This window comes from Triticum aestivum, chromosome 1D, assembly GCF_018294505.1.
Source record: "Triticum aestivum cultivar Chinese Spring chromosome 1D, IWGSC CS RefSeq v2.1, whole genome shotgun sequence".
Taxonomy (NCBI): Eukaryota; Viridiplantae; Streptophyta; class Magnoliopsida; order Poales; family Poaceae; genus Triticum; species Triticum aestivum.
In genome coordinates, this window is record NC_057796.1 from 88,334,927 (window position 1) to 88,407,015 (window position 72,089).

A 72,089-nucleotide genomic window follows, 5' to 3' on the forward strand; every position below is an offset into this window, starting at 1 on the left:
AGGGCATCACACAAAAATATCGTCTTCACAGCCTAAAGTGGGCCTCACACCCGAGGTACATCTCACACAGGGGGACGAACCCCACGATGTGTAGAATCGAGTTGGGCTCAGATGGTGGAGTTGGATCCCATAGAACTCAAGCAAGCCACGCGGGAAGGGGTGGATTGGAAACCCTAACCCGCGCAGGAGGAAAGGAACGAAGCATACTCGCTCATCCCCATGCGGATGGGATAGCTGTCGGCGTGTGTCTTCTTGCCGATGGACAAAAGGCTTGGGCGGGTGGATGCCAAATCGGGATCCGACAGGTATCCTTGCGTGGAGAGCCGATTCAACTGAAGGCGTGTAATGGTGCAGCTTCCCCGATATCCTTTGAGGGGACCATGTGGGCGCTTGGAGGAGCCAGCTTTGGTCGCCATTGGTGGAACTCCTCGAACTTGAGTTTGCGGATGGGGAATGGTATTGAGCGACGGAAGGCAAGCGCGCGTTGGAGTGTCAAGTTGGGCCCGCCGCAGGTTAAATAAAGCCAATTGAGTAATGGTTTGATGTCCAGGACATAAAGATAGCACGATTCCCCAGACGATGCGGAGCACAAAGCGGCGTGAGGTGGTGCCTGGGCCAAAGAAGAGCTCGGTGACTCATGACGGCAATTCAGAAAAGGAGATGGGAACTTGCCTGCTAAGTCGAAGATTATTATCCAAGGAAGATTGTCAACCTCGGCTTCAAAGACAAGTTTAGGGGCTACTAACGGTGTCCTGGGCAAGGGGGTCCTAGCCCGGCCGGAATAATGTTGGGGAACGTAGCATGCAATTTCAAAAAAAATCCTACGATCACGCAAGATCTATGTAGGAGATGCATAGCAACGAGACGGGGAGAGTGTGTCCACGTACCCTCGTAGACCGAAAGCAGAAGCGTTAGGTTAACGCGGTTGATGTAGTCGAACGTCTTCACGATCCAACCGATCCAAGTACCGAACGTACGGCACCTCCGTGTTCAGCACACGTTCAGCTCGATGACGTCCCTCGAATTCTTGATCCAGCAGAGGGTTGAGGGAGAGTTCCGTCGGCACGACGGCGTGGTGACGGTGATGGTGATGTGATCCGCGCAGAGCTTCGCCTAAGCACTACGACACTATGACCGGAGGAGTGAACCGTGGAGGGGGCACCGCACATGGCTAAGAGAAATTTTGGTGTGCCTATGGGGTGCCCCCCGCCCCCGTATATAAAGGGGGGAGCAGGAGGCCGGCGGCCAGGAGGGGCGCGCCAAGGGAGGAGTCCTACTTGGACTCCTAGTCCAAGTAGGATTAGCCCCCCCCCCTTTCCTTTCTCCGCCGGAGGGAATAGGAAGGAGAGGAAGCGGGAAAGGGAAGGGGGTCGTGCCCCCTCCTCCTTGTCCTATTCGGACTCCCAAGGAGGGGGGCGCGCGCCACCCCCTGTGGGCTTCCCTCTCTCTCCCTTTAGGCCCATGTAGGCCCACACTTCCCCCCGGGGGTTCCGGTAACCCCTCGGTACGCCGGTAAAGTACCCGAATCACTCTGAACCATTCCGATGTCCAAATACAACCTTTCAATATATGAATATTTACCTGTCGACCATTTCGAGACTCCTCATCATGTTCGTGATCTCATCCGGGACTCCGAACAAACTTCGGTCACCAAAACACATAACTCATAATACAAATCGTCATCGAACGTTAAGCGTGCGGACCCTATGGGTTCGAGAACTATGTAGACATGACCGAGACACATCTCCGGCTAATAACCAATAGCTGAACCTGGATGCTCATATTGGTTCCTACATATTCTATGAAGATCTTTATCGGTCAAACCGCATAACAACATACGTCATTCCCTTTGTCATCGGTATGATACTTGCCCGAGATTCGATCGTCGGTATCCTCATACCTAGTTCAATCTCGTTACCGGCACGTCTCTTTACTCGTTCCGTAATGCATCATCCCGCAACTAACCCATTAGTCACATTGCTTGCAAGGCTTATAGTGATGTGCATTACCGAGAGGGCCTAGAGATACCTCTCTGATACACGGAGTGACAAATCCTAATCTGGATCTATGCCAACTCAACAAACACCTTTGGAGACACCTGTAGAGCATCTTTATATCACCCAGTTACGTTGTGACGTTTGATAGCACACAAGGTGTTCCTCCGGTATTCGGGAGTTGCATAATCTCATAGTCACAGAAATATGTATAAGTCATGAAGAAAGCAATAAAACTAAACGATCATAACGCCAAGCTAACGGATGGGTCTTGTCCATCACATGCACCATTCTCTAATGATGTGATCCCGTTCGTCAAATGACAACACATGTCGATGGATAGGAAACTTAACCATCTTTGATTAACGAGCCAGTCAAGTAGAGGCATACTAGGGACACTCTGTTTTGTCTATGTATTCACACATGTACTAAGTTTCCAATTAATACAATTCTAGCATGAATAATAAACATTTATCATGATATAAGGAAATATAAATAACAACTTTATTATTGCCTCTTGGGCATATTTCCTTCATTCTCCCACTTGCACTACAGTCAATAATCTTGATTACATAGTAATGATTCTAACACCCATGGAGTCTTGGTGCTGATCATGTTTTGCTCGTGGAAGAGGCTTAGTCAACGGGTCTGCAACATTCAGATCCGTATGTATTTTGCAAATCTCTGTGTCTCCCTCCTTGACTTGGTCGCGGATGGAATTGAAGCGTCTCTTGATGTGATTGGTTCTCTTGTGAAATCTGGATTCCTTCGCCAAGGCAATTGCTCCAGTATTGTCACAAAAGATTTTCATTGGAACTGATGCACTAGGTATTACACCTTGATCGGATATGAACTCCTTCATCAAGACTCCTTCATTTGCTGCTTCCGAAGCAGCTATGTACTCAGCTTCACACGTAGATCCCGCCACGACGCTCTGCTTGGAACTGCACCAACTGACAGCTCCACCATTCAAAATAAATGCGTATCCGGTTTGTGACTTAGAGCCATTCGGATCAGTGTCAAAGCTTGCATCGGCGTAACCATTTATGACAAGCTCTTTGTCGCCTCCATAAACGAGAAAAATATTCTTAGTCCTTTTCAGGTATTTCAGGATGTTCTTCATCGCTGTCCAGTGATCCACTCCTGGATTACTTTGGTACCTCCCTGCTAAACTTATAGCAAGGCACACATTAGGTCTAGTACACAACATTGCATACATGATAGAACCTATGGCTGAGGCATAGGGAATGACTCTCATTTTCTCTCTATCTTCTGCAGTGGTCGGGCATTGAGTCTGACTCAACTTCACACCTTGTAACACAGGCAAGAACCCTTTCTTTGACTGATCCATTTTGAACTTCTTCAAAACTTTATCAAGGTCTGTGTTTTGTGAAAGTCCAATTAAGCATCTTGATCTATCTCTATAGATCTTGATGCCCAATATATAAGCAGCTTCACCGAGGTCTTTCATTGAAAAATTCTGAATCAAGTAACCTTTTATGTTATCCAGAAATTATGTATTATTTCCAATCAAAAATATGTCATCCACATATAATATTAGAAATGCTACAGAGCTCCCACTCACTTTCTTGTAAATACAAGATTCTCCAAAAGTCTGTATAAAACCATATGCTTTGATCACACTATCAAAGCGTATATTCCAACTCCGAGAGGCTTGCACCAGTCCATAAATGGATCGCTGGAGCTTGCACACTTTGTTAGCACCTTTAGGATTGACAAAACCTTCTGGTTGTATCATATACAACTCTTCTTTAATATATCCATTAAGGAATGCAGTTTTGACATCCATTTGCCAAATTTCATAATCATAAAATGCGGAAATTGCTAACATGATTCGGACAGACTTAAGCATCGCTATGGGTGAGAAGGTCTCATCATAGTCAACTCCTTGAACTTGTCGAAAACCTTTCTCAACAAGTCGAGCTTTGTAGACAGTAACATTACCGTCAGCGTCAGTCTTCTTCTTGAAGATCCATTTATTCTCTATGGCTTGCCGATCATCGGGCAATTCAACCAAAGTCCACACTTTGTTCTCATACATGGATCCCATCTCAGATTTCATGGCCTCAAGCCATTTCGCGGAATCTTGGCTCATCATCGCTTCCTCATAGTTCGTAGGTTCGTAATTGTCAAGTAACATGACCTCCAGAACAGGATTACCATACCACTTGGGTGCGGATTGTACTCTGGTTGACCTACGAGGTTCGGTAGTAACTTGATCTGAAGTTTCATGATCATCATCGTTAACTTCCTCACCAATTGGTGTAGGAATCACTAGAACTGATTTCTGTGATGAACTACTTTCCAATTCGGGGGAAGGTACAATTACCTCATCAAGTTCTACTTTCCTCCCACTCACTTCTTTCGAGAGAAACTCCTTCTCTAGAAAGGATCCATTCTTAGCAACGAATATCTTGCCTTCGGATCTGTGATAGAAGGTGTACCCAACACTTTCCTTTGGGTATCCTATGAAGACACGTTTCTCCGATTTGGGTTCGAGCTTATCAGGTTGAAGCTTTTTCACATAAGCATCGCAGCCCCAAACTTTAAGAAACAGCGGCTTAGGTTTCTTGCTAAACTACAGTTCATATGGTGTCGTCTCAACGGATTTAGATGGTGCCCTATTTAATGTGAATGTAGCCGTCTCTATAGCATAACCCCAAAACGATAGCAGTAAATCGGTAAGAGACATCATAGATCGCACTATATCTAATAAAGTACGGTTACGATGTTCGACACACCATTACGCTGTGGTGTTCCAGGTGGCGTGAGTTGCGAAACTATTCCACATTGTTTCAAATGAAGACCAAACTCATAACTCAAATATTCACCTCCACGATCAGATCGTAGAAACTTTATTTTCTTGTTACGATGATTTTCCACTTCACTCTGAAATTCTTTGAACTTTTCAAATGTTTCAGACTTATGTTTCATTAAGTAGATATACCCATATCTGCTCAAATCATCTGTGAAGGTCAGAAAAAATGATACCCGCTGCGAGCCTCAACACTCATCAGACCTCATACATCAGTATGTATTATTTCCAATAAGCCAGTTGCTCGCTCCATTGTTCCGGAGAACGGAGTCTTAGTCATCTTGCCCAAGAGGCATGGTTCACAAGCATCAAGTGATTCATAATCAAGTGATTCCAAAAGCCCATCAGCATGGAGTTTCTTCATGCGCTTTACACCAATATGACCTAAACGGCAGTGCCACAAATAAGTTGCACTATCATTATTAACTTTGCATCTTTTGGCTTCAATATTATGAATATGTGTATCACTACAATCGAGATTCAACAAAAAATAGACCACTCATCAAGGGTGCATGACCATAAAAGATATTACTCATATAAATAGAACAACCATTATTCTCTAATTTAAATGAATAACCGCCTCGCATCAAACAAGATCCAGATATAATGTTCATGCTCAACGCTGGCACCAAATAACAATTACTCACGTCTAGAACTAATCTCGGCGGGAGATGTAGAGGTAGCGTGCCGACGGCGATCACATCAACCTTGGAACCATTTCCCACGCGCATCATCACCTCGTCCTTAGCCAATCTTAGTTTAATCCGTAGCCCTTGTTTCGAGTTGCAAATATGAGCAACAGAACCAGTATCAAATACCCAGGCGCTACTACGAGCATTACTAAGGTACACATCAATAACATGTATATCAAATATACCTTTCACTTTGCCATCCTTCTTATCCGCCAAATACTTGGGGCAATTCCGCTTCCAGTGACCAGTCTCTTTGCAGTAGAAGCACTCAGTCTCAGGCTTAGGTCCAGACTTGGGCTTCTTCCCTTGAGCAGCAACTTGCTTGATATTCTTCTTAAAGTTTCGCTTCTTCCCTTTGCCCTTTTTCTTGAAACTAATGGTCTTGTTAACCATCAACACTTGATGCTCCTTCTTGATTTCTACCTCCGCAGCCTTTAGCATTGCGAAGAGCTCGGGAATAGTCTTTTCCATCCCTTGCATATTATAGTTCATCATGAAGCCTTTATAGCTTGGTGGCAGTGATTGAAGAACTCTGTCAATGACACTATCATCAGGAAGATTAACTCCCAGCTGAGTCAAGTGGTTATGGTACCCAGACATTCTGAGTATGTGTTCACTGATAGAACTATTCTCCTCCATCTTGCAGCTATAGAACTTGTTGGAGACTTCATATCTCTCAACTCGAGCATTTGCTTGAAATATTAACTTCAACTCCTGGAACATCTCATATGCTCCATGACGTTCAAAACGTATTTGAAGTCCCAATTCTAAGCCGTAAAGCATGGCACACTGAACTATCAAGTAGTCATCAGCTTTGCTCTGCCAGACGTTCATAACGTCCGGAGTTGCTCCTGCAGCGGGTCTTGCACCTAGCGGTGCTTCCAGGACGTAATTCTTCTGTGCAGCAATGAGGATAATCCTCAAGTTACGAACCCAGTCCATGTAGTTGCTACCATCATCTTTCAACTTAGCTTTCTCTAGGAACGCATTAAAATTCAAGGGAACGGTAGCACGGGCCATTGATCTACAACAACATAGATATGATCAGGTACTAAGTTCATGATAAATTAAAGTTCAATTAATCATATTACTTAAGAACTCCCACTTAGATAGACATCCCTCTAGTCATCTAAATGATCACGTGATACATATCAACTAAACCATGTCCGATCATCATGTGAGATGGAGTAGTTTTCAGTGGTGAACATCACTATGTTGATCATATCTACTATATGATTCACGTTCGACCTTTCGGTCTCAGTGTTCCGAGGCCATATCTGCATATGCTAGGCTCGTCAAGTTTAACTCGAGTATTCTGCACGTGCAAAATTGGCTTGCACCCGTTTTATGTAAACGTAGAGCTTATCACACCCGATCATCACGTGGTGTCTCGGCACGACGAACTGTAGCAACGGTGCATACTCAGGGAGAACACTTGTACCTTGAAATTTAGTGAGGGTTCATCTTATAATGCTACCGCCGTACTAAGCAAAATAAGATGCATAAAGGATAAACATAACATGCAATCAAAATATGTGACATGATATGTCCATCATCATCTTGTGCCTTTGATCTCCATCTTCAAAGCACCGTCATGATCTCCATCGTCACCGTCTTGACAGCTTGATCTTCATCGTAGCATCGTTGTCGTCTCGCCAACTATTTCTTCTACGACTATCGATACTGATTAGTGATAAAGTAAAGCAATTACATGGCGATTGCATTTCATACAATAAAGCGACAACCATAAGGCTCCTGCCAGTTGCCGATAACTTCTACAAAACATGGTCACCTCATACAACAATTTATATCTCATCACGTCTTGACCATATCACATCACAACATGCCCTGCAAAAACAAGTTAGACGTCCTCTACTTTGTTGTTGCAAGTTTTACGTGGTTGCTACGGGCTTCTAGCAAGAACCATTCTTACCTACGCACCAAAACCACAACGATTTTTCGTCAAGTGTGTTGTTTTAACCTTCAACAAGGACCAACTGTAATCTAACACGATTCAACTGAAGTTGGAGAAACAGACACCCGCCAGCCACCTGTGTGCGAAGCACGTCGGTAGAACCAGTCTCATGAACACAGTCATGTAATGTCGGTCCGGGCCACTTCATCCAACAATACCGCCGAATCAAAGTAAGACTTAGGTGGTAAGCAGTATGACTATTATCGCCCACAACTCTTTGTGCTCTACTCGTGCATATCATCTACGCATAGACCTGGCTCGGATACCACTGTTGGGGAACGTAGCATGCAATTTCAAAAAAATTCTTATGATCACGCAAGATCTATCTAGGAGATGCATAGCAACGAGACGAAGAGAGTGTGTCCACGGACCCTCGTAGACCGAAAGCGGAAGCGTTAGGTTAACACGGTTGATGTAGTCGAACGTCTTCACGATCCAAGTACCGAACGTACGGCACCTCCGTGTTCAGCACACGTTCAGCTCGATGACGTCCCTCAAACTCTTGATCTAGCAGAGGGTCGAGGGAGAGTTTCGTCAGCACGACGGCGTGGCGACAGTGATGGTGATGTGATCCGCGCAGGGCTTCGCCAAAGCACTACGACACTATGACCGGAGAAGTAAACTGTGGAGGGGGCACCGCACACGGCTAAGAGAAATCTTGGTGTGCCTTTGGGGTGCCCCCTGCCCCCGTATATAAAGGGGGGAGGAGGTCGGTGGCTAGGAGGGGCGTGCCAAGGGGGGAGTCCTACTTGGACTCCTAGTCCAAGTAGGATTCACCCCCCCCCCCTTTCCTTTCTCCACTGGAGGGAATAGGAAGGAGAGGGAGAGGGAAAGGGAAGGGGGTCACGCCCCCTCCTCCTTGTCCTATTAAGACTCCCTAGGAGGGGGCGCGTTCCACCCCCTGCGGGCTTCCCTCTCTCTCCCTTTAGGCTCATGTAGGCCCAACACTTCCCCCGGGGGGTTCCGGTAACCCCTCGGTACTCTGGTAAAATACCCAAATCACTCGGAACCATTCCGATGTCCGAATACAACCTTTCAATATATGAATCTTTACCTCTCGGCCATTTCGAGACTCCTTGTCATGTCTGTGATCTCATCCGGGACGCCGAACAAACTTCAGTCACCAAAACACATAACTCATAATACAAATCATCATCGAACGTTAAGCGTGCGGACCCTACAGGTTCGAGAACTATGTAGACATGACCGAGACACATCTCCGGTCAATAACCAATAGCGGAACCTGGATGCTCATATTGGTTCCTACATATTCTGCGAAGATCTTTATCGGTCAAACCGCATAACAACGTACGTCATTCCCTTTGTCATCGGTATGTTACTTGCCCGAGATTCGGTCGTCGGTATCCTCATACCTAGTTCAATCTCGTTACCAGCAAGTCTCTTTACTCGTTCCGTAATGCATCATCCCGCAACTAACTCATTAGTCACATTGCTTGCAAGGCTTATAGTGATGTGCATTACCGAGAGGGCCCAGAGATACCTCTCCGATACACTGAGTGACAAATCCTAATCTTGATATATGCCAACTCAACAAACACCTTCGAAGACACCTGTAGAGCATCTTTATAATCACCCAGTTACGTTGTGACGTTTGATAGCACACAAGGTGTTCCTCCGGTATTCGGGAGTTGCATAATCTCATAGTCAGAGGAATATGTATAAGTCATGAAGAAAGCAATAGCAATAAAACTAAATGATCATAATGCCAAGCTAACGGATGGGTCTTGTCCATCACATCATTCTCTAATGATGTGATCCCGTTCATCAAATGACAACACATGTCTATGGTCAGGAAACTTAACCATCTTCGATTAGTGAGCTAGTCAAGTAGAGGCATACTAGGGACACTCTGTTTTGTCTATGTATTCACACATGTACTAAGTTTCCGGTTAATACAATTCTAACATGAATAATAAACATTTATCATGATATAAGGAAATATAAATAACAACTTTATTATTGCCTCTAGGGCATATTTCCTTCAAATAATGCATGGGCCGGACTACCAGCCCATTAAGGAAGCATGACTCTGGAGGCCCTCGAAGTGTGGCGGCCGAAGACTTCGTGTGTACTTCAAGTATATTTAGATTCGACATGTATGTTCTTAGATGGCAACCGACCATGTGTAACCCTGCATATCCCTGGTGCCTATATAAACCAGGAGGTTTAGCCCATAGAGGGATCCATCCATACACCCATTCATCATACCCCTAGGGTTTAGATCACAACTTACGATCTCGAGGTAGATCAACTATGTACTTCAATACCTTCATAATATAAACAAGAGCAGGATGTAGGGTTTTACCTCCATAGAGAGGGCACAAACCTGGGTAAATCCCCTATGTGTTCTTCTCCTGTTACCCATCGATCCGATCTGATAGCTCGGGGGGCGGGCCCTACCCGAGATCTGCCGGTTTTGACACTGACAGGGAGTATGTATGGGAGGGCATGATCCGTTGATGAAAAACTTGTTGGATATCAGGTTAATCTAGTCAGATTTGAGACATTGTTGTACTAGACTTAATTTGCATGCTATGTATGGATGATTTATGCTATTTTCTGTCCGAACTTTGATGAATATCCGCCCGTTTGCATGAATTTTGCCCGGTTAATTTGAATGCGGGTTGAAATGTACGCGGGCAGCGTTGGATGGCGGCCTCCCGTATCCGTGTCTACGGACTGGACCCCCTTGTCCGTGGACGGATAAAGGAAGGATATTTGCAGGTCACCGTTGAATATGTGGTATCCCTTGCAAAGGTCACTCCCACATCGCCTGATGATGACAAGTGACGCATAGCACGTGCGACACTTGTTGCAATTAGAGAGTTTTGATGGATTTCTTCCCACACGCAGAGAGAGTTGGGTGGGTTTATTCATGCTATTTTCATAGTTTTGATTTTTTTAATGATTTATTTCTCGAACCATGTCTCCAAATCATGAAACCATTTTCATCGTTGCGTTTCTTGCGACGAGATTTCAAAATTAGATCACATGTTGATAGATTTCTATAAACTTTCTTCGTTGTGCTCCAAAAATATACTAACATGTGCTTCACTTGTTGGGGGAATCATACTTGTGCTTTAGGAAAAAGCGTAATTGTGCTTCACGCGAACAACTATACTTCACGTAAAAGCACACGTGTGTTTCACTTTTGAGAAGAAAAATTGTGCTTTCATGTGGAAGCAGAATTGTGCTTCACTGTTTTGGAAGCATAGTTGTGCTTTAGCGAGAGAAGCACAACTATGCTTTCACATGAAAGCGCAACCGTGCTCCACGCTTCTGACAGACAAAAAAAATTAGAACACCCAAAAAACAAACGGCTATTTTGGTGGGGAAGCGTCTGGCGTGTGACACATGGCGCCGCTGAGGTGCTCCCGCGCTCCGAAAAGAGCCCCCCCTCCCCCCCTCGGGGGGAGGGCACCCTCAAACTAGCTACTCCTTTGTTATTTGTTGTTTGAGATGGCTTACCACGCTCGGTGAATTGACAATAGGTCTAGCATGATAATACGGAAAATTAACAATATTGGTTTAGTAATTGGAGAAAAACACCCTTCAAGGTAAAATGAGGTTTCTCTAAAGAAAAAATTTAAAATGAGGTCGCTGATGCTTTCTTGTAGAAAATAAAAAGGAAAACAACATTGCCGTCGTTTTTTATTATTTATTTTTGGTCCATCTAGAACTCATCTAGATGAGAACTAACTATTGCAAATCTAAAATTAACATCAATTTTTCTATTCCCTGTCTCCCTAGCATTTTCCTATGTTCTTGAGTTTTTGCGTCTGAGCTATATCTCACTTATCACTTTGCTCGCTTGAAGAAACTCTTCTAAGCTTCGTTTTTGGGCTGGCTGTCTAGAAGTTCGCTCGTTTCTTCTCCTCGCTTCCTCAAGAAGATCATTGTACTAGTTTTCGGTCCGGTTTTTATGGTACTTTTGTTTTCTATTTTGGTTTCTTTGTCTCTTCATGGTTTTATTCATTATTTCTCTTTCTCATTACTATTTTCACCGGTTTTCTTGGTTTCTTTTCTCAGTTTTCACTGTTTTATTTATGTCATTTTCTACAATTTATTTCAGTTTTCTTTGTTTCTTTTCATGGTTTTCACTAGCGTTTTTCTCTTTTTTTTGCATTATTTTTTATTTATTTTTCAGTTTTCTTCAATTGCTTGTTTGTTTCTTTCTCGGTTTTCGTTGTTTCCATTCATTTTCATTGATTTCCTTTATTTTTTTGGTTTTCTTTAGTTTCCTTTGTTTATTTGTCGGTTTTTCATCGGTTATTTTTTTGTGCAATGCATGCCTACTTTTTTTTATACACGGTATACTTTTTAGTGTACACACGGAACATTTTGTTGATACACATTGGAATTTTTATAAACAAATGATGTATATTGTTTCTTAAATACAAGTTTTGAATACATGATCGACATTTTTTAAATACACATGAACATTTTTATGGCAATAAAGTTTTTTACACATAATCTACATTTTTTGTATACATCATGATCATTTTGAAATACATGTTTGAAAATTTTCTAAGACAAAATAAATATTTCTATATTTCTCTATCTATATATATATATTATGTCTAATTTTAGTTAATGTTGAACAATTTCCGTATGCATCGGGAACATTTTGTATGCACGTTCAACATTTGGTTAATACATGAACAACATTTTCTCATACAAAATTTTATTATTATTTTTTACACATTTTTGCATACAAGATAAACATTTTGTTCTATTCATGTTTATCATTTTTCAAAGGCTTGATTAAAAAATTCAAATATTTGATTGAGATTTTTCAAATGTATCATTAATATATTTTTTTAATACATGATCAAAAAAACATACAAATTGTATATTTTTTGTATACATTTTACGTATACATGAGAAAAAATGTGTACACATTAAAAGATTTTTTAATGCTTTATTAACTTTTTTCAAATGTTTTATGTAAAGTGTTTTTTTGTAATTTACTTGTTTACAATATTTAAAGTATAAACAGAAGTTAAAAAGAAAATAAAAAAGTAAGAAAAACAGAAGGAAAAAAAGAAGGTTGTGGCTTGTGGCCTCACGCGCACCAGTGAGGAAGGTTGCATGTGAAGAATGAATATGCAACTAGGTGGGACGAGTGGAAGTCGATGGTGGATTTCCTACATGAGGGGCATGTTAGCATGTGAAGAATGAATATGCAACTAGGTGGGGCGAGTGGAAGTCAAGGGTGGATTTGCTAGATGAGAATTAGCAAATCCGAAAAATGAATACACCCAACCCTCCCCGATAAAGTTGCACATGTGTTTCTTTTATAGTTGTATGATAGGTGGGACACGTACAGTTGCATGCGGATTGTGACACGTGCAGTTGTGTATCACATCTACACATGTAACTGGTTGTAAAAAAGATTGCGAAAAATCCTACAGAAAAAGAACATCCCCCGTGGGTTTCGGATATTGTTTTCATGCGAGGAAAATACCATTTAAAAAGGGAAATTAAACATAAATAAATCTACATGAAGTATGCCTACACTTACTAGAAAGGAAAACAATAAGTGACATGAATCCCATTTAAAAAGTAGTCTACATGGGCCTGAAAAGGCTTGACTCTTCTCTTGAAAAAAATGAAAATTTATAGCCAACATAAAAACACAACATTGGGCCCATATAAAACCCAAACACACAGATGCCAAAACAAAAACAGACCACGCGCGATACAAAACGGTCTGACAAGGAAAACGAAATGCACAGACGCGGGACACAGCTGAAACCAAGTGTGTGATCAACAGTTTTGCACGAAAAATTGCATCACTTGATCGTGTGGCGGAGAACTTAGATGTGACACAGCTAATTTTCATCTAGACATGAATTAGCAAATCTGTTCCTTTTTTTCCCTTTTAGATTTCCATGAGTAGTTTGGTATAAGTTACCCGCAAAAAAAGGTATATAAATTGATTCAAAAATAGGGGTTTGAGGCTAAGGCTAAACTTGCATTCTGAATGCTCTTTACCAAATAACAGTAGCGATGTTTGTTCTGTTTTCTAACAAATGGATTTTATTTTTGGCGAAAACTAACAAATAGATACCCAACTGAAAATGAAGGAACTATTTGTAAAATCTGCAATAACCTAATGCTTCAAAGCATTTTTGGAAAACCACATTTAGAATGTTGCCAAGCAGTAGTGAACTTTTGCTCCCGTGACATGGTGAGCTCCACGGCGACGCTGTCTGGACCATCATTTGTGCGCATCCACATCATTCCAGGTGGCGACGGCGACACTGCCTTTGCAACTTGCAGCGACAAGAGAACAAGGTGCTCCCTGGTCCACGAGAGAACAAGATGCTTGGCTAATCAATGGACATAATATCCGCATTGATCCACAAATACATCGGGTGCTTGTGCTTCTTCTTTTCCACAGGCAGCTACACCACCCCCAAAAGAATTGATTATACTACGTACATGATGTCTTAATTTCGAACAAATATGGTTTTTGCATGATTGCGGGCAAATATGATGTTACCTTATTAATATGTATTGCCGTAGCTTTTTTATGAAAGGGTGTCGCTCTGGCACATTTTTGTGGAGACTTCAAATTTCAAGTTCTATAGTGCGTCTTCGCAATTTATATATATGTAAGTTTTCAACACGTGTAATGGAATAGCAAAAGACAGAGACCGACGTGTACTTGGAAGTCAGGAACACATATTGTTTTCAACTATTATGTATTGTGCGATAGCGAAATGAGATAAGAAAGGAAGAGCATGCATGTCTTTGACTTGTGCACAGTGTACACATGATACCACCGACTTTTACAGAAAGTAATCATATGATTGCATTGTAGGTTTCATTGTACATACCCACTAGACCTACTCAAAGGAGGGTGCGATTTCAGGCTTGTTAAGAGCATCTCCAACCAGACTTTGCTAATTTGGCCCCTTGTACATTTGCGGACGCGTTCAAACAACGTTTGGGTATGTCCACTTTAACCCTCGTTTGTCCGTGTACGCAGTTGTGTCCCTCAAATTATGTGATCACATGCATATGATTAGTGCGGATGAAGAGAGAAATAGAAAAGAAAGAATAAAAATAATATGATGTGGTCAAGTATGGGCCGTGTCCGACGTGGCGGACTGCCCAGACACCCTCATTTATATTCTCCCCATATATGGGCTAAGTTACAGGGTTCAAAGAAGGATTTGGAGGTCCTGTTAGGTGGCATTTTTTCTATTCTCTCCAGTCAGGGCCATGTCTGGACTATCTACCCGGACATGTGATGATTGTTTGAGGGGTCTGGTTAAGGATGCTCTAACAAGACAATTTTAAATTTGTACGAAAACAAGTCAATTTTAGAGAATGGAAATAACATGCACAAATTTAGGCAATTGATAAGGTATAATTGCTTAATTTACAACCTAATTAATAACTATATATTTCAACTAAATCCAATGAAAAACTTCTATTCAATACTTATTCTAGTGTCTATGGAGTATTTGAGAGTTTCTGGTTTACAAAATACTTGTATTTTAAAATTGCCTCTCTCTTTCTCCAATATATCTTCACCCTTCTCTTATATATGTCTATAACAGAAAATTACATTTAAGTAAATAAATAGTCTGGAACTTCTTGAGCTTCTTTGTCTAGGGGCTCTTGTTACGACTCTAGACAAAGAAGCTCAAGATGATGGTCTATTTTTTTAGAAATGGAGGAGGACTTCTAGCCTCTACATCTGGACGATGCATGCAGTCATTGTATTGATTATTCATATAAGACCTTACAAAGTCATACAACAGTAGAACTAAAGCCACCGTCTAGGCAACATCTGTCGCTACTCCTATCCAGTTGATGTAGGGATGCTGATAGTCTGGGCCTAATACCAAACAGACCTTGCAGCCAAACCTAACATCTAAGACCTGAGGTCCCAACCAGGACGCCTGCCGGGTATGGGGCACCCACCAGTCAGGCGCTCTCCTCAACCAGGATGCCTGCCGGGTATGAGGCCGCCGTAGCTACCTGCCATCAATCCATCTTTAGTGATGTACTGTTGCATCTACCTTGCCAGGTCTAGCTGCCGTCGACGCCACCACGACGCCAGACAATGTCACCATCCTGCGCTCATCCATCATCACACACCCACCGGTGAGACCCCGCTGCTCCATGCCGCAGAGACCCGCCGTCGTCCACGCGAGAGAAGGCACGCCACACCACCTCACGCCTCTTCCATCCGGCGCCGCTCCACAAATGATGCCCCCAATAGGGAACACGACACTGTAGCGCCGCCATCATCCGATCCGGAGATCTTAGGATTTCTCCCGGAGTGGCACGAGCAGGTTGACGATAGTTGCTTGACGATGCCTTCATCAAGGTAACGACGTAGACACCACCATCGCCCGCCATGACCGGACTCGGCTCGGTTTTCACCGACGACTATGTCTCCCCAACTCGCCGCCGATGCTAATAGTGGGATCCAAGATCCGTCACTACCAGCCTGGCCAACCGTCTTCGGTGGAGAAGGCAGCCGCCACCACCATGCCCGGGCCAAGAGACCCGGACGTCCTCGTGCCGTGAAGATTACCCAGGGGATCTCCTCTTGCTGTTGTCGAGACGAGGCGCAGCCGCAGTAGATCTCGATCTAAACCCCTGGGGCCATATCAGATCTCATCACGGCCAAATCTCATCCGCCAAGCGGCCGCCGGAGATCTCCTGGCCACCGCCAACCCGCTGCGCACTGCCGTTGGAGGAGGAGGGAGATGGACGCCTACCACCGGAAGATGATGGTCTATAGCAGACTCGTATTTGAGGCGACAGCTGGTTCATCGGTGTGACTGCGTGCTGTTGTCTGGGTACAACAGGATGATGGTCTATAGCAGACTCCTGCAGGTCGGATGCGAGTTTTCCGAACCCAAAATTCATGGTGGGTGCACGTCCAATTTTGTGGACTTGCGCTAGCAGCGTCTTCTTCCCTAATCATATATGTTCTTGATTGGATGTTGGTAGGGCAATGCTTACCTGGAGTCCTTCCTTGGACAATGTTTCGAGAAGGAGGATCAACCTTAACGCAGATCTCGTGCATGTTATGCGTTCTTGCTATCAAGTTGGTTGGTACCTTTGCCCTTAACGTTAGCCTGCCATATTAGGTTCCACAGTTTCCTCCCACCATCAGAAGCTCCACTATGTTGACCCGTATCTGCAACATGATTGCACTCGTTGAATGTCATTCCATATGCACCCCTAACCAAGAAACTCTATTCTTCTCATTGTGTCAAGCAATGAGATCATCCCATGCCAATAATGGAATACACATGCCAACCACAGCATGGGCGTCATGAGGATTGGATAGCTGGAACAAGAAGTTCTGGCACCCATTTGAGCCTCGATCTGTTCCTTTTTCAAGATATGATATACTACTAGTAGTAAGTTGTATCATCATGATGATGCATTAATAATGATATATAGGACCCATTAAATTAAAGTAGAAAAACGTTCTTGCATTGATAATGATAAAGAAGGCGGGTACACCATCTCAAAAAAGAAACTACTGATAAAGAAGGCGGGCATACCCTTCCCTTTGGGTACCCAAGACTCCATCTCTCCCTTTTTGTAGCAACTACTCAAGATTTATCTCTAAAAGAAATACTGAAGATTTTCTATGGTAAGTAATATAGATAACTTAATGTGGTTGGAGCCTAGGACTGGGTAAACCTCACCCTTGTAACAAATTTTCAAAAGAAACCAGAGAGAAACGTTGGATGGTTGTGGCATGCAGCAGATAGCAGTCGATCGATCGATCGGCTTTCAGTTGCACAATTTGAGGGGAGGAGGCCAAAAATGGCGCAGGATCTTATCAGTCCACACCTGCACTCGTCACCTCCCACTTCCTCCTCCACTTGCACTCGCACTACGTCCGCTCGTTCCGCCGCCTGCGTGCTCCATGGGCGGCTACACGCCGGAGGGCGGCGGCAGCGGCGTCCGTGCCGCCCGCCCCGGACGGTACCCTCCCCTCGCCTCCCTCGTCGTCTCCACCATCGCCGCCTTCTCCGCCGTCATCGTCATCGCCGTCCTCCACTCGGTTCGTCGTCCCCGCCGTTGATTCTTGCATTTCTTGGTTTTGCGTTCCGTTCCCTGTGAATCGGATCGAATTGAAAAGTTTTCTCGAGATTGATCACGACGACGAACAATGTCGATTTCTTTAGTGTTTGCATCCACGTCGATGGTGACCATGGTTTCTCGGCGCGGTGATTGATGTTGCAGGCGTACGACGACGCGCTGTCCCGGACGCGGACGCTGCTGGGGCACAACCTGGAGCCGACGCCGTGGCACCCGTTCCCGCACGACAAGGGCCGCCCGCCGCCGCGCGCCGCGCTCCGGTGCGCATCCTACCTCTCCTGCCTCCCGCCGCTCTCGCAGCCGAAGCCGGCGGCGGCGGCGGCGGCCAACGCGTCGAGGCCGCGGCAGTGCCCGTCCTACTTCGCCGCCATCCGCCGCGACCTGGCGCCCTGGCGGCGCCGCGACGGCGGCGGCGGCGGCATCACGCGCGCGCTCCTCGAGTCGGGCCGCCACCGCGCGTCCATGCGCGTCACCATCACGGGCGGCGGGACGCGGCTGCACGTGGACCTCTACTACGCCTGCGTCCAGAGCCGCGCGCTCTTCACCGTGTGGAGCCTGCTGCAGCTCATGCGGCGCTACCCCGGCCGCGTCCCGGACGTGGACCTCATGTTCGACTGCATGGACCGGCCGGCCATCAACCGCACCGAGCACACCGGCGAGGGCGCGCCGCCGCCGCCTCCCCTGTTCCGCTACTGCACCACCCGCGACCACTTGGACATCCCGTTCCCGGACTGGTCCTTCTGGGGCTGGCCGGAGACGCACATCGAGCCGTGGACCCGGGAGTTCAGGAGCATCAAGCAGGGCTCCAGGCGGGTGCGGTGGCCGGACAGGGTGCCCACGGCGTACTGGAAGGGCAACCCGGACGTGGCGTCGCCCCTCCGCCTCGCGCTGCTCGCCTGCAACGACACCAACCTATGGCGAGCCGAGATCATGCGCCAAGTAAATCGTCGTCCATCTCTATCCATTTGAATGCACATGTGGCGAGCCGAGATCGAGCTGAACAATCACATTTGAATGCAGAACTGGGAGGAGGAGGCCAAGTCCGGGTACCAGAACTCCAAGCTCTCCAGCCAGTGCACGCACCGGTAATTCGCCTTCGTCTTCTATCTCTATCCAAGCATCCATCCACCAATCCATGGCGGCTAACGTCTTGATCATGGGGTGGCGGTGCAGGTACAAGATCTACGCGGAGGGGTTCGCGTGGTCGGTGAGCCTCAAGTACATCCTGTCGTGCGGGTCCATGGCGCTGCTGATCGACCCGCTGTACCAGGACTTCTTCAGCCGGGGGCTGGAGCCGCGGGTGAACCACTGGCCGGTGAGCACGGTGGGGATGTGCGAGTCCATCCGGGACGCCGTGGAGTGGGGCAACGCGCACCCGGAGGATGCGGAGCGCGTCGGGAAGCGCGGCCAGCGGCTCATGCAGGAGCTGGGCATGGACACCGTCTACGACTACATGCTGCACCTGCTCACCGAGTACGCCGCGCTGCTCGACTTCCGGCCGGGGCCGCCGCACTCGTCCCAAGAGGTCTGCGCCGGTTCCGTGCTCTGCCTCGCCGACGACCGCCAGAGGAGGTTCCTGGAGGCGTCCGCCGCGTACCCCGCCACCGCCGGGCCGTGCTCCATGCCGCCGTCCGACGGCTGATCAATGCAAGTCAATGCGGGGTGGAGATTGAGCGTCCGTGCGTCGAGGGTAAAGGTGCATGCGATGCGCAATGGATGCGCCGACTTGTACTACTACTGCCATTATCAGGGATGATACGCCCGTGGGCGGGGCTGATTTGCGAGATTCTTTAGCCTGAGAGTGAGAGGGGGTGGGTCAGGATGGGGGTAGCGGTAGAGGGACACTAGTGTAGTGGAGTGGTACTAATCTCGGCACGTCACAATTTTGATTTTGGATTAGCTACTGTTGATCAGTCTCTAATAAACCTAAATGATAAGTGCCTTGCGAGAGAAAAGTGGGGAAAAAGTTTGAACGCTTTGTGTTTAATGAACAAGGTGATTCCATTTATTTTGTTTCTTTTTGAAGCAAAACTGAACAAGGTGGTAAATAATGCAGGTGCGCCTTACTAGGCAGATGGGCAGAAATTGCTTTGGTGGAGAGTTGTCATTCTGTTGCGCCTTCCATGGTCTAGTGTCTCATCTTCCTTTTGTGCATTTGCTGGTGTTGTAATCAGTTTTTGTAGCTGTGGTTAGTTATTTCGGTTGTTGGGCTATGCGGAGTAGCTGGTTATTAATGAAAAAACTCCTTTCGAGAAAACCAAATTTTCAAAGTCAAGGCTCTGCCATTCTTCAAAGGGAAACGCTTTGAATCAGCGGGGTCGATTTCAGCAAAGCTTCCGCCGCCTCCATCGCATGCCACGCGTCCAGTGGTCCTACACACGAAACCGGTGGTGCTCAACAATCGCCCGCAGCGAAACAATCCCCATCCATGGCCACATTCTTCTTCCTGTTGCAGGGAAAGATTTTTGCAACAAAACTCTTTTTGCATAAGGCTCTATGCAACAAAGCTCCTGTTACAGAGATCGAACAAAAAAAAACGGTTTGAAAAAGTTCTGCAAAAAGGTTGTTGTTGCGGAAGACTGGGTGCAACAAGGCTAATGTTGCAAAAAATCAAAGAGAAAAAAGATGGTCCGAGAAAGATTGCAACCAGACCGTTGTTGCAGAGAGATGAGCGCGCTCCAAAAAAGTTTCGCAATAACGTCCTTGTTTCAGAAGCATGAGCGCAAGAAGGCTCCAGATGAAGAAATCAAAGACGAAAAAACAGTCCGAGAAAGATTGCAACAAGACTGCAGAGAGATTAGCGCGACATTAAGCTTGTTGAAGAGATCAACGGCTCCTTGGCACTCCATCCAACGGCTATTGAGGCAGCGGATCTTTTCATATTATCCAGCGGCCGATGCATAGCGCTGCCCTTTTTCAAACTACTAAACACGTTCTTTTGCCAAGAAACGCGTTCATCTTTCACTCTCTTTGGTTTGTATTAGAGCGTTAGCACCCATGAATGGGAATCATTTATACAAGAAGGAAATTAGGTGAAGATGTTCAAAATTGTGAGAACTTTGGTAAAAAATGACTGCAGGAACTCAGAAACACGCCCCACCCTCCCTAGTCGTCTCCTCTCCTAACCCTAGCGAGAGGCGAACTTGGACGCGCCGTCCCGCTACTTCTCCTTTGTCAGTATGTCGCCGCCCCCTCCTCGGGCGGCTCTATGGGCGTGGGAGTGTGAAGGTCCTGATCTACTAAATGGAGATGTAGTATTCCAAATTTTGGGTCTTTAGGTAGAGGCCTTGGGCCTCTGAACAAAGTGGTTTTCTTATACTTTTCTTCTAAGAAACAAAACCGATCAAGGTATATGTAAGGTTGTTTCATTGATCATGCAATGGAAGGCAATAGCGGCTGTGTTGGGTAAGATTCAAACCATAGTCGATGTGCCTTACTAGGCAGATTTGTAGAAATGGTGTGGGCGGGGAGTTTTTACTCAATTTGCGACTTCCATTGTATAGGGACTCATCTTCCTTTTGAGCATTTGTGAACGTTGCAATGAATTTCTACTTTGAAGTTTTGGTTAGTTATTTCGGTTCACAAACTATGCGGAGTAGCTGGTAATTAATGAAATGTCTATTTCAAAAAAACAAATTTCGGATACTTCTCCTTCCTTATCTGTCGCTTCGGCCCTTCTGGCGACGGTGATGGTGTACAACATAGTCGCCTCTAGCCGCGTGTCATCGATGGGGGTGGTGGTGTCTACCCAACAAATAAGTATTTCTTGAGCCTTTCGATCTCAATGGTGTTGTCCATAGCAGCATCTTGATTCGCATGTAGATTCCTGTTGTTTGTTCTAGACAGTGAGGTTAGGGTTTGGGGGGTTAGTTCGTGACCTCCGACCTCATCCGCCCGTTAGTGTGCCCTTCGGTGTCGGTGTGAGGCAAGCAGTATTAAATGGACATTGGACTCTTAGAACTATGACTCTTTTGGTTGTGATAATTTTCCACGGTCTCACTTGCCCTTCGTGGTCGATGATGTAAGGCTAGCTCCAATGTTGGAGCAGCTTGTGATGGTGCAACATTGTCTCATTTGAGATGAAGAAGACAGTCGGTCCAAGGTTTTCAATGTAATTTCTTTATTTTCATAGTTGTTCTATTTAGTCACTTGATAATTAATGCTTTTTAATTTCGCCTACGTTGTCTCAACATAGTCGGTCCTAAGATGGGGTAAAGGAGGAGGATTGTGATATTCTTGGCGAGCCAACATCAAAACTCAGACACTCTTATGGAGATGAAACCCATAAGAACATCGTCGAGGTGCAACCCTCAGCAATGTGGCATATCGGAACCTGCGTGCGGTGTTAAATGGGTAAGGGTCAGGTCATCACCCCCTTGGTGGCGTGTCGTATCTTGATCTGGATACGGTCATGCGTGAGCAAGGATCAGGTCGTCGCATCCTTAGTGGTGCGCTACATCGGCGCCCTGGTGTAGTGGAAAATGAGCAATGGTCTTCACATTTGACTCAACAAGCTGAAAAGGTAAGGAAGCTAGCCGAGCCTAGCAGGATCCGCATAGGTGCTGGAATGTAGGGTCTCTGGTGGGTAAGTTACGGGAGTTAGTTGATAGTGGTGATGAGAGGTGTTGATATCCTATGCATCTAAGAAATCAAATGGAAGGGATAGAAGGCGAAGGAGGTGAAGGATACCGGCTTCAAGCTATGGTACACGTGGACAACTACAACACAAAAATGGAATAGGAATTTTGGTCAGCAAGAGCGTCAAGTATGAAGTGGGAGATAGAAAGAGGACTAGATTATCCTCATCAAGTTGATCATTAGAGACTTAGTTCTCAATGTTATCAACAAGTATGCCCCAACTAGGGCACAATGAGGCCATCAAGAGGAAGTTGTGGAAAGGTCTGGAGGACATAGTTACGAGAAGCTCTTCATATGAGTCAATTGCCACATAGATACATCTAACACAGGTGTTGAAGGGGTGCATAGGGCCTTTAGTTATGGCAACAAGAATCAATGAGATGATGAAAGTTTCAATTTAGACTATGACATGATTGTAGCTAACACCCTCTCTGGAAAAAGATAATCCCATCTAAAGTTTACCCCTTAGAGGTGTCAAAAAAAGGGATTTCACTTTTTTGGGTTTTGACTTTTAGTAGTAACACTTCACATGGAGAGAGTGTGGTCCCTCAACTTGTGGTGGCTTACTTTCACTATTTGATTCGTTTAGAAGGTGATGCAAAAAATATGTCGACGAAGACATCGACTTGTGTTCAAAAGGTGATTAAGGCCGAGTTCTTGATTCTCCGGAATCCAATTTTGGGAAGCTTCCCCTAGAATCAACCATCGAGTTCTTTTCTAAGATTGTGGGATGCAGTTGTGTGCTGAAATGTCTGTAATGTCCTGAACTGAAAATGTGTGTCGAATTGCTGACACTTAGTTGTTTTGAGTGCTAATATTACTACTACAATAAAGATGGTTTTCACGTTTCCTTTGCTACACTACAAAAGAGGGTCAACTACAAATAGAATGACAAATCTCATTGACAGTAGCCAATCATCTACTCCCTCCGTTCCAAATTATTCGTCGCTGAAATGGATGTATCTAGAACTAAAATACATCTAGATACATCCATACGTGCGACAAGTAATTCGGAACGAAGGGAGTAGCAACTAACATCCATCTATTGACCATTGACAGTAGCTAGTCATCAAGCAAGTAACTAGGAGTCATCTACCAAATCTCTAGCAACTCAACATCATTCATATCCAAATCAATAACCATTCATCATCTATCCAGCAGCAAATCTGAAGCAAAAAACCAAGGAGAAAATCATCTAGCAAAAAAACTACATATGCATCATTCATCCATCTACCAAATCTCTAGCAACTAACAACATCATTCATATGAAGCAACAATAATCATTCAACATTTATCCAGCAGCAAATGTGTAGCAAGAACAGGATCAGGAGGAAATGAGCTCGCCAGCCAGAGACGAGATCAGGAAGAAGATGAGCTCGCCAGTCTTGGAGAAAACGGGGCACCGTAGGTCAAGGGTGAGCTCGGGCGAGGTCCCGGCTGGGTCTGGTTGGGCGGCGGCGCGTGCTCCTCTACTGAGCGTAGATATGCAGCTCAAATATGGGTACGCCACAACAGGCTATCTTCCCCTGGGAAGTTGCGCTGTTGAACATGCTAATCTTTTTTAGATTGCTCTGATTTACGTGGACAGGTTTCAAACGAGGGTCAGAGCATTTCAGCCGTGCAATAAAATTCGGGAACAGGATAAAATCCTATCCATGATAAGCATTTCAGCCGTGCAATAAAATTCGGGAACAGGATAAAATCCTATCCATGATAACGCTATCTTTTGCCAAAGAACGAAGCTACCGTGAGCTGCTTTGTACCAAACGCAATTATACCTCACAGCCGTGTAGATTCCAACTAAAGTAGGGAGCTCCCACGTTCTAACAGATTAAGTTGGCAGAAATACGAAGGGCAAGGAATTATCTAAGTCATACTTGAAAAGCACTGCAAGAGAAGGATAATTCAGTGGTACCGAGGTGCCTCCTCTAAACCAGAGATGCCTACTAGTGTTTCTGACGACCCATGTACAAAATGAGACCAGCCCGGGAAGATAGCAACCGAAATCCCCAAAATAAGCTGCAACATCGCAGCAAGTCATTGGAGCGTATCATGAACGTGACACGGCAGCTGCCACCATCAGCAAGCTTGCAACCTACCACCAATACTAATCAAGCCAGATATCTGTATGTGTTGGCGTTGTCCTTGTCCCGCTCCAGGTAATCCCTCGTGATGAGATCTTCAATCCTCTTCTTGATTGCTTTGAAGTCAGGCTGCGGGAGGAACAAAAAAATCAGGTTACAGAACTGAATTCAAGCTAAAAATCTGTCAGTTGCTAAACCAACCCATGTGTCAAAACAAATATGAACAGTCTAGACAAGCATAAACAGCTAGCTAAGTCTTTTGAATTCAAGCTAAACATCTGTCAGCTGCTAAACCAACCGATGTGTCAAAACAAATATGAACAGTATACAAAGCATAAACAGCTAGCTATGTCATTTGCCTACAACTACCCCAAAACATGACATTAGCAACTTCAGTGCAAACATCAGGCGTCAGCCACATTGTGTTCAAAAAAAGAATAGGAAAAATCATCCATAACAAAAGGCAAGTGCAACAAAAATGACAATGTTAGTGCATGCTATGCCAATGAATTTGGGTAATGTTTAACAGTAGCAAGTTATGTAAACAAAAATCGATGATGTTAAATGCGCATAGTAGCAAGATATGCCAAATTCCCAATGACCAAGTATGTAGAGAAGAACAGTACCTTGAACATGCGGCTGAGCTGCTCCACACATTCCGCAACTAGCTGTGTATGGGCCATAACTTTGCGACTCTTCATGATACGCACAATTGATGCATCAATTGCATACCTCCGGTCCTTGTCAACGTCCTCAACAACCTTTTTCTTCTCATCAACAGGAGGTAGGGGTATCTGCAAGTAAAGTGAATATGCAATCAGAAAGCATCACATAGATATAATAGCCTATAAAGACCAAAGAAGAGAAAACCAGAAAATACCTTGATCCTTCTCATCCTGTCAGTAAATTTTGAATTGAACTCAAAAGAATCATTGGGCGAAATAGTTCTACCAGCTGGTTCTTTGCTAAGAATCTTGTATTTCGCGCAAGAGAGAGAATGGAGCAAACGGACAACATCATCATCTGACAGGTTCAGCTGTGTTACAATCTCAGAGTAACTAAGCTTAGTAGATCCATTGAATAACAACAGCAGTGCAGCCTGCCAAAACAATAAGCATGTCAAAATAAATCGCAGATGACAGATTATAACTTGCAAGTACACATTTGTCAAAGTGAATGTATACAGTTTGTCAAAGTTACCTGATATGTTGTAACAATGAGCTCTATAGTTTTAGCATCAAATTTTGCACTGATATTGCAGGTCCCCAAGGAGTATATCCAGGTAAGCTTCCTGTGCTTTGTTCTTGTTGCGTAGAACTCCTTAAAAACCTCTACACATTTCACCTGATAAAAATCGATAGTGTAGATAAATTTCCATTTCCAAAAACGCAAAAACAGGAAATACTTAAATCAAAAATCATGCTCCTTATTTCCCAAGAAAATAGTTATCTTACCATCTCAGAGGGAAGGTTTATGTCAAAAGTTTTGTAGGTTGGCCAGAATCCAGTTGTCAAGACAGTAACAGCCAAGTCTACCCCAGGATTCGACTCCGGATGATCAGCTACAAACTCTTCAAACTTAGTTTGATGATCTCTTGCAACAGTAAGGTCAGTAACCATGCCTTCCATTTTTGAAGTAAACTGCCCGCCGCACTGCTGCTTGAGCTTTGTCAGGATGCTTCTTTCATGTTCATCATTGGCACTCTTGTCAAAAAGCAATCTCCTTGCAAGTTTCTTCCTGTAAAATTGATCGAGCATTTCAACATAAATACAAAGCTCCAAATGATGATCAACTATTCAGTTGTGGAGGTTAAATAGGCAAAAAAATCCCAAGCAAGGTTAACAAGTAGTTACCTGTAGAACTCGGCAAAGAGATCTTTATCACTAATGTACGCAAGCAACCGCACCACCTGAAAGCCATTCACTGACAAACTTGAGTAACTTACTCTAAACTTATGACATCAGCAAATGTGAAGGCAGTTGTACCTTCTCAAGGGCATCCTCAATGGCCTCATCGCTGAGCTTCTCACTGCAGCCTTTCTTCAAAATGTTGTCACAGAAGGTGGCAAGTAATTCAGCACTGGAACTGCCAGAGACACCCTTATTGCAGAAGACCTCAAAGGCTTCTTTAAGTGCCTGGACAAAGAGAAGTTTGAGAATGAGGCAGCCATTTCAATTTACGATGAAAGCAACGTGGAAAACAAACGTATCAACCAGCAGACCTTGTGAAAGAGTGTATGGCCCTGAAAACAATCTGTCACATATGCTACATACTTGTCATGCAGCTCAATGATTTTCCAGACAAAAACCTGAAAGGCAAATAACAAGCATTAGGTAACAGATGTCAATTATAAGTGTAGTAAAATAAAGTTACACACCTGTTCCTGCATGCCAACCATCTCCTTCTTCTCTGGCTGTACAAACAATAATTTCAGAATATGTATTCGCAGAAAAAAAAAGAATATTAATGTGGAATGGCGTCATTGACACTTGAATGATATATATTACTCCCTCCGTCCCATAATATAAGATGAAAGAGTGTCTTCTTGAACCATATGATATGAGACGGAGGGAGTACTACGCTAATTCAACTGTCTAATCAAATTGAACCACAAACAAGTGCACAAATGATGTGATGGCTGAAGTTAAAGACTGCACCTTCTTGTTATTAGCAGAATCTTCTGCTTGCTTGACCAAAGCTGTACCCTCATTCGTAACATGCTGCAAAGATGTACAGTTAAATCACAATTTAGGATTAACTGTGAGGAGTAGAAAGGAGAGCTGAGAGAACTTGAGGACTATAGGGAATACCGTTTTAAACATGTTAGAAATAGGTTCCAGACCACGGGTGATTTTTGAGAAGAGTCTGTACATCCTTGAAAGATCCTCAACCTGTAGCAAACGATGGATGAGTGGCCAATTCTGTTGATGAATATCATACACTGTTAAGAAATGTACATCCTTCTGATCAAACCTTGTCATCCCGAAGCAATGCAAAACATCCAGAATGCTCCTTCTCCAAAAGTTGGGTTGCATAACTGGCAAGCAATTCATTTTGCACTTTCTGTAAAATCAGGAATCACAAATTAAATACATATATATCACAGACTGCATTATTTTGTATCATTCATCAAAGATTGGTCATCAAAATATTCTGGTTACTAAACTGTGAATGCATATTCAAAATATAATCATTGCAACAAAAAACAGTCAAGAGAGTTCCAAACAGGTTCACAAACTTTCAACATACCTCCAGCAACTTCGGCTCACTATTAATATGCAAGTAGTGACCAACTCGCTCCTTCTCTCTTTTCAGGCACTCTTCAGCCTAATGAAAGAGGCATCAGCAATCCATTACATAGAACAAAAATACAAGGCATAGGTAAATATGTAGGCAGTCCAAAGGCCTTATATCAATGGTACCTTTATCATGTAATCAGGACAAGAATCCTCAACAATCCAGCTTTGAGCTTTGACAGAATAGTAATCTGTAGTATCCTTGAGCAAGAAATCTTCGAAGTCATTCTCGTAACAATCCATATTACCTAACCCAATTTCAACGAATATATCCAAGACGTTCTTCAGCAAGGCCCTGTCAATCTGTTCACCTTCACGCTCTTGATCAATCTGTTTAAGAAAGGTGCCGCCACACTCAGTTATATATGTACACAAAATCATTGGATATAAGTTCATAGAGAGATGCAAAGACTCACCAGAGCTATCACCGCATCTTTTACCTTCCCTTTGATCTCTTGAAATATCTGTTACCATGAGTTGACCGATTAGAACAGAAAAATAAAACACTAAAAATATGCATATATCAAGAACAGGAACTACAAAATGGCAATTTACCAGGTCTCGGAAGCAAATAAGCCCAACATCTCTAAGTGCAGTAAGCGACCTCCGTGTGATGAAGTACCGGTCAAGATAATGGAAAAAGCGTGAAAGCCACCTAACCATAACTTTATGGTTTGACCACCTTTGTACCAGCTCTCTGAGCATAAACTCATCATGCTTCTCTTTTAATGATGGCAAGACCTACAGTAATTTGAGTATAAGTAAAAGGTGAGCAAACAAATAAACCAGAGGATGATTATAAAACAAACTGTAAGATGTGTGCTTGTGTGACTCGTGTCACAAATTCAGAACATAACTATCACACTGGATTCCTAGTCCCCCTTCATCCCATCACATCACAGAAAGATTACAAGTTACATAACTAGACTAAATATGGTGGAGAAAATATACACTCAATGACAATGACCTTAAATATCCAAAAATTATACGAGGATATACTATTAACTTTTACATTTAAATTCAGCGGAATAAAATCATTCAGTCACACAAACAGAGTCTCTACAGGATAAATAAATGGACTCAATGTTCATATAACCAGCCCGGAATGGTGACCCTGACAGAGTGAGTTATTCGACAAGACAATCTTAGTGATAGACAAGATAGCTAGACAAGTGTTTCATCGGATTAGAGGAGCAATAAATTTTAACCAGATATACAGTGCAAACATGATAAAAGTACTCTTCATCTCAAGAACAACCACAGAAAACGCTGAGAACAGTTCTAAAATGCAGGTTTCACTTTTCCAGCTCCGTGAAGAAATTTGTTTGCATAGCAGCTTTGGCCCCAGAAAGATGGAGCAGAAATAAACTGACCTAAAAACACATTGTCGAGTAAAAGCAAACTGACTGGTGCATTTATGTTAAGGGATGTTTGACTGGGATACTGGAATTCTAATAGGAAGGTTTGTTTCAAATTGTGCAGGCACAAAATATTTAAACAGGATCTTATCATGTGTGTTAGTAAATACTCCCTCCGTAAACTAATATAAGAGCGTTTAGATCACTACTTTAGTAATCTAAACACTCTTATATTAGTTTACAGAGGGAGTACTAGTAAGATAGAATGTAATCAGTTGCATCCAGTAAGACAACTCCCCTCCCGCTACACCTCAACCCAAAAAAAAACGCGTGCAAATCCATGGGTGGCGCATGTTCGAAACCAAAACACAATCAGATTCGTCTTATTGATTGGACCGGGGAACCAACAGCACAGGCACACACACACGAAACAGGGAACAATCTGAACACACGACACGGCATGTAAGCATAAGCGGGAGCAGGAAAATCAGCTCACCGTGGCCCGGATGTACTCCTCGAAGGCCTCGCGGTACTTGTCGTAGAGCTGCTGCGAGTAGTCGTGCGGTGGCTTCTGCGTGCACATGTTGTATATCGTCCTGCGCGACAAAGGAGAGACAAGCAAAGGGGCGGGGAAACCCTAGATCAGCACCGGATCAGATCGAATCGGGCCTAGCCCAGGCACGGCCGGAGGGAGGCGGGGACGGGGGCGACTTACGTGTAGAGCATCATGTAGTCCTCGGAGCTGAACTGCGGCTCGGGCTTGCCCTCGAGGATGTTGATGAGCTTGGTGATGCCCCGCTGCATGAACGCCCACCCATCCTCCAGATCGATCGTCTTGCGGTCCTGCCCGTGGCCCGCCATCGCCGCCGTAGCCGCCGGTTTTCCGCCCCCGACGGCGGCCGCAAACCCTAGAGGAGGAGGCTGGGTTCTGTTGCGCCCGTCGCCGCGTGGGGTTTGGGGGAGGAGAGAGATGGTGGGTTGGAGACGGGGCGGACGGCTTATGAGGAGGGGAATCCCGTCGCAACCAAGGACGTTTTGATTGGAGGAAGGTTCGCTTCCGCTCCCGGGGGCCGTTTGGGCCGTCCGATCGGCGGATGACGGCTGGGATGAGGCGTGTGCGAGGGGATCGTGTCGCCCCTGTTATCTAGCCACGCGTGTAGGTCGGTTCGGCACATGATTACGACTGCGTTGAGTTGAACACATGCTTAGTAGATTAGCTCATGTCTGACTGGCCGGTGGGACATGCTCAGAACCATAATCTACCCCCATTGTGTTTTTTATATTATGCAAAAAATATTAGCGGATGTGAATCTTTAAACTCAAATCTCGATCAAACCTTATTCAATTTTATTTATTTATAAACTGACTATGTCTCTCTCTCTCCCAAAAATTGTTGTTGTATTTAATGTACATCGTTCAAAAGTGACACCACCAAACAATTATATATCTTCAAATCAAAACAAATTGGCAGTACGTGGCGTCTCAATCATCATGTGTTATGCCTATATTTGTGTTTTGTAGTCTGTGTAATCCAAATACACGTGGCCATAAAACTAAATTTAGTTCTCTGGATAATATTTAAGTTAAGCTCTCATGAGTGAATAAGTAATTATGTTATGTCAATGTGATTCTTTTTCCGGAATATTGGATCATGTGATTGTAGCATATGTGAGAATGAGAAGTGATGGTCGAGACTTTGCCCCCATTGGTCTTCACATTATTGCATTGTCCAGGCGTGTCGCACTTAGGCCAATCCTAGCGATCGTTTAGTATTAGTCATATGTAACCTTGTCAGTCATATGCTTATAGTCTCGGAGTATCATAATTATATAGAGCAAGTATTTAAGTGCATCTCATTTTCATAAGATTAGGGCACTTCTAATGAATTACTATATCTTTAGAAGCTACATCATATGTACTCTCTCTTCATTTTTGTATACAAGGTCACTTCACATTCTTATGTCCAACACTGGCCATTAATTTTAACAGAAAAAATATGAGTTATATGTCATAAAAGTATGTCACTGGATGCACATGTCAATGAACTTTTTGATGATATAGTTTTGATGACATATAACCCATAATTTGTTGACTAAAATTACAAGTCAAAGTTTGAAACGAAAAAGAGTGGCCTTGTATACAAAAACAAAGGGAGTATTTAGATATAGCTCCTCCAATTAATTGCACTATCTTATTGTTGTATCTATAAGCAATCTCTCATTTAATGTATTTTGTGAGAGAAAATCTGTGAGTTGTTTTGGTTTTGATACTAAGAGCTATATCTAGATTAAGATACACTCCCTTTGTTCACAAATATAAGATGTTTTCAATATTTCATACAGACTACATACGGATTGAAATGAGTGAACAAGCACACTAAAACGTGTCTATATACATAATATTCACAAAAAGTTAAAACTTCTTACTTGTGGATGGAGGGAGTAGCATATCTCTTTCCTTTTTACATATATAGTTCAAAGTGAGGGGGGGGGGGCGGATTATGTAAGTCCATCCAAATTATGAGTACGATATTTAATTACCCTTTGTGTTGAACTATATGAAAATAAGGTACACCCTTCGATTCATACTAATTATCGCAACTTAAATTAAAAGTACGACAATTAATATGAATGGGAGGAAGTAGTATTTAATAAAGGGGACGGCTTTCATCCTCTCTGTCTTCATAACTATATGCACAGAGACAAAAAACATGACGTGTTGAGCTAAGGAAAAAAATAAAATGTTGTCATATTAGAGCGCTAGGTCTTCTGCCGCTGTCGTCCTCGTCCTGACCCAGTGTCACGGATCTAGTACTAAAATCCAAACGCCCTCTCACATGCATTATTTCCATTTATTTGAAAAAAATCCAACTCTATTATAAAATTTCACTATAAGTACAAAGCACCCAAAAGCATAATAAAAAAAAATACTTCACGGCTTTTGGACCATGGAACGATCACTACCACCGTCAAAACGAGTCCTCGATGTGTCGCTATCGCCGCCCCCTATCAGAGCCGAACTAGCCTTATCGATCACGGCCAGAAAATCTTCATGCACATGTAACTAAGGAGCAACATCATAGAGCCGCAAATCGTAGTTATTGAACCCTTGAATCGATATGAAGCGCCTAGCATCATACCACCATCGTGAACCCTTAAATCGACATGAAGCACCTAGCATCATACCACCATTGCCAGTACAATGAGAAACCCTAACCTCACTGCCTCAAGAGACAACGGGAATCTATGCCAGAGCTTCATTGAATCCGTCAAGACAAACAAACTCGGAAAGGATCAGAGCATGGAAGACGAGCTCGAATCCACAGGCTCATCGGCAAAGTCCAGAGGGGAAGAACTGACCCTAGCCACCGCTAACGAGGTCCACTTAAATGCATACGGATTACTTCAAAAACATATGAAATCATTTACTTAAAGGAAACAAACCCAAATGAATAGCTAAGAACATGGATCTGTACAGTTCACAACAAAAATAGAGTCAGTATCAACCGGAAAGTGATTTTCCCGTTGCGTTAGAGCTCATATTATGTTGAAAAACAATTATAATAGTTCCTTCAAAATACATCAATGTGAAAGGAACCCTCTTTTTCCACTGAAACTCATCAGTGCAAAAGGAACCCCAAATCCCATTGTTCCAGAAGGCGTTGTAGTTTCCCCTGTTGAAATGCTGCATACCGCACCGTAACCGTCAGGTTCAAATGGACGGGAGAGTATCCTATGTGATACGGGAGCTTAGGTGCTCCCATGATACGGGCTTTTGGGCCATCGGATCTTAGATCCAACGGCGTATGAGAAGCTGCTGTAGCTGCTGTACTTGCACGCATTTTTCAGATTCTATGAGGGCTTTCTTGCAAAAATGTTCACCATCTCACAGGAGCTGTTGGATTTGAGATCCAACGGCTGAGGTCGCACGGGAGCACCTAAGCTTAGGTGCTCCCGGAGCACCAGATATTTTCCCTCAAATGGACCTCGAGCAAATTTCACATGATCCCAGTTTTGACATCTATCATCATCTCTTTATATGAAATCCTTGTGAAGTCACAATACAGTCTCTTGCCGCTGCTACAGAAATTACACAGCCGAAGGTGGTCCAGCAAGAGATACATCCCTTTGAATTATCTTTGTGTCGCAAGGATATATTACAGGAAAACTATATTGATAATACAATCGAAAAAACTGAACACAACAACCAGTAGGAGTGTACAACATTTACCAAGGCCTGCCCCGACGAACCACCTTCTCTTTTACCAGAGCAGTTCTATCATACAGGTAGGGCCAAAGAACTGGATCTGACGACCTTCATGTACAAATGACAGATGTCGGTGCCGCCACCAGGTTATCCATCTGGACAAGCCAATGCGGTGTGCCATGGCACAAAATATAGCATCCTTAAAATAGCAGTAGCTTGGTAGGCATACACGCAAGATGTTACCGAGCCCAGCATGGAGAACCGATGATCAAGCCAAGTATCGGTAGACGTTCGGGTTCTCCTTGTCCCTCTCCAGGTAATCCCTGGTTATAAGATCCTCAATGCGCTTCTTAATTGCTTTGAAGTCGGGCTGAAGGGATAAAACGAGCATCCATGATCAGGTCAAGGAATTAAAGGAAATTCTACATAAAATGTACTAGCTTCAACGTTTGGTAAATATTTCAGTCTGGAATATCCATAGTTCCCAAGAAAGAAAATAAGATACTGGGCAACATCTGGATGCATTGTGTATGGTTTAAAGTATACTGTATGATTTAAAATTAATTACTCCCTCCGTTCACTTTTATAAGTCGTTTCCGACAACTGAAATTGAGCTGTTTTGCACGCTGTCTGAAATGTCTACAATGCCTTATAAAAGTGAACAGAGGGAGTAGTAAATATAGCTATATATTTCTCATTTGCACTAATGTGAGGATGCAAGTCTGAGGACTCAACAAGCTACATGACAAAAAATATATATGGCTTGAATTTGACATACTAGCCATGTAAACACATCTGTCGCTGGTCCTACAAAGGCAAGATCAAATGGACACAACCACATTTACCATTAGCACAGCTAACAGCACTTGAAGAATGTTTCATACCTTGAACATGCGACCAAGCTGCTCCACACACTCCATTACTAGTGTCTGGTGACCCAAGACTTTGCGGCTCTTCATAATACGAACAATGGATGCATCAATTGCGTATCTTCGATCCTTGTCAACATCTTCAACTACCTTCTTTTTCTCATCAACTGGAGGCAGAGGTATCTGTGGACAGAAATAACAAGCAATGATTACATCCAACCGTAACGAAATCGAGGAAGCAAGAAAGAAACATACAACCAAAAATACCTTAATTCTCCTCATCTTGTCAGTAAATTTTGAATTAAATTCAAATACATCATTAGGAGAAATAGATCTGTTACTTGGTTCTTTAGTAAGAATCTTGTATTTCGCACAAGAGAGAGAATGGAGCAACCTCACTACATCGTCATCTGACAGGTTCAGTTGCGTTACTATCTCAGAATAACTAAGTTTATCAGCTCCATTGAACAGTAGCAACAATGCAGCCTGACAAAGAGACCGAAAGAACTCATTAGTCTGTGGCATCTGAAATAAAAGCAACACCATGTACGTGTTTATGCTTACCTGGTAAGTTGTAACAATGAGCTCGATAGTCTTGGCCTCAAACTTTGCGGTGATATGGCAGATTCCCAAGGAATATATCCATGTAAGTTTTCTATGCTTAGTTCTTGTTTGATAAAACTCTTTGAAAACCTCGACACATCTCACCTATTTTTTTGGGAGTTGCCAATGTTAATAATCTTACAAAGAGTAAGGCCATAAAATAGTTAAGACCCCAGTTTGCAGAAGTGGAGAGCACAAGAAAACAGTAAATTTACCATCTCAGCAGGAAGGTTTATATCGAATGATTTATAAGTTGGCCAAAATCCTGTTGTCAGAACAGTGACCGCCAAGTCTATCCCAGGATTCAATTCAGGGTGTGTGCTTATGAACTCTTCAAACTTAGTTTGATGATCTCTTGCAACAGTAAGGTCGGTGACCATGCCCTCCATTTTTGAAGTAAATTGGCCACCACACTGTTGTTTTAGCTTGGTCAGAATGCTTCTTTCGTGCTCATCATTAGCACTCTTGTCAAATAGCAATCTCCTAGCCAGCTTCTTCCTGCCATCATCACCATGAAACATCAGGCCCAGAGTGAAATCAATGGAATTCCTTATCTTCTTGAGCTTACAAGGCATTAAAGTTATTGTACAATGTTAAAAACAATTACCTGTAAAACTCAGCAAAAAGGTCCTTATCACTGATGTAGGCGAGTAATCTCACTACCTGATGAATGGCCAGTTGCAGATTAACACCCGAAAGATAAAAATCCACTAATGTCTGCAAGTAAAAGAGAACACATAACAGATTGACGCATGTACCTTCTCCAGGGTATCCTCAATAGCTTCATCACTGAGTTTTTCACTGCCGCCTTTCTTTAAAATATTATCACAGAAGGTGGCAAGCAATTCAGCACTTGAACTACCAGAGACACCTTTGTTGCAGAACACTTCAAAAGCCTCTTTAAGCGCCTGTGCAAAGGAATAGGAAACAAAGATCAGAGAGTGTTCCTGTTTATTTTATTGCAAAAGATGAATCATGGAGAAACAAATAAACATATAATCTGACAAACCTTATGGAAGAGGGTATGCCCCTGGAAACAGTCAGTGACGTATGCTACATACTTGTCATGGAGCTCAATGATTTTTCGGACAAAAACCTAAAACCAGAAATTCTCAGATGGTGATAAATGTCGCAACTAAAATTACAAAAAGTTGGGTTGACAGCAATATAGTCTGAATGTACATACCTGTTCCTGCATACCAACAATGTCCTTCTTCTCTGGCTGTAAGAATAATTAATTATTAGACGTTCACTTCAAGATGACGAATAAAGAAATTACTTGAAAAGCCAAGTCTGAAGCACAGAGACAACTACTAGACAGAGCAAAATAAAGCATCGAGAACAAACCAAAACGGCACATACTGTAACAACCAATTTCTAGGCACTATCTGACAAGGAATCCAACTGGTCCTTTCCTCCAACAATCACTTGTACAAGCAGGGGCCGCATGAGGCAGGTACAATCAGGGAAGAGGGAAGGTACAAGAGGAAAAATGAAAGAGTTCAACCCAGCCCAGATAAATAACGGGCTCTAGCATGCAAGGCTAAATTAATGGACTGGGTGTTGCACGTGGTACAAGCGGGCTTAAGTATAAAAATACATTGAGATCCACAGAAACTGTGAAGTTATAGTGACAAGAAATGTGCACCTTCTTATTACTAGCAGCATCTTCTGCTTGTTTCACCAATGCTGTCCCCTCATTGGTAACATGCTGCAGAATAACATCACTTAAATACAATGTCCAAAACTCCAAATTGTTCTATGGAGTAACTAAAGCATGCTTTGCATAAGCAGATACCTGCTTAAAAATTTGAGAAACAGGTTCTAGACCACGAGTTATTCTAGAAAAGAGCCTGTACATCCTTGAGAGATCCTCAACCTACAACAACAGATGCAAACAGTCAATATACTTGATGTTCCCGATTATTATTACTCTCCAGGGATATGACTCTCTGGTCATACCTTGTCATCACGAAGTAATGCATGGCATCCAGAATGCTCCTTCTCCAAAAGTTGGCTTGCATACTGCGTTAACAACTCATGTTGCACTTTCTGAAACAATCCACGAATTATGTTAATGTTAAGTTAACTGATATGTTAAAGAGAGGGAAATCATGACAAATGTTCTCTCAGGGAGACCAACTAGATACTAATTGTGTAATACACATCCAGTATGGATGTGGCATTTTCAAATCACCAAAAAGGGGGGGGGGGGATTGCAGCAGAGATCTTTTCACAAACCTCCAATAACTTCGGTTCACTACTAGAATGCAAATAATGAGCAACTCGTTCCTTCTCCCTCTTCAAGCACTCCTCGGCCTAGTGAAAAGGACATCCAATGCACATATATTATTGTCCTTAACTATGTAAACAATAAGGAAAAAGGTCCTGAAACTACCTTTAACATATAGTCAGGACAAGAATCTTCCACGATCCAGGTTTGGGCCTTGATAGAGTAGTAATCTGCAGTATCCTTCAGCAAGAAATCTTCAAAATCATTCTCGTAACATTCCATACTGCCTAAGCCAATCTCAACAAATATATCCAAGACATTCTTTAACAGAGCCCTGTCAATTTGTTCACCCTCACGTTCTTGGTCTATCTGTTGAAGGAGAATGTCACAACCACATCTAGGAAAATTATCTGTTCAGACTACTATGTGATGCAAAGACTCACCAAGGAAATGACTGCACTTTTTACTTTCCCTTTGATTTCTTGATATACCTTTACCATTAGAAAAGAGTTAGAACAAAGGCAAAGCAACTACATATAAATAACTTCAATGCCAGAATACATTCATTTACCAAATCTCGAAAGCAACTGAGCCCAACTTCTCTCAATGCTGGAAGCGATCTCCGTGAAATGAAATACCGATCAAGGTAATGGAAGAACCGTGATAGCCACCGAACCATCACTTTGTGGTTTGACCACCTCTTTACTAACTCCCTCAACATAAACTCGTCATGCTTCTCTCTTAATGAAGGTAAGACCTACATGGAGTCAAAATAAGTGTAAAGCCCTACATGGAGTCAAAATAAGTGTAAAGCCAACAAGCAAACACACAAAAGGTAGCTAAGACAACATAGGAATGATCAAATGTAAGTAACTAAATACCTATGCTACCATAAAACAAGGGCAACTCTGTTATTTTATTATTTAAGCTGTTGGTTATAACCAACATTAGAATTGAAGATTTAAAGGCGTGAATGGGGATATCTCTAAGAAGATATGCCATCAACAATAAGATAAAGTTTTAGATGAGACTATAAGCACGATGCATTTTAGCATTAAAAGTACTGTATAATAATGATCGTGTGAGATAAAGAGGCTCCCAATTATCAATTCCTTGAAACCAAGCAAAAGCGGTCTGTTTAAAAAAGAACATTACATGGCGAGATGGCACCTGGCCCAGAGCCATCTATTCTAGGCTTCAGTCCTCAAAGGCTCAAACCTACTCGGTCTCCTGTTTTTTACAGCAAATAATGGACCATACACCTAAGACCATGGCAGATTAGCCAATGTGTCGTTATCTAAGATTCGCAATGAAAGATGTCCTTTTTCCATAGAGGCAATGCATCAAAGGTGACCTACTGGTTAATAAAGGTAGAAACCGCTTGAAGAAGCCACCAACGGCCTAGTTTGCAAAAACTTGCCAACTAGGTACCTTTGGCCTTCAAATGATCATTAACAACCCCCTCGTGGGCACTCCTCTTTCTCATTTTTGTGGATCACACCCTAGGCAACGGTTAGTAGTCACAACCCATGATAACTACTCTATCAATTGCTCTGGATTAGGAGAAGAGACAGTAAATGTGAATCCCAATGGTCAGTTCTCTGCTGACTGTTTCTGGCCATATTTCTATCGGATATTAACCTGAAACGCCTTCTAACGATTGTTGCAAGTAATATCAGTTCCAGATATCCCTTTTCTGTAATATGCATGGTAAATATAGCACAGAGCTAGTGCAATATGGAACTCTTATGTATCATGTTTCTTCATTCGCACAGAAGTATGTATCATGCATGAGATTCAAGATAATTTCCAGGTTGTACTTTGTGATGATGTTAAAATCCCCTACTAGTTAGCGTAAAAACATCACGCATAGCTCCCGGTCCCACTATTTCAATCTATAAGGGGTATTTGGTGCGTCATGGACATCAAAGATGTTATCTGACAAGGAGAATAGAATGAGGCTATGACTTTAATGTCCCTGCTATGCTATGTGCTGTTAGCGTTAATAAATGACGAAGAGAGAGAGGAAGTTAAGTTAGACCCGAAAGAGAACACTATCATTGAATTTCTACAGCATATATGGACATTCTAATTTCATAGGCATCTCCTGATTCTGGCCGCATTTGGCATTCCCTCTCTCCGTTGCATTTATCAGCACCCAAGTCAGCTAGTCATTCTCTTGCTCCCAAGACATTGATAGCAGGAAATTAGAGACATTTCCATGTGCCATTATATAGGTCTAAAGCTCCTTGGGTGCTATTTGGAACATGGGAATTTGACAGGTGCCCATATAAATGTTACAGTATCATGCAAAATTTTCGTGTTCCAATGATGCACCCCTACTGCATACTACTTTTGATTTGAATGTAGGTTGCAGGGTACAAACGTATCCACTATACCACTTTTGTACACCCACAACCTACATCCAAACAAAAGACAGAAAGCAGACGAAACAAGTCTACTAGCCGCATACTGCATATAACAAAACCAGTCCGTTTATAGTATTCGTAACCACACAGAGGTGAAGAGAATCATCATCACGCGCACCATTTCGACACCCCTACCAGCTATAGCAACCGTGTGCAGGTCAAAAACTTAAATGCTCCACCCGCCGCACGCGGCTCGTCCAATCCGACAGCTAAAATTAACGGGGCAACAGCCACAATCAGCACACGGAAGACCCTGCTGCTCACCATGGAGGAGATGTACTCCTCGAAGGACTCGCGGTACTTGTCGTAGAGCTGCTGCGAGTAGTCGTGCGGGGGCTTCTGCGTGCACATGTTGTATATCGTCCTGCGCAGAGCAGAGCAGAGCGGGCACGGCGAAAATCAGATCAGGCCGCGGACGGGAGGCGGAATTCGGGGGCAGGGGGAGGGGGTACCGTACGTGTAGAGCATCATGTAGTCCTCGGAGCTGAACTGCGGCTCCGGCTTGCCCTCGAGGATGTTCTTGAGCTTGGTGATGCCCTTCTGCATGAAGGCCCAGCCTTCCTCCAGATCGACGGTCTTCCGCTCGTGCGTCGTCATCGCCGCCGCCGCGGCCGTCAGATCGGGGCGGGGGGGCTCGCCGGAATCCTAGCTCGCGTCGTCTCGTCGCCCCTCTCCTGCGTGGGAACGGGAAATGGGAGGACGAGGAGAAAGGGGAAAGAGGGCCCGATCTAGCGTGGCGGAATGCCGAAACAGGGGAGGGGGGATGGATGGTCGCCGCCACTCCAGCTCTCTCCGTTACTTTGGCACATGGCTGCCGTGCTGATGGCGTGTCCACTTCACAGCTAAGCCTAAGATAACTAAAAAGTCAGAAACTTACAGGGTGTATATGCCAACAACCAACGTGATTCGTAAATTATGACCACCAAAGCGAGTAAAACGTGACTTTGGTTGGATGTGTGGCATTGGTTTTGCCTTGGGACAAACCAACGTCTTTGATTTAAATTTCACGGGTGCAAGTTAATGGTAAAAAAAATGGCGTGACATGAGATTATCTGATCGACGGTATCCTTAAACTAATACAGTCGCTCATTCGGTTCTACTACCGCCGTCCCATAATATAACGGATGAAATCCTCACGCTGCATGAGGTATTGCACCATACCCATCAGAAGAAGAAATGTGGGATTGTGTTAAAATTGGACTTACAATAAGATAAACTGGGATTTCCTTCTGGAATGTCATCACAATCGTGGCTTTGGGACAACCTGGTGTGGATGGATAGAAAGAATCATACATAATGGCACGGTGAGCATTAAGCTGAACAATGAAACAGAACCATACTTCCAAAGTCACAAAGGGGTCCGGCAAGGCGACCCCCACTCTCCTTTCCTCTTTAATTTGGCTGTTGAGACACTCTCGAAGATGGTTCTCAGTGCCCAAAAAGAAAAAATGTTGACGGGCCTAGCACCTGACTTGATCAAAGGGGGTGTGGCTATTCTGCAGTATGCAGATGACACTATAATATGCTTTGAACATGATAAAGAAGCGGCTGTGAACCTTAAACTCTTGTTGTACCTGTTTGAACTTATGTCAGGGCTTAAGATCAACTTCATGAAAAGTGAAATCCTTTGTGTTGGTGGAGATGATAGCACCCTTTCCTTTTACGCTGATCTCTTTAACTGTAGTATTGGACACTTCCCAATGAAATACTTGGGAGTCCCAGTCAGTTTTTCATCTTTGCGTAGCATAGACTGGGATTTTATGGATGTGAGGTTCCTTAAATGCTGTGAATCCTGGATTGGTAATGCAACATCCTGAGGTGGGAGACTCATCCTTCTCAATTCCTCTCTGACCAGCATTGTTTTTTTAACTACATGTCCATGTCCCTACTCCCCAAAGGGGTGATAGAGAAACTGGATAAACACCGTAAGCGGTTCTTTGGCAAGAGCATGAGGGTCGTAAACGATATCATCTAGTGAGATGGGACAGAATCTGTAGATCCAAAGAGAATGGGGGATTGGGAGTAAAAGATCATCATAAACAGAATTTAAGCCTCCTCACCAAGTGGTGGTGGAAGCTGGAAACAAAACAAGGACTGTGGCAGGATGTGATCCGGGCCAAGTACTTCAAAAAAGATACAGTGGCCTCGGTTAAAACTAAGTTCAATGATTCCCCAATTTGGAAAACTATCATGAAAACCAAAGATCACTACCTTGCTGGCAGAAAAGTGATTTTGCAATCTGGAGACCTTGCTAGATTGTGGGTTGACCCAGTTGGCAATGAGCCTCCTCTTCGGATACAGTTCCCTATGATATATAATATATGCAATTATCAGGAGATCACGGTTGCTAAGTTCAGGGGAGGGGTGGAGGAGAGTGACTTTTTTAGAAGGCAACTCCACCCTCCCATGCTTGAACAGTGGAACAAACTCAAATCTATAGTGGAACACATGGCCATTAGTGAAGCTGACCAAGTGGTTTGGACCTTGGGGAAGAAGAGTAGATTTACTACGAAATCTGTATACGAATACTTGGAGAGAAATGTGGCGGGGGCAAACTACAAATGGATCTGGAAAGCAAAGACCCCCCTTAAGATTCAAATTTTTCTTTGGCAACTATTCCAGGATGCTATCCTAACGAGAGATGTAATGAGTAGACGAAAGTGGCTGGGGAATCCTACTTGTTCCTTCTGTGATGGGAGAGAAACATCCCATCATCTTTTCTTCACTTGTCCTGTGCCCAGAGTCCTCTAGAGAACTGTAGGATGTGTTCTGGGCACGGAACTGTGTCCCAACAACATATGGCAGTACTATTCCTGGGCCTATGCGTTTTTACCTGATGGGGAGAAATTTTATACTTTTTGGCTTAGCAGGGCTCTGCTCGGCGATGTGGATTAATCGTAACAGTGTTACCTTTGAGTCCAAGCAGATGAGGTCACCTTTTGATGTGGTTTACACTGCATGTGGTTTTCTTAACTACTGGGCAGGTTTGATGACAGGGGATGATTGGGAGATGATGGAGCGCGGAGCCAAGATGCTGAGAACCAATGCTTCAATGCTTCAAACATGATGCGGATCTGTGCAGCGCCGAGGGGAACGTCAAACTAAGAGCGAAGCGCGAGGGGCACGCTATCTGCACTCCGCTCCCTTTTGCTGCTTAGATAGTCCATTTGCTCTTGCGTGGGCACATATCTGTGTCTGGGATAGTCATTTTGCTCCTGCGTGGGCACATGTCTGTGTATGGAGTTGCCTTATAAACTTGTATGAACCCTTCTGGTCATGTTAGTGTCGCCTACAGGTTTAGGGTGTCGTTGGGTTTTCGCCCCATGGTGAGCTGCTCGATGGCGAGTGTTCATTGTGGGTTTCCCAGCAGTGCTTTGAGCTCGCTTTCCCCTTTCTAGGTTTCCTTTCAAACTCTTAAGACTATCAGTATTTTCATTATGCAAGTAATGGAAAGGGGTTACGCCCGACTAAAAAATAATAATATAAGAGCGACAGTAATACTGAGCACCAAGCCCATGCATTGCTAACAGAAACTACAAAAGTAAATAAATAAACCATGTGCGTGTGTATTATCAAAAGACAACCTTGACAAGTATTTTGGAACGGGGAGGGTATAAGTCAGAGTGGTCTAACGTTGCTTCAATATCTCTATCTTTTTTGTCGTCCTACAACCGTTAAAGCTTTGCTTTGATGTGGACAATCAAGGGCTCGGCATTGAGTTTGCTCAACGCTAAACATCTCAGGCTGGTCGTAGTGATAGTGCTTTAGCAAATAAAATAGCGGATTTGAAGACAAGTTTGCTTATGTGGCATATAGTTAATGAGGAGAGAGGAGTTTGGAGTAACATAACGCAATCCAAAGCAAAATGAGTCTACAATGTAATAAATGCAATCATCTATGATACTACTTCTACGTTATTCTGCACTATCAAGGTAATACTAGTCTAAGTTACTCCCCACTATGACTAGCCTCACGAACATTTATATTGAGCTTCCGTGCCAGTTTTGGAGTTTGTATGTTCATGTGTTTCACTCTTGGAATCCAATGGGAGAAACAATTATAGCTTTTTATTGGTCTGTTACGTGTCGAATTGCACATATATGAAAGTATCTCTAACCGATGCCTTATAATGCTTTAGAGGAGTAAAATTTCCACCCTCAAAAGCTTTAGAGGAGCATCATTTTTACTCGAGGCGCCTCTCGATCCATAAATATACTTGGCTGTAGTCGAGTGGAGTAAAAATTTCGTTCGCTCCGAAGAAGTGCCTGCACCTCCCATCCCGTTAACGCCGTCGTGGCCCAGCCCCCGATTGTCGCCACTGCACCCCTCCGCCATAGCCTCATGTTGTCATGGCCTACCCAGCCGTCGAGCTCCAGCAATTCGCTGAGATGGTGGTCGCCCTGTCTTTGTCGCCATGCGGGAGAACACCATGTCGTCGGAGTCGTCGCTCCACTCCACTAGTTGGCCACCGGGATCCCCGAAGCTGATGCTCCTCCATCCCTTGCGCGACCTCGGTTTGGTGGTGTGGCGGCGCAGGAAGTGGCAGCGCAAGCGGGGTGGTTGGCTGATGGCCATATAATTCGGCGGGGCTGGAGAGGGAACTATGGCCATGGAGCTTACTCGCGACGTGAAGGAAATATGCCCTAGAGGCAATAATAAAGTCATTAATTATTTCCTTATATCATGATAAATGTTTATTATTCATGCTAGAATTGTATTAACCAAAAACTTGATACATGTGTGAATACATAGACAAAACAAAGTGTCCCTAGTATGCCTCTACTAGACTAGCTCGTTAATCAAAGATGGTTAAGTTTCCTGACCATAGACATGTGTTGTCATTTGATGAACAGGATCACATCATTAGGAGAATGATGTGATGGACAAGACCCATCCGTTAGCTTAGCACTATGATCATTTAGTTTATTGCTATTGCTTTCTTCATGACTTATACATGTTCCTATGACTATGAGATTATGCAACTACCGAATACCGGAGGAACACTTATTGTGCTATCAAACGTCACAACGTAACTGGGTGATTATAAAGATGCTCTACAGGTGCCTCCGATGGTGTTTGTTGAGTTGACATAGATCAAGATTAGGATTTGTCACTCCGGTTGTCGGAGAGGTATCTCTGGGCCCTCTCGGTAATGCACATCACTATAAGCCTTGCAAGCAATGTGACTAATGAGTTAGTTGCGGGGTTATGCATTACGGAATGAGTAAAGAGACTTGCCGGTAACGAGATTGAACTAGGTATTGAGATACCGACGATCGAATCTCGGGCAAGTAACATACCGATGACAAAGGGAACAACGTATGTTGTTATGCGGTTTGACCGATAAAGATCTTCGTAGAATATGTAGGAACCAATATGAGCATCCAAGTTCCGCTATTGGTTATTGACCGGAGATGAGTCTCGGTCATGTCTACATAGTTATCGAACCCGTAGGGTCCGCACGCTTAACGTTTGGTGACGATCGGTATTATGAGTTTATGTGATTTGATGTACCGAAGGTTGTTCGGAGTCCCGGATGAGATCACGGACATGACGATGAGTCTCGAAATGGTCGAGATGTAAAGATTGATATATTGGAAGGCTATATTCAGACATCGGAAAGGTTCCGAGTGATTCGGGTATTTTTCAGAGTACCGGAGAGTTACGGGAATTCGCCGGGGGGGGGGGGGTCAATGGGCCTTCATGGGCTTTAGTGGAAGTAGAGGGCAGCAAGGAAGTGTGGGGTGCGCCCCCCTAGGCCCAAACCGAATTGGTTTAGGGCTTTGGGGGCCGGCCCCCTCTTTCCTTCCTCCCTCCTCCTCTTTCCTTCCCCTCCTAGTTGGACTAGGAAAGGGGGAACATACTCCTAGTAGGAGTAGGATTCCCCCCTTGGGGCGCACCCTATGAGGCCGTCGGCCCCCTCCCCTTGCTCCTTTATATACGTGGCCAGGGGGCACCCCAAAGACACACAAGTTGATCATTGATCTCTTAGTCGTGTGCGGTGCCCCCTCCACCATAATCCACCTCGGTCATATCGTTGCAGTGCTTAGGCGAAGCCCTGCGCCGGTAGCTTCATCATCACCATCATCACGCCATTGTGCTGACGAAGCTCTCCCTTGACACTTTGCTGGATCGTGAGTTCGTGGGACGTCACCGAGCCGAACGTGTGCAAATCGCGGAGGTGTCGTACTTTCGGTGCTAGGATCGGTCGATCGTGAAGACGTACGACTACATCAACCGCGTTGTCATAATGCTTCCGCTTACGGTCTACGATGGTACGTGGACTACACTCTCTCCTCTTGTTGCTATGCATCACCATGATCTTGCATGTGCGTAGGAATTTTTTTGAAATTACTGCATTCCCCAACAATGGCATCCGAGCCAGGTTTATGCGTAGATGTTATATGCACGAGTAGAACACAAGTGAGTTGTGGGTGATAATAGTCATACTGCTTACCAGCATGTCATACTTTGATTCGGCAGTATTGTTGGATGAAGCGGCCCGGACCGACATTACGTGTACGCTTACGCGAGACTGGTTCTACCGACGTGCTTCGCACAGAGGTGGTTGGCGGGTGTCAGTTTCTCCAACTTTAGTTGAATCGAGTGTGGCTACGCCCGGTCCTTGTTGAAGGTTAAAACAACACATACTTGACGAAAAATCGTTGTGGTTTTGATGCGTAGGTAAGAACGGTTCTTGCTCAGCCCGTAGCAGCCACGTAAAACTTGCAACAACAAAGTAGAGGACGTCTAACTTGTTTTTGCAGGGCATGTTGTGATGTGATATGGTCAAGACATGATGCTAAATTTTGTTGTATGAGATGATCATGTTTTGTAACAGAGTTATCGGCAACTGGCAGGAGCCATATGGTTGTCGCTTTATTGTATGAAATGCAATCGCCATGTAATTGCTTTACTTTATCACTAAGCGGTAGCGATAATCGTAGAAGCAATAGTTGGCGAGACGACAACGATGCTACGATGGAGATCAAGGTGTCGCGCCGGTGACGATGGTGATCATGACGGTGCTTTGGAGATGGAGATCAAAGGCACAAGATGATGATTGAAAGTGCGTTATATCGACTAGAGGGGGGTGAATAGGCGATTTTTATGAATTCTTCACTGAGGAATTTGCGGGTGAGGAAATTCCTTAGTGAAGAACTACTTGCAACGGAATAAGTACTCAAAAGTAAACATAACAGAGCACAAGCATGGTCATCATGATGAGATGAAGACAAGCACAGAGTATAGAAAGCGTAAACACAGGATAACACAAGATGAAGACAAACAGACTGAAGAAATAGAACTGAGGAAATTGAGAAAGTCTTCAGTCAAAGTCTTGAAACACATATATGAACAAGTGCACAACACAGTTATGAGGAAATGAAAGAGTTGAGGAAATAGAACCAGTAAGCTTGGTGAAGACAATGATTTGGTAGACCAGTTCCAACTGCCGTCTCAGTTGTACGTCTTGTTGGAGCGGCTAGGTATTTAAACATGAGGACACACAGCCCCGGACACACAGTCCTCACCGTATTCTCCTTGAGCTAAGGTCACACAGACCTCGCTCAATCACTCGTGGTAAGTCTTCAGGCGACTTCCAAACCTTCACAGACTCGGTCACTCGGCGATCCACAATTCCTCTTGGATTCTCTAGACCATGACGCCTAACCGTCTGGAAGAAGCACAGTCTTGAAAGGTAACAAGCGTCGGATCCACGCAGGATCAATCTCTTTAGTGATGCTCAATCACTTTGGGTTTGTAGGGGTTTGGGTTTTCCTCACTCAATGATTTTCGCTTAGAGTCCTCGGAGGATGGGATGCTCTCAAATGACAAGTGTCAGTTTCTCTTGGAGCAGCCAACCAGCTAGTGGTTGTAGGGGGCGGCTATTTATAGCCTAGGGAGCAGCCCGACATGATAAGACATAAATGCCCTTCAATGATATGACCGTTAGGTGGGTAGATATTTTGCGGCAGCTGGCACAAGGCACAACAACGGTCGGAAATTTGAGTATCAAATTCCTCAGGGCTATCATGTTCCTCACTGTGTAGGCAATCCGCACTGGCGAATTCTTAACTCCTCAGTCAGAACAAATTCCTCAGAGACCAGAAGAACTTCGTCTCTGTCACTGAAGAAATTGACTGAACTGTATGAGATTTCCAATGGCTTCACTCAAAGGGATTGGTAGGTGTAGGATTTTGAGATGAGCATCACTTGGAAAGTGTTTCCTTAGTTTTACCTCGACCCCCTTTAACAGTACGGTGTTTCCTATGACTCAAGAAAGAGAAAATGAAACTATGAAAACAAAAGTCTTCACGCTTCATGTTCCTCGAATGAATACCAAGTCTTCAAGGTCACACCAATTTCTTCACTTTCAAGGTCTTCAGAAAGTCTTCAGAAATCCAAAGTCTTCAGTCGAAGAACTTCATTTTTAGGGGCCGACTTTCTCTGTAAATATCAAACTCCTCATGGACTTATAGACCCGTGTACACTCACAAACGCATCAGTCCCTGAACCTATAAGTCTTCAATACACCAAAATCACTAAGGGGCACTAGATGCACTTACAATCTCCCCCTTTTTGGTGATTTATGACAATATAGGTTAAGTTTTCAACGGGGATAAACATATGAAGTGTAAATACTGATATTGAGGAATTTGATTGCAAGATATAGAAGAACTCCCCCTGAAGATGTGCATAGTGAGGAATTTGCTTTTGAAGCAATGCACACTTGAAGAGTTGAATCATGGAGATCTCCCCCTATATCTTGTAATTCATACATGCATTTGACATATAATATGAAGAATTTGAAATGCATGATGAAATATGGTGACTGATGTAATTCAGCATGCGTGCATTAACATTAGCGAGGAATAAGCAAGCAGAAAATCATAGCAAAAGTATCAAGCCACCATAGAGTTTAAGTTTACAACTCGATCCAGCAAAGTCATCAAAAGAACGAGAGTTGTAACTTAGAATAAACGCCCATATAAGATAGACCCGCTTGAAGACTAACTCAAATTTCTCTCCCTTTGTCATCGAATGACCAAAAGGGTTGAAAATGAGGACTAACGCCCCTGAAGAATATCAAGTTGATGGAGGAGCGCCAGCGTTGTTGGGGTCGTTTGTTGATGTTGGGCCTGCCGCAGTGTCGTCCAAGTCTTCATGCTCGTCGGTTTCGCGCGATGAAGAATAGGAGCTGGCCACCAAGGAAGGAACCTTGACCTTCTTGTATTTCTTCGGTGGAGGAGCAGACCAGTCAAAATCTTCCTTGAGACCCATTTTCTTCAGATCTTCTTCACCATATACATGTGACAGAATAGCCCAGGTGCGACCGAAGACTTCATGGAGGTAGTAATGGTTTTTCTTCACTGCATTGTGTGTAGCAGTCATGTTGTGAAGAATTGAACCAAACTGACGCTTAACCCATTTATGGTTTCGATCCACCTTCTGGTGAAGACTAAGCAGAAGTTCACGGTCAGTCATCACACGAGGAGCAGTGGCTTGAGGATTTGGCTTGGATGCATGGGCAGCAGAATCGTGAGTGGCAGAGTCATCATTGGTGGAATAAGATGCAACTTTGCGAAACTGACCATCCAATGGACTAATGCCTTCATCAATAACAGCTGGTGCCTTGCCCTTTTCATCAGCTGAGGAATAGGTCCGCTTGAGGACTTCAATCGGGGGCAAGTAGCTGAGATGATTCTGAAAATCAGCCTTGTAGTTGAGTGAAGACCTTGTTCTGAGGAATCTCATGATCCAAGGAGCATAAGGCTTCAACTCAAATGGTGACATAGCGACATTGGCCATAGTCCTCATGAAGAAATCATGGAAGTTGACGGGAACGCCATGCATGATATTGAAAAGCAGATTCTTCACGATGCTAACGATTTCTTCTTCATTCGAGTCGTGGCCCTTGATAGGACTCAATGTCTTCGTCAGAATGCGATAGACAGTCCGAGGCACATATAGTAATTCCTTCACGAGGAATTTTGTTCTTGGGGCCTGACCTGGCTTCAATGGCTTCATCAGCACTTGCATATAATGATCTGTAAGCTCAGGCTCTTGGTACATGCAACGTGCAGCTTCAAGGGGAGGGCTGAGAGGCAAAGCACGAAGCAATTCAGTAGCTGGTGCTTTGTAGTGAGTGTTTTCAGTCATCCAGTCTAGCACCCATGAATTCACATCTTCAGAGTTTCTGGTGATATGCAGCGTTACATAGAATTGAAGAATGAGTTCTTCATTCCAATCACAGATGTCAGTGCAGAAATTTAACAGTCCAGCGTCATGAAGAACACTGAGGACTGGTGCGAAGCACGACAGAGATTCCATATCCACGTGAGGAATGTGCTCATGATCGAAGACTTTGTCTTTGTTAAACAGCACTGAGGAATAGAAATTTGCCTGGCTGGCAGTCCAGAAACGCCTCTTCCTAATGCGAGCAGAGTCATAGGGGTTGTAATCTGTGAAGAATACATGCTCTCCGAAGAAATCATCAGTCTTGAATTTTTGCTTCCTTGAGAATGGTCCTTTGGCTTGGGTTGAGGAGTGTCAGTCAGTTGCATCACAACCTCAGGAATCGCAATCTCAGGTTCTTCAGGCTGAGGAATTTCCGGTTCTTCTTCAGTGGCAGTCTGCGTCTTCAAAGATTCAGCAGCAGCAGTTTCTTCAGCACTAGTGGCTGGAATTTCTTCACGAACAGACGAAGTGGGTGAGTTTCTTCAGAGCCCAATTGAACAGTATGTGTTGGGGACTGAGGGATTTGTTGCAATGGCGTGAACAGAGGAGAGTTGGGATGCTGACTATCCCAAAAATCATCATTGATCAATGGAGTAGTACTCCCAATGTCCACGTCAGAATTTTGTTCATCCAATTCCTCAACGCTGACCTCTTCAGCAGTGAACTGAGGCATGGGTGAGGAGACAATTGGGGTTGAAGGGATTACATCCACTTCAATTTCTTCATCCAACTGCTCTGACGAAGCAGCAGAAGGATTTTCTTCATCGGATTCGCTAGGAATCACATATTCTTCATCATAAGGAACAAGGTCCTTTGATGGCATGGTTGAGATAGGAACATCATCAATGGGGTTTGCAAACGAGCTGGTCAAAGGCTTCATCTTCTTCGGGGCTGAAGAATCTGATGAAGTTGATGCCTTCCTTTTCTTCACTGCTGCATGCTCTGCAGCCTTGGTCTTCTTCACATCTCATGCAGATGGAAGGATCGGAGTTGGGGTAGGCGCAGGAGGAGCAGAGGAACTTGGTCGAGTTTCTTCAGGCACAACTGTCGCAGTTGCCCTGACTTCTTCATTTTCTTCAGGCGCACCACAAGTGGATGCCCTGGCAATTTCTTCAGTGGCTGGAATGCAGTCATCAGCCCTGGTGCTTTCATTTTCTTCAGCAGCCTGATTTTCATCAGCGGTGCTGGCGTGCTCTTCAGTTGGTTGAGCAGAGGCTTCGGCTTGAGGAATTTCTTGTTGCATTGGAGTCGCAACATTGGAGGTGAACTTTTCAGACAATTTCACAAACCTGACTTTGGCTCCAAGCCAGTCAGCATGGTATGCGTCAAATTCATCACTGAGTTTCTTGATCTCAGATTGAATAGTGACAAGTTCTTCAGTTGTCATAGAGACAACATTTTTCTTCAGGAAGCGCTCCTTCCTGTACTACGCTTTCTTGATCTACCTGGCCTTTTCAAATTTCCATTTCTCTTCTTGAATGAAGGCACTCAGCATATGACTTTGGCCAGGAGTCAACTTTAAATCAGGCATAGGAGTGTTGGGGTCCTTGTGCCAGAGATCAATGTAGTCGAGGATCAACTTTGGATCCAAAAGCAGAGGCACATTTGTGCCCTTGGCTCTAGCGGCCCTGACCTTCCTATCTCTGATGATTTCGGCAAGTTCCTCATCATCAGCTTCGTCTTCATCAGACGGCACTCGGAAGGCGACCTGCTTCTTGTGAGGACTTGGGCGAGTACCTCGTCCAGCAGTGGCCTTAGTCTTCAGCAGAGAGGGGCCAGTTGAAGAATTTGGTGCAGCTGAGGAACTAGCAGAGGCTCCTGAGGCAATAGAGATGCCTGTTGTCCTTTGGCACATGGTGTGATGCACAGGTGCTGAGGACTTTGGCGGAGGAGCTGAGGACTTTGGAGGAGCTGGAGCAGCATGAGGAGTTGGCTGTGAGGGCTTTGAAGATTCTGGCTGTGAGGGCATTGCTAAGGAACTTGGCCGTGAGGGCATTGAAGAATAAGCACTTGGCTTTGTGAGCAGGCTTCTTTGACATGGCCTTCTTCGGTTTGACAGAGGCCTCAGTAGCAGCAGCAGCAGAGTCTTCGTTGAATTTCCTCACTGCTTCTCTAGCTTGTCTGGCCAATTTGGCCTGGCGCTTGGCCCATTCATCAGGATAATCCTCACCGCGCTTGAGGCTTGTGGGATCTGCTTCTTGGCCAGGTGCCAATGGAGGTCTTGGGCATGGAGGATTTAGAGCGAATTTCTTCATGTATTTGGGAGTAACATATCTGTACTCCCTCCACTCTCTTGCCCATCTCCTTTCTATCCTCTGGATGCGCACCTTGCGCTGATTTTTGTCCTCTTTTCCAAACTTGGCCTCACCAGGAGTGCAGTAATCCTTATATATGTCATCAGGGATTTCAAACGCAGTATTGATCTCAGGCCTCTTTCCTCCTTTCTGTGGCTTCTTTCCATCAGCCATTTTCTTCAGATGAGGAATTTGAACAATGGAATTCTCTGAAGATGTATGCAACTTTTCTTCAAGGAACGCTGCAAATGAGTTAAGTTGATGAGAACCTAGTGATTCAGCAGCGGACATGAGTACCTGTGAACAGAGTATAGTTGCGAGGAATTTAGAGAGGTCATATGCGTTCTCAGAGGTTTTTCAAAAAGAACAAGTTTGAGGAATTTGACCAGATGAGTCTTGAAGAATTTCACTAAGCGTTCTTTGTCTTAGGTTCCAGAGTTGTTTAGATCATAAATCCACACAATTGAGGAATCTTGAAGAAAAATTGTTGCTTAGAGAAACGAATCAAGAACAGATGACATGTGAGGTGTTTAGTGTGTGAGGATTTGAAGAAAAACACCTTTGAAGATTTTGTAGAAGTCATTTGAATCAAAGAGGTAGTAAAAGTAACTTTTAATTACCCTGGACGAAGAACACGACGAACTGGGAAGTGTAGATGTGAAGTTCGTCAGCTCAGATCTTCCACGCCCTAACTTGGCTGAGGAAGACAACTACGTTGGCTGCGGAGTGAAGAAATCCGCGGCCGGCGCAAGTACGGCGGCGATGAGGTCGAGGCAGTGAAGCTCTTCCTCACCGGCGACGATGAAGTAGCGGCGGCGCTAGGGTTTGAGAAGCTCGAGCTGGAGTGAGGTCGAGCGGAGTAAAGGAGAAGTGAGGAAGGGGAGGGGTATTTATAGCCACGGTGAAAAAACTGTTCGCCCGAAGAATTTGGACGAACGTACCCCTGACCCTTCTCATTCGCTTGACATGTGTCACCCACGTACTGAGAAGTGGAGATCATGGGTGAATAGATAAGTATTTCATGGAATGCGGAACGGTTTGAGCGGCAGAGCTGAAAATTTTGGATAAGTTTTAATGTTGCGTTCGCAATTTCTTCAGTTGACAAGGACACAGTGAAGATTTTGAACGAGTTTCAAATAGAACACACATGAAGAATTTGTGAATAGATTGGGTTGAGTATAGCATAGAGGGGGCAGGGTCCGATCACATTCACTTAGCAGAAAACATAGCTTGAAGAAATAGCAATAAGTGAATGCTGTAGAGGACATATATATATATATAACCAATGAAGAAAAACAACGGAAACAGTGAAGACATTGCAACGTTGAAGAATACGAACAACTGAGGAATTTCAAAACAGAGGAAAAACTCAAATTGAAGATTTTCAACTTTTGTGGTGGCGTGACCCACCGTATAAGAATGATGATTTCAAACACCGCGTACAATTGTCGTAGGGTTCTGAGAATCAAATTCTTCGTTAATTTCTTCACACTTAGAGTGTTATTCTTCATTGATTGAAGAAAAACGTTTCTTCATGTGTTGCACATCTAAGTCATCAGTTTTGCATAAGTGTTAGGATGAGTGTCCTTTTCAAAGAACATTCAAAGATTCTAAGATATTTAGCTCACACCGCAACTTGCAAAATATCTTCTCATCCAATGGCTTTGTGAAGATATCGGCTAGCTGTTCTCCAGTCTTCACATGCTCAATAGAAATGTCGCCCTTCAACACATGATCATGAAGAAAATGATGACGAATCTGAATGTGCTTTGTCTTCGAGTGCTGAACTGGGTTGTGAGCAATCTTGATGGCACTCTCATTGTCACAGAGGAGAGGCATATTCTTCACGTTGACGCCGTAGTCCTTGAGAGTTTGCTTCATCCACAGCAATTGAGCACAGCAAGAACCAACAACAATGTACTCAGCTTCAGCAGTAGACAGTGATACGCAGTTCTGTTTCTTTGAGAACCAACAGACCAAAGATCTTCCGAGGAAATTGCATGTGCCAGATGTTGACTTGCGGTCCACACGATCACCAGCATAGTCAGAGTCGGAATATCCAATGAGATCAAAAGCCGAGCCCTTGGGGTACCATAATCCAAATGTTGGTGTGTGAGCTAGATATCGAAGAATATGCTTCACAGCCTTATGGTGTGATTCCTTCGGTGTAGCTTAAAATCGGGCGCACATGCAAACACTAAGCATAATATCTGGCCTAGATGCACATAAATACAATAAAGAGCCAATCATGGAGCGGTATACCTTTTGATCGAAGTCAATACCATTTTCATCAGTGCACAGATGGCCATTTGTGGGCATAGGAATTTTGACGCCTTTGCAATCTTGCATGCCGAATTTCCTCAGTACATCCTTGAGGTATTTCTCCTGAGATATGAATATGCCATTGCGTTGTTGATGAATTTGAAGACCTAAGAAGAATTTCAATTCGCCCATCATAGACATTTCATATTTCTCTCTCATCATATAACCAAATTCGTCAGTGTAACGTTGGTCAGTACAGCCAAAGATAATGTCATCAACATATATTTGGCACACAAACAATTCATCATCATAAGATTTAGTGAAAAGAGTAGGATCAAGTGAACCGGGTTTGAAGCCTTTCTTCATGAATAATTCCTTCAAAGTATCATACCACGCCCGAGGGGCCTGCTTGAGGCCATAGAGGGCCTTATTGAGTCTGAAGACTTTGTCAGGATGCTTTGGATCTTCAAAACCTGGGGGTTGAGCAACATATACTTCTTCCTAAAGCTTACCATTGAGGAATGCACTTTTTGAAGGAAATATGCCCTAGAGGCAATAATAAAGTATTATTTATTTCCTTATATCATGATAAATGTTTATTATTCATGCTAGAATTGTATTAACCGGAAACATAATACATGTGTGAATACATAGACAAACAGAGTGTCACTAGTATGCCTCTACTTGACTAGCTCGTTAATCAAAGATGGTTATGTTTCCTAGCCATAGACATGAGTTGTCATTTGATTAACGGGGTCACCTCATTAGGATAATGACGTGATTGACTTGACCCATTCCGTTAGCTTAGCACTCGATCGTTTAGTATGTTGCTATTGCTTTCTTCATGACTTATACATGTTCCTATGACTATGAGATTATGCAACTCCCGTTTACCGGAGGAACACTTTGTGTGCTACCAAACGTCACAACGTAACTGGGTGATTATAAAGGTGCTCTACAGGTGTCTCCAAAGGTACTTGTTGGGTTGGCGTATTTCGAGATTAGGATTTGTCACTCCGATTGTCGGAGAGGTATCTCTGGGCCCACTCGGTAATGCACATCACTATAAGCCTTGCAAGCATTGTGACTAATGAGTTAGTTGCGGGATGATGTATTATGGAACAAGTAAAGAGACTTGCCGGTAACGAGATTGAACTAGGTATCGAGATACCGACGATCGAATCTCGGGCAAGTAACATACCGATGACAAAGGGAACAACGTATGTTGTTATGCGGTCTGACCGATAAAGATCTTCGTAGAATATGTAGGAACCAATATGAGAATCCAGGTTCTGCTATTGGTTATTGACCGGAGAGGTGTCTCGGTCATGTCTACATAGTTCTCGAACCCGTAGGGTCCGCACGCTTAACGTTACGATGACAGTTATATTATGAGTTTATATGTTTTGATGAACCGAAGGTTGTTCGGAGTCCCGGATGTGATCACGGACATGACGAGGAGTCTCGAAATGGTCGAGACATAAAGATTGATATATTGGAAGCCTATGTTTGGACATCGGAAGTGTTCCGGGTGAAATCGGGATTTTTCCGGAGTACCGGGAGGTTACCGGAACCCCCCGGTAACTTAATGGGCCTTAGTGGGCCTAGGTGGAAGAGAGGAGAGGAGGCTAGGGCAGGGCCGCGCCCCCCTTCCCCCCAGTCCGAATAGGACAAGGAGAGGGGGGGCGGCGCCCCCCTTCCTTCCTCCCCTCCACCTCTTCCCCCTCTCTCCTAGTCCAACATGGAAAAGGGGGGGGAGTCCTACTCCCGGTAGGAGCAGGACTCCTCCCAGGCGCGCCTCTCCTCCTTAGCCGGCGGCCTCTCCCTTGCTCCTTTATATACGGGGGCAGGGGGCACCTCTCTACACACAATTGATCAACGATCTTTTAGCCATGTGCGGTGCCCCCTCCACCATATTACACCTCGATAATATCGTAGCGGAGCTTAGGCGAAGCCCTGCGTCGGTAGAACATCATCATCGTCACCACGCCGTCGTGCTGACGAAACTCTCCCTCAACACTCGGCTGGATCGGAGTTCGAGGGACGTCATCGAGCTGAACGTGTGCTGAACTCGGAGGTGCCATGCGTTCGGTACTTGATCGGTCGGATCGTGAAGACGTACGACTACATCAACCGCGTTGTGTTAACGCTTCCGCTTTTGGTCTACGAGGGTACGTGGACAACACTCTCCCCTCTCGTTGCTATGCATCACCATGATCTTGCGTGTGCGTAGGAATTTTTTTGAAATTACTACGTTCCCCAACAGTGGCATCCGAGCCAGGTTTTATGCGTCGATGCTATGCACGAGTAGAACACAAGTGAGTTGTGGGTGATATAAGTCATACTACTTACCAGCATGTCATACTTTGGTTCGGCGGTATTGTGAGATGAAGCGGCCCGGACCGACATTACGCGTACGCTTACGCGAGACTGGTTTCACCGTTGCGAGCACTCGTTGCTTAAAGGTGACTGGCGGGTGTCTGTCTCTCTCACTTTAGTTGAACCGAGTGTGGCTACGCCCGGTCCTTGCGAAGGTTAAAACAACACCAACTTAACAAACTATCATTGTGGTTTTGATGCGTAGGTAAGAACGGTTGTTGCTAAGCCCGTAGCAGCCACGTAAAACTTGCAACAACAAAGTAGAGGACGTCTAACTTGTTTTTGCAGGGCATGTTGTGATGTGATATGGTCAAGACATGATGCTATATTTTATTGTATGAGATGATCATGTTTTGTAACCGAGTTATCGGCAACTGGCAGGAGCCATATGGTTGTCGCTTTATTGTATGCAATGCAATCGCCATGTAATTGTTTTACTTTATCACTAAGTGGTAGCGATAGTCGTAAAAGCAATAAGTTGGCGAGACGACAACGATACTACGATGGAGATCAAGGTGTCGCGCCGGTGACGATGGTGATCATGACGGTGCTTCGGAGATGGAGATCACAAGCACAAGATGATGATGGCCATATCATATCACTTATATTGATTGCATGTGATGTTAATCTTTTATGCATCTTATCTTGCTTTGATTGACGGTAGCATTATAAGATGATCTCTCACTAAAATTTCAAGATAAAAGTGTTCTCCCTGAGTATGCACCGTTGCGAAAGTTCTTCGTGCTGAGACACCACGTGATGATCGGGTGTGATAGGCTCTACGTTTAAATACAACGGGTGCAAAACAGTTGCACACGCGGAATACTCAGGTTAAACTTGACGAGCCTAGCATATGCAGATATGGCCTCGGAACACAGAGACCGAAAGGTCGAGCGTGAATCATATAGTAGATATGATCAACATAGTGATGTTGATGTTCACCATTGAAACTACTCCATCTCACGTGATGATCGGACATGGTTTAGTTGATTTGGATCACGTAATCACTTAGATGATTAGAGGGATGTCTATCTAAGTGGGAGTTCTTAAGTAATATGATTAATAGAACTTAAATTTATCATGAACTTAGTACCTGATAGTATCTTGCTTGTCTATGTTAATTGTAGATAAATGGCCCGTGCTGATGTTCCGTTGAATTTTAATGCGTTCCTTGAGAAAGCAAAGTTGAAAGATGATGGTAGCAATTAGACGGACTGGGTCCGTAACTTGAGGATTATCCTCATTGCTGCACAGAAGAATTACGTCCTAGAAGCACCGCTAGGTGCCAGGCCTCCTGCAAGAGCAACACCAGAAGTTATGAACGTCTGGCAGAGCAAGGCTGATGACTACTCGATAGTTCAGTGTGCCATGCTTTACGGCTTAGAACCGGGTCTTCAACGACATTTTGAACGTCATGGAGCATATGAGATGTTCCAGGAGTTGAAGTTAATATTTCAAGCAAATGCCCGGATTGAGAGATATGAAGTCTCCAATAAGTTCTACAGCTGCAAGATGGAAGAGAATAGTTCTGTCAGTGAGCATATACTCAAAATGTCTGGGTATAATAATCACTTGATTCAACTGGGAGTTAATCTTCCGGATGATAGCATCATTTACAGAATTCTTCAATCACTGCCACCAAGCTACAAGAGCTTCGTGATGAACTATAATATGCAAGGGATGAATAAGACAATTCCCGAGCTCTTCGCAATGCTAAAGGCAGCGGAGGTAGAAATCAAAAAGGAGCATCAAGTGTTGATGGTCAGTAAGACCACTAGTTTCAAGAAAAAGGTCAAAGGGAAGAAGAAGGGGAACTTCAAGAAGAACAGCAAGCAAGTTGCTGTTCAGGAGAAGAAACCCAAGTCTGGACCTAAGCCTGAAACTCAGTGCTTCTACTGCAAGCAGACTGGTCACTTGAAGCGGAACTGCCCCAAGTATTTGGCGGATAAGAAGGATGGCAAGGTTAACAAAGGTATATGTGATATACATGTTATTGATGTGTACCTTACTAATGCTCGCAGTAGCACCTGGGTATTTGATACTGGTTCTGTTGCTAATATTTGCAACTCAAAACAGGGACTACGGATTAAGCGAAGATTGGCTAAGGACGAGGTGACGATGCGCGTGGGAAATGGTTCCAAAGTCGATGTGATCGCCGTCGGCACGCTACCTCTACATCAACCTTCGGGATTAGTTTTAGACCTAAATAATCGTTATTTGGTGCCAGCGTTGAGCATGAACATTATATCTGGATCTTGTTTGATGCGAGACGGTTATTCATTTAAATCAGAGAATAATGGTTGTTCTATTTATATGAATAATATCTTTTATGGTCATGCACCCTTGAAGAGTGGTCTATTTTTAATGAATCTCGATAGTAGTGACACACATATTCATAATGTCGAAGCCAAAAGATGCAGAGTTGATAATGACAGTGCAACTTATTTGTGGCACTGCCGTTTAGGTCATATCGGTGTAAAGCGCATGAAGAAACTCCATACTGATGGACTTTTGGAATCACTTGATTATGAATCACTTGGTACTTGCGAACCGTGCCTCATGGGCAAGATGACTAAAACACCGTTCTCCAGAACTATGGAGAGAGCAACAGATTTATTGGAAATCATACATACAGATGTATGTGGTCCGATGAATATTGAGGCTCGTGGCGGATATCGTTATTTTCTCACCTTCACAGATGATTTGAGCATATATGGGTATATTTACTTAATGAAACATAAGTCTGAAACATTTGAAAAGTTCAAAGAATTTCAGAGTGAAGTTGAAAATCATCGTAACAAGAAAATAAAATTTCTACGATCTGATCGTGGAGGAGAATATTTGAGTTATGAGTTTGGTCTTCATTTGAAACAATGCGGAATAGTTTCGCAAATCACGCCACCCGGAACACCACAACGTAATGGTGTGTCCGAATGTCGTAATCGTACTTTACTAGATATGGTGCGATCTATGATGTCTCTTACTGATTTACCGCTATCGTTTTGGGGTTATGCTTTAGAGATGGCTGCATTCACTCTAAATAGGGCACCATCAAAATCCGTTGAAACGACACCTTATGAACTATGGTTTGGCAAGAAACCAAAGTTGTCGTATCTTAAAGTTTGGGGTTGCGATGCGTATGTGAAGAAACTTCAACCTGATAAGCTCGAACCTAAATTGGAGAAATGTGTCTTCATAGGATACCCAAAGGAGACTGTTGGGTACACCTTCTATCACAGATCCGAAGGCAAGACATTCGTTGCTAAGAATGGATCCTTTCTAGAGAAGGAGTTTCTCTCGAAAGAAGTGAGTGGGAGGAAAGTAGAACTTGATGAGGTAACTGTACCTGCTCCCTTATTGGAAAGTAGATCATCACAGAAACCAGTTTCTACGACACCTACGCCAATTAGTGGGGAAGTCAATGATAATGATCATGAAACTTCAGATCAAGTTATTACTGAACCTCGTAGGTCAACCAGATTAAGATCCGCACCAGAGTGGTACGGTAATCCTGTTCTGGAGGTTATGTTACTAGACCATGACGAACCTACGAACTATGAAGAAGCGATGGTGAGCCCAGATTCCGCAAAATGGCTTGAGGCCATGAAATCCGAGATGGGATCCATGTATAAGAACAAAGTATGGACTTTGGTTGACTTACCCGATGGTCGGCAAGCCATTGAAAATAAATAGATCTTCAAGAAGAAGACTGACGCTGATGGTAATGTTACTGTCTATAAAGCTCGACTTGTTGCGAAAGGTTTTCGACAAGTTCAAGGGATTGACTACGATGAGACCTTCTCACCCGTAGCGATGCTTAAGTCTGTTCGAATCATGTTAGCAATTGCCGCATTTTATGATTATGAAATTTGGCAAATGGATGTAAAAACTGCATTCCTGAATGGATTTCTGGAAGAAGAGTTGTATATGATGCAACCGGAAGGTTTTATCGATCCAAAGGGAGCTAACAAAGTGTGCAAGCTCCAGCGATCCATTTATGGACTGGTGCAAGCCTCTCGGAGTTGGAATAAACGCTTTGATAGTGTGATCAAAGCATTTGGTTTTATACAGACTTTTGGAGAAGCCTGTATTTACAAGAAAGTGAGTGGGAGGTCAGTAGCATTTCTGATATTATATGTGGATGACATATTGCTGATTAGAAATGATATAGAATTTCTGGATAGCATAAAGGGATACTTGAATAAGAGTTTTTCAATGAAAGACCTCGGTGAAGCTGCATATATATTAGGCATTAAGATCTATAGAGATAGATCAAGACGCTTAATTGGACTTTCACAAAGCACATACCTTGATAAAGTTTTGAAGAAGTTCAAAATGGATCAAGCAAAGAAAGGGTTCTTGCCTGTACTACAAGGTGTGAGATTGAGTAAGACTCAATGCCCGACCACTGCAGAAGATAGGGAGAAGATGAAAGATGTTCCCTATGCTTCAGCCATAGGCTCTATCATGTATGCAATGCTGTGTACCAGACCTGATGTGTGCCTTGCTATAAGTTTAGCAGGGAGGTACCAAAGTAATCCAGGAGTGGACCACTGGACAGCGGTCAAGAACATCCTGAAATACCTGAAAAGGACTAAGGATATGTTTCTCGTTTATGGAGGTGACAAAGAGCTCATCGTAAATGGTTACGTTGATGCAAGCTTTGACACTGATCCGGACGATTCTAAATCGCAAACCGGATACGTATTTACATTGAACGGTGGAGCTGTCAGTTGGTGCAGTTCTAAGCAAAGTGTCGTGGCGGGATCTACGTGTGAAGCGGAGTACATAGCTGCTTCGGAAGCAGCAAATGAAGGAGTCTGGATGAAGGAGTTCATATCCGATCTAGGTGTCATACCTAGTGCATCGGGACCAATGAAAATCTTTTGTGACAATACTGGTGCAATTGCCTTAGCAAAGGAATCCAGATTTCACAAGAGAACCAAGCACATCAAAAGACGCTTCAATTCCATCCGGGATTTAGTCCAGGTGGGAGACATAGAATTTTGCAAGATACATACGGATCTGAATGTTGCAGACCCGTTGACTAAGCCTCTTCCACGAGCAAAACATGATCAGCACCAAGACTCCATGGGTGTAAGGATCATTACTGTGTAATCTAGATTATTGACTCTAGTGCAAGTGGGAGACTGAAGGAAATATGACCTAGAGGCAATAATAAAGTATTATTTATTTCCTTATATCATGATAAATGTTTATTATTCATGCTAGAATTGTATTAACCGGAAACATAATACATGTGTGAATACATAGACAAACAGAGTGTCACTAGTATGCCTCTACTTGACTAGCTCGTTAATCAAAGATGGTTATGTTTCCTAGCCATAGACATGAGTTGTCATTTGATTAACGGGGTCACCTCATTAGGATAATGACGTGATTGACTTGACCCATTCCGTTAGCTTAGCACTCGATCGTTTAGTATGTTGCTATTGCTTTCTTCATGACTTATACATGTTCCTATGACTATGAGATTATGCAACTCCCGTTTACCGGAGGAACACTTTGTGTGCTACCAAACGTCACAACGTAACTGGGTGATTATAAAGGTGCTCTACAGGTGTCTCCAAAGGTACTTGTTGGGTTGGCGTATTTCGAGATTAGGATTTGTCACTCCGATTGTCGGAGAGGTATCTCTGGGCCCACTCGGTAATGCACATCACTATAAGCCTTGCAAGCATTGTGACTAATGAGTTAGTTGCGGGATGATGTATTACGGAACGAGTAAAGAGACTTGCCGGTAACGATATTGAACTAGGTATCGAGATACCGATGATCGAATCTCGGGCAAGTAACATACCGATGACAAAGGGAACAACGTATGTTGTTATGCGGTCTGACTGATAAAGATCTTCGTAGAATATGTAGGAACCAATATGAGCATCCAGGTTCCGCTATTGGTTATTGACCGGAGAGGTGTCTCGGTCATGTCTACATAGTTCTCGAACCCGTAGGGTCCGCACGCTTAAGGTTACGATGACAGTTATATTATGAGTTTATATGTTTTGATGAACCGAAGGTTGTTCGGAGTCCCGGATATGATCACGGACATGACGAGGAGTCTCGAAATGGTCGAGACATAAAGATTGATATATTGGAAGCCTATGTTTGGACATCGGAAGTGTTCCGGGTGAAATCGGGATTTTTCCGGAGTACCGGGAGGTTACCGGAACCCTCCGGTAACTTAATGGGCCTTAGTGGGCCTAGGTGGAAGAGAGGAGAGGAGGCTAGGGCAGGGCCGTGCCCCCCTTCCCCCCCAGTCCGAATAGGACAAGGAGAGGGGGGCGGCGCCCCCCTTCCTTCCTCCCCTCCACCTCTTCCCCCTCTCTCCTAGTCCAACATGGAAAAGGGGGGGAGTCCTACTCCCGGTAGGAGGAGGACTCCTCCCAAGCACGCCTCTCCTCCTTAGCCGGCGGCCTCTCCCTTGCTCCTTTATATACGGGGGCAGGGGGGCACCTCTCTACACACAATTGATCAACGATCTTTTAGCCATGTGCGGTGCCCCCCTCCACCATATTACACCTCGATAATATCGTAGCGGAGCTTAGGCGAAGCCCTACGTCGGTAGAACATCATCATCGTCACCACGCCGTCGTGCTGACGAAACTCTCCCTCAACACTCGGCTGGATCGGAGTTCGAGGGACGTCATCGAGCTGAACGTGTGCTGAACTCGGAGGTGCCGTGCGTTCGGTACTTGATCGGTCGGATCGTGAAGACGTACGACTACATCAACCGCGTTGTGTTAACGCTTCCGCTTTCGGTCTACGAGGGTACGTGGACAACACTCTCCCCTCTCGTTGCTATGCATCACCATGATCTTGCGTGTGCGTAGGAATTTTTTTGAAATTACTACGTTCCCCAACACTTTTCACATCCATTTGATATAGAGTGATATCATGATGGTTAGCATAAGCAAGTAATATGCGAATAGCCTCAAGTCTAGCAACAGGTGCAAAAGTTTCATCAAAATCAATTCCTTCAACCTGTGTGTAGCCTTGAGCTACAAGCCGTGCCTTATTCCTCCCCACAAGGCCATTTTCATCTTGCTTGTTGCGGTAGATCCACTTTGTGCCAATGATATTGTGCTTGCGAGGATCTGGACGTTTGACCAGTTCCCAGACGTTGTTGAGCTCGAACTGATGTAATTCTTCTTGCATGGCCTGAATCCACTCAGGCTCCAAAAATGCTTCATCTACCTTAGCGGGCTCTGTGATAGAGACAAAAGCAAAGTGCCCACAAAAGTTAGATAAATGTGAAGCTCTTGAGCGTGTGAGAGGACCTGGTGCTTCAACGTCATCGATGATCTTCTCAATTTGCACTTCTTTTGCAACGTGAGGATGAGCGGGTTGTCATCGAGGAATTTGACCAGCATTTTCTTCAGGACCATTTTCCTCGGCGCCATTTCCTTTAGGTGCACCAACCCGACGTTCATCACGTTCTGGAATGAATTCTTCAGCTGATTCATCGGTAGGAATGACATCCTCAGTATCCTTGAACTTGATAGATTCCTCAGGCGCTGGTTCATCTATCACAGAAGGTAGGTGCTCTCTTTGCGAGCCATTAGTTTCATCGAACCGCACATCTACAGTTTCAACAACCTTGTGAAGAACGTTGTTGAAGACTCTGTAGGTGTGCGAGTCCTTTCCGTAACCAAGCATAAAACCCTCATGTGCTTTCGGTGCAAATTTAGAGTTGTGATGAGGATCTCTAATCCAACATTTAGCACCGAAGACTTTGAAATAACTCACATTGGGTTTCTTGTCAGTGAGGAGTTCATAGGCAGTCTTCTTGAAGAATTTGTGAAGATATACTCTGTTGATGATGTGGCACGCAGTATCAATTGCCTCAATCCAGAAATGACGAGGCGTCTTGTACTCATCAAGCATAGTGCGAGCCATCTCGGCAACAGTCCTGTTCTTGTGCTCCACGACGCCATTCTGCTGAGGAGTATAAGGGGCAGATAACTCATGAGTAATACCGAGTTCATCAAGATAGTCACCAAGACCAGAGTTCTTGAACTCAGTTCCATTGTCACTTCTGATGTGCTTGATCTTCACACCAAACTTGGTTGAAGCCCTCGAAGAAAATCGTTTGAAGACTTCCTGCACTTCATGTTTGTAAGTGACAATGTGTAACCATGTGTAACGAGAGTAATCATCAACAATAACAAAGCCATATTGAGATGCTTCATTTGAAACTGCAGAATAATGATTGGGACCAAAAAGATCCATGTGAAGCAATTCAAATGGTCAAGTAGTGGTCATGATAGTCTTCGCTAGATGCTTGGCCTTGGTCATCTTTCCAGCTTCACAGGCTCCACACAAGTGATCCTTGAGGAATTTGACATTCTCAATGCCAATGACATGCTTCTTCTTCGCAAGCGTGTGCAAATTCCTCATGCCTGCATGACCAAGTCGTCGATGCCATAGCCAGCCTTCTGAAGCTTTTGCAAGTAGGCATACGGCTGGTTGTGGACCTGTAGAGAATCAACAATATACAAGTCTCCTCTCCTAAAGCCTTCGAAGACTTTGGAATTGTCAGCTTCCATGATCACAACCTAACGATACTTGCCAAAGACAACAACCATATCAAGATCACAAAGCATTGAGACAGACATGAGGTTGTATCCTAAGGACTCGACAAGCATGACTTTGTCCATGTGTCGATCCTTTGAGATCGCAACCTTACCTAGACCCAATACCTGACTTTTGCCTTTGTCAGCGAAGATGATATGCTTCAGATGCGATGGAGATAAGGGAGCATCCATCAATAGATTCTTGTCACCAGTCATGTGATTTGTCAAGGACCCACTCAGTGGCTTTGGGTTGATCATCCTGCAGATAAATTAGTGCAGCTTACGAACTCATATACTTCATCAGTGAAGAATATGACATCACAATTCATTAGATCAATTTCATTAAGCAATAGAACAGATAAAGCAGTATGAGGACGTGAGAAATGAAAGTTCATTTCTTCATGATTAGCCTGCGTCCTTTCAGGCACTCTCAGGTCTCCAGCAAATTCTTCAGACGTTTACGCACATCTGGAGACCTGACCCTGCATAAGAGATTAGTTCTTTTTCTTCACCACCCACATCTGAAGGGGTGGCAAAGAGTTCATCACTCTGCGAGCTCCATACGAGAAAGGTGACATAGAAGCTAATCCATTTCGTTTCACATATGAGGAGTTAGGATAGCATATGGATAAGCAGAGAAATTCTTCGAGGACTTATGAACATAATGGTTAGAAGAATAATGCTCATATTCATAGCCCTTAGCTCTTCCCTGCGAAACATAGTTGTTAGCACGATGATAATCATATGAGGACTTTGATCCTTTTGAGGAATTTGATCCACGTGAGGAATTTGGTCCGTATGAGGACTTGGATCCATATGAAGAATTTGATCTGGGGTTCCCATTCTTCACTGGTGGTGTCATGATGACATTCACCTGAAGATTTTCAAGGCACCTTTTGGGAACCCAGATTTTCTTCACAGGGGAACCGTTCCTGCAGTTAGTGCCAACATATCTAGCAAATACTTCACCATTCTGATTTTTGAACAGTTTATAGTTGGAGTCAAATGACTCATCAGAAGAATGAGGAGATTCACATGTAAAGCCAGATAAGTTAGATGGATCAACTGGAGGTCTCTTTACAGCAACCCATGAGGTTTTGGGGTACTGCTCAGGCTTCCAATATGTACCATCAGCATTGAGTTTCCTCTCAAAGGCAACACCCTCTTTCCTAGGGTTCCTGTTGAGGATCTGCTTTTTAAGCACATCACAAAGAGTGTGATGCCCTTTGAGGCTTTTGTACATGCCTATCATGTACAATTCCTTCAGCCCTGCATCATCAGTGATACTAGCAATGTCCTCAGATGAGGAATTAGTGATAGCAGAGACAGTTGAAGAATTTGTAGCATTAGCAGCATTTGAACATTCAGGTGAAGAATTAGCAGATTCAAGCATGGAGGAACAAATTTTTCCTGAGAAGCGCTGATTTGTTGAGCAAGCAATGAATCGCGCTCCTTCTGAAGATCTTCATAACTCACTCTTAGCTTTTCAAGATCTTGCTTTCTCTGAAGAAATTCATAAGAAAGCTTCTCATGATCAGATAAGAGAGTGTTATGATGACCTTGAAGGTTGTCAAACCTAGACTGAAGTCTCTGAAGATTTTCAGTTAAGGTTTTAGTGCGATCTATTTCTTCACCCAACATATCATCACTTTTGTCTAGCATATTTTGAACCTTTTCAAAAGCCTTTTGTTGTTTCACAGCAATATTAGCAAGTTTAGAGTAGCTGGGCTTGAGGTTTTCATCAGATTCATTCTCACTTGATTCAAAGGAGGTATATTTGAGTACCTTGGCACCCTTTGCCATGAAGCAATAGGTGGGAGCGTAGTCATCATTGTCTTCATCAGCCTTGTTGGTGGAGCCACTTTCTTCAGAGTTGAAGATAGACTTGCTGACGAATGCAGTAGCGAGAGCTAGACTCGCCACACCAGACTCGGACTCCTCATATGCCTCCTCTTCCTCATGTTCCTCAGATTCAGCCTCAGAGTCCATTTCCTTGCCAATGAATGCCCGAGCCTTCTTGGAGCTGCTCTTCTTGTGAGATGAAGACTTCGAAGATTTTGATGATGAAGACTTTGAAGATTTCTTTTTCTTCTACGCATCATCTGAACTGTAATCCTTGTATTTTTGTGACACAGCCTCTTCTTGTAGTCACTAGATGAGGAATCATTGCTCCTTGAGGGTTTTCCAAAGCGACAACGTCTTGAGAACTTCTGAAATTTCTTCACGAGCAGTGCTAGTTCATGGCTCAGTTCTTCAGGATCACCAAGGCTGCTGCCAGAATCTTCATCTTCAGATTCAGACACTGCCTTAGCCTTCAGGGCACGTGATCTGCCATAGCTCGAACCATAGAGATCTCTCTTCTCAGCAAGTTGGAACTCATGAGTATTTAGCCTCTCAAGGATATCAGCGGGATCAAGTGACTTGTAGTCAGCACGCTCTTGTATCATCAGTGCCAGAGTATCAAATGAGGAATCAAGCGATCTCAGCAACTTCTTCACCACCTCATGGTCGGTGATATCAGTGGCACCAAGTGCTTGAAGCTCATTTGAGATGTCAGTGAGGCGGTCGAAGGTTTGTTGAACATTTTCATTGTCGATTCTTTTGAAGCGGTTGAACAGATTGCGAAGAACATCAACTCGAGAGTCACACTGTGTTGAGACTCCTTCATTGACTTTGGACAGCCTATCCCAGATAAGCTTAGCAGTTTCCAAAGCACTCACTCTTCCATACTGTCCTTTGCTCAGATGACCACATATGATATTCTTCGCTTGAGAATCGAGTTGCTTGAATGTCTTCACATCAGCAGCATTCAGAGAAGGTGTGACTGAGGGAACACCATTTTCCACAACATACCAGAGATCGTTATCAATTGCCTCAAGATGCATTCACATCTTATTCTTCCAGTAGGGGTAGTCCGTCCCATCGAAGGTAGGACACCCAGCAGAGACCTTGATCATACCTGCAGTCGACATAACTAAAACTCCAGGCGGTTAAACCAAAATCACACAGAACAAGGGAGTACCTCGCTCTGATACCAAATGAAAGTGCGTTATATCGACTAGAGGGGGGTGAATATGCGATTTTTATGAATTCTTCACTGAGGAATTTGCGGGTGAGGAAATTCCTTAGTGAAGAACTACTTGCAGCGGAATAAGTACTCAAAAGTAAACATAACAGAGCACAAGCATGGTCATCATGATGAGATGAAGACAAGCACAGAGTACAGAAAGCGTAAGCACAGGATAACACAAGATGAAGACAAACAGACTGAAGAAATAGAACTGAGGAAATTGAGAAAGTCTTCAGTCAAAGTCTTGAAACACATATATGAACAAGTGCACAACATGGTTATAAGGAAATGAAAGAGTTGAGGAAATAGAACCAGTAAGCTTGGTGAAGACGATGATTTGGTAGACCAGTTCCAACTGCTGTCTCAGTTGTACGTCTTGTTGGAGCGGCTAGGTATTTAAACATGAGGACACACAGTCCCGGACACACAGTCCTCACCGTATTCTCCTTGAGCTAAGGTCACACAGACCTCGCTCAATCACTCGTGGTAAGTCTTCAGGCGACTTCCAAACCTTCACAGACTCGGTCACTCGATGATCCACAATTCCTCTTGGATGCTCTAGACCATGACGCCTAACCGTCTGGAAGAAGCACAGTCTTCAAAGGTAACAAGCGTCGGATCCACGCAGGATCAATCTCTTCAGTGATGCTCAATCACTTTGGGTTTGTAGGGGTTTGGGTTTGGGTTTTCCTCACTCGATGATTTTCGCTCAAAGTCCTTGGAGGATGGGATGCTCTCAAATGACAAGTGTCGGTTTCTCTCGGAGCAGCCAACTAGCTAGTGGTTGTAGGGGGCGACTATTTATAGCCTAGGGAGCAGCCCAACATGATAAGACATAAATGCCCTTCAATGATATGACCGTTAGGTGGGTAGATATTTTGGGACAGCTGGCACAAGTCACAACAACGGTCGGAAATTTGAGTATCAAATTCCTCAGGGCTATCATGTTCCTCACTGTGTAGGCAATCCGCACTGGCGAATTCTTAACTCCTCAGTCAGAACAAATTCCTCAGAGACCAGAAGAACTTCGTCTCTGTCACTGAAGAAATTGACTGAACTGTATGAGATTTCCAATGGCTTCACTCGAAGGGATTGGTAGGTGTAGGATTTTGAGTTGAGCATCACTTGGAAATTTTTCCTTAGTATTTCCTCGACCCCCTTTAACAGTACGGTGTTTCCTATGACTCAAGAAAGAGAAAATGAAACTATGAAAACAAAAGTCTTCACGCTTCATGTTCCTCGAATGAATACCAAGTCTTCAAGGTCACACCAATTTCTTCACTTTCAAGGTCTTCAGAAATCCAAAGTCTTCAGTCGAAGAACTTCATTTTTAGGGGCCAACTTTCTCTGTAAATATCAAACTCCTCATGGACTTATAGACCCGTGTACACTCACAAACGCATCAGTCCCTGAACCTATAAGTCTTCAATACACCAAAATCACTAAGGGGCACTAGATGCACTTACAATCTCCCCCTTTTTGGTGATTGATGACAATATAGGTTAAGTTTTCAACGGGGATAAACATATGAAGTGTAAATACTGATATTGAGGAATTTGATTGCAAGAGGAATTTGCTTTTGAAGCAATGCACACTTGAAGAGTTGAATCATGGAGATCTCCCCCTATATCTTGTAATTCATACACGCATTTGACATATAATATGAAGAATATCAAACTCCTCATGGACTTATAGACCTGTGTACACTCACAAACGCATCAGTCCATTAACCTATAAGTCTTCAATACACCAAAATCACTAAGGGGCACTAGATGCACTTACAATGATGGCCATATCATATCACTTATATTGATTGCATGTGATGTTTATCCTTTATGCATCTTATTTTGCTTAGTTCGGCGGTAGCATTATAAGATGATCTCTCACTAAATTTCAAGGTACAAGTGTTCTCCCTGAGTATGCACCATTGCGAAAGTTCGTCGTGCCGAGACACCACGTGATGATCGGGTCTGATAAGCTCTACGTTCACATACAACGGGTGCAAGCCAGTTTTGCACACGCAGAATACTCGGGTTAAACTTGACGAGCCTAGCATATGCAGATATGGCCTCGGAACACTGAGACCGAAAGGTCGAGCGTGAATCATATAGTTGATATGATCAACATAGTGATGTTCACCATTGAAAACTACTCCATCTCACGTGATGACCGGACATGGTTTAGTTGATATGGATCACGTGATCATTTAGATGACTAGAGGGATGTCTATCTAAGTGGGAGTTCTTAAGTAATATGATTAAATTGAACTTTAATTTATCATGAACTTAGTCCTGATAGTATTTGCATAACTATGTTGTAGATCAATAGCTCGCGATGTAGCTCCCCGTTTATTTTTGATATGTTCCTAGAGAAAACTAAGTTGAAAGATGATAGTAGCAATGATGCGGACTAGGTCCGTGATCCGATGTAACATCCCAAATTTTCAATTTGGAATTTTATACATTAGATCATCATGCGTATCATACTTTATTGCATTTTGATTTGCGATCCTAGAAATTCCACGCAACTTAAGGACCCACGGAGAGAGTTGGGGATTTCATTATTTTCATATTTGGGTTTTCTCAAATTTTGAAAATAGGATAATTTGTTTTTATTATTTTTCTCTCTGAAAATATTTCATATCAAAATATATGAGAGGGGATAAAATGACTTCTCCACAAAGAATGAAATATTTTAGGAAAAAATATTAAAAACAAATATTGGATTTTATTGGATTTTATTTGAATTAGGAAAAATACGCGTTTTTTAAAATTGCATTTAGGCCCCAAATAAATGTTCATCTTGTCCGGTTTGATTTTAGAAGTCAGGGAAAATTTATTTCGGGATTTTTGGAGTCCGTTTAGTATTTCTTTTATTTGTTTTTATGCGCGAAATTATTTAAAAAATAATAATCGCGAAACCGACTTTGGTCCTTGTTCGGCCAGGACTCTGCCTGGCAAGGCTTTATAAGGCGCCGCCTTGGCCCCAATAGCCCAAGCCGCCGAAACCCTAACCCTAAGCCCGACCCGCGCCGCCGTCGCGTGCCGCCGCCGTTGCTCGATCCGCCGACCCCGCCGCCTCGCCGGAGTCGCCCCGCCGCCCCCTCGCCGGAGGTAGCCGTCGCCGGCGATTTTCCTCGAGAAAACCGTTCGGTTTTCCCGTCCGGTTTTTCGTTCGGTTTTATATATAAAAAAACTAGATCTGTTTTTTTCGGTTTAGTTTATTTAGCGAACACTCGTTCGTTCGTTCGTTTTAACAAACGGTTTTCGTTTTTTTTTCACAGACAGCGAACGTTCGTTAGTTAGCCTGTTCGTCAGTTTTTCTTTTTCTTGGATTTTCCGCGATTATTTCTGATCGCGATTTCCGATCTCTTTTTTGTTTTAGTATAACTTTTCGCTCGTTTATCGGAATCAGGCGATTCAAGCGCCTAGAGTTTCATCTCGAAACCCTCTTTCCGTTTAACCAACTCAAACAAGTTTTTGCTACTGTAAAATTTGACTTAAGTCCAGATTAGTAAACGAAGTTTGTTTCTTTCGCCGTTTGAGTTTCGTTGCTTCGTTCGATTTGGTTCTTTTTGCAAACTGGAGTTCTTAAGTTGAAATTTCTGGTTAGATCTCTTATTTCGAGTTTTACCCGTGCACCCTTGCTTGATTGCTTATGTATGTATTGTTTGTTTGCGATAGAGTACCCGGAGTGCGAAGCGTGCTACTACGAGTCTCTAGGTTTCACGGATCATCAACAAGGCAAGTAACACTTTGATCATACTTTTCATTACCCAGTTTTTATGCATTAGTTTCAACCCTCAAACATTGCATGGTTAGGATCTGAATAACATGTGGGTTTTGGGAAGTAGATGAGGTAGTACCTATTGCCATGTTTATTATCAAACCCTTGGGAGTTACTTCTACGTTTGCTTATATTG

The 72,089-nt window shown here is 43.8% G+C and overlaps 3 protein-coding genes across 3 annotated transcripts; 1 reads left to right on the forward strand and 2 right to left on the reverse strand.

The window, feature by feature from the left end:
* The first annotated feature begins 17,103 nt into the window (after positions 1-17,103).
* LOC123180501 (protein O-glucosyltransferase 1) lies at positions 17,104-19,683 on the forward strand. Its single transcript, XM_044592570.1, has 4 exons — positions 17,104-17,572; positions 17,755-18,549; positions 18,631-18,695; positions 18,784-19,683. Exons 1-4 carry the CDS (start codon positions 17,264-17,266, stop codon positions 19,250-19,252), a joined length of 1,638 nt encoding a protein of 545 aa, XP_044448505.1. The 5' UTR covers positions 17,104-17,263; the 3' UTR covers positions 19,253-19,683.
* A 4,411-nt stretch (positions 19,684-24,094) lies between these two features.
* Positions 24,095-30,001, reverse strand: LOC123180502 (cullin-1). Its single transcript, XM_044592571.1, has 18 exons — positions 29,702-30,001; positions 29,483-29,582; positions 28,184-28,369; positions 28,045-28,092; positions 27,755-27,958; positions 27,582-27,659; positions 27,306-27,395; positions 27,143-27,223; positions 26,990-27,052; positions 26,710-26,745; positions 26,554-26,640; positions 26,318-26,467; positions 26,186-26,241; positions 25,787-26,069; positions 25,533-25,676; positions 25,213-25,431; positions 24,959-25,126; positions 24,095-24,461 (listed from the first exon to the last, which is right to left on the reverse strand). The coding sequence occupies exons 1-18, from the start codon at positions 29,845-29,847 to the stop codon at positions 24,360-24,362; spliced, it is 2,241 nt and encodes a 746-aa protein (XP_044448506.1). The 5' UTR covers positions 29,848-30,001; the 3' UTR covers positions 24,095-24,359.
* Positions 30,002-32,997: 2,996 nt separating this feature from the next.
* On the reverse strand, positions 32,998-40,115 carry LOC123180503 (cullin-1). Its single transcript, XM_044592572.1, has 18 exons — positions 39,784-40,115; positions 39,591-39,690; positions 37,469-37,654; positions 37,341-37,388; positions 37,063-37,266; positions 36,906-36,983; positions 36,627-36,716; positions 36,463-36,543; positions 36,313-36,375; positions 35,851-35,886; positions 35,674-35,760; positions 35,423-35,572; positions 35,272-35,327; positions 34,880-35,162; positions 34,626-34,769; positions 34,329-34,547; positions 34,077-34,244; positions 32,998-33,562 (listed from the first exon to the last, which is right to left on the reverse strand). Exons 1-18 carry the CDS (start codon positions 39,921-39,923, stop codon positions 33,461-33,463), a joined length of 2,235 nt encoding a protein of 744 aa, XP_044448507.1. The 5' UTR covers positions 39,924-40,115; the 3' UTR covers positions 32,998-33,460.
* Between the last annotated feature and the right edge of the window lie 31,974 nt (positions 40,116-72,089).

Bases quoted from the DNA above. Each gene is read 5' to 3' on its own strand.
- LOC123180501 (XM_044592570.1), top strand. From the start codon at position 17,264: ATGCAGCAGATAGCAGTCGATCGATCGATCGGCTTTCAGTTGCACAAT. The intron at 18,550-18,630 runs GTAAATCGTCGT...ATTTGAATGCAG, and splicing joins GAGCCGAGATCATGCGCCAA to AACTGGGAGGAGGAGGCCAA. The intron at 18,696-18,783 runs GTAATTCGCCTT...GTGGCGGTGCAG, and splicing joins TCCAGCCAGTGCACGCACCG to GTACAAGATCTACGCGGAGG.
- LOC123180502 (XM_044592571.1), bottom strand. From the start codon at position 29,847: ATGGCGGGCCACGGGCAGGACCGCAAGACGATCGATCTGGAGGATGGG. The intron at 27,224-27,305 runs GTTTGATCAGAA...CGTTTGCTACAG, and splicing joins CATTGCTTCGGGATGACAAG to GTTGAGGATCTTTCAAGGAT. The intron at 26,468-26,553 runs GTCTGCTGGTTG...CTCTTTGTCCAG, and splicing joins GCCATACACTCTTTCACAAG to GCACTTAAAGAAGCCTTTGA.
- LOC123180503 (XM_044592572.1), bottom strand. From the start codon at position 39,923: ATGACGACGCACGAGCGGAAGACCGTCGATCTGGAGGAAGGCTGGGCC. The intron at 36,544-36,626 runs GTATGACCAGAG...CTGTTGTTGTAG, and splicing joins CATTACTTCGTGATGACAAG to GTTGAGGATCTCTCAAGGAT. The intron at 35,573-35,673 runs GTTTGTCAGATT...TCCTTTGCACAG, and splicing joins GGCATACCCTCTTCCATAAG to GCGCTTAAAGAGGCTTTTGA.